Source organism: Pithys albifrons, chromosome 15 (genome assembly GCF_047495875.1).
Source record: "Pithys albifrons albifrons isolate INPA30051 chromosome 15, PitAlb_v1, whole genome shotgun sequence".
In the NCBI taxonomy this organism is placed as follows: domain Eukaryota; kingdom Metazoa; phylum Chordata; class Aves; order Passeriformes; family Thamnophilidae; genus Pithys; species Pithys albifrons.
In genome coordinates, this window is record NC_092472.1 from 10,550,721 (window position 1) to 10,622,809 (window position 72,089).

A 72,089-nucleotide genomic window follows, 5' to 3' on the forward strand; every position below is an offset into this window, starting at 1 on the left:
AGAGGTTTGGCCTTATGCAGAACTGTGACACACAAAATTCCAACTCAAGCATTAAAAACTGGCATAACTATCGGAAACAGGACCTTTAATGGACCATGTAAAGTGATGTTAGTAGCAAGTAGTTTTAGCTGCCTTTCAGTTTTTCCCTCTGTACTGTGAACAAGCTCTACCACTGCATTCAGCACTTTCCCTTGTTCTGCCAAAATATGGCTTTAAATAAGTTTTCACAAGTCAGTTTTAAAAGGCTTTATTATGGAAACAGTTCACGCCTTAAAGGAGTATATTTAGGTCTTGTGAAAGATGCCAACTTGTGAGCTCTGGAGGCAAATTCTATATTTATAAACAAATCAGGCTGAAGTCATCCCAAAGTATCCTCTGTCTCCAAGTGAAGTGTTCAGCCTCACACTGGTAGTTTGGGTGGTGCTGGTGGTGGGAGTCCAGTACAAAGCTGAGCAGGGCCAGGAACTTGGTCCTGTCCTGCCATTCCAGTATTTGAGTATCACAGAATCATTAAGTCTGGAAAAAAACTCCGAGATCATCAAGCCCAACCATTAACCCAGCACTGCCACTTCCACTGCTAAACCATGAGTGCCACATCTACAAGTTTTTTGAACACTTCCAGGGATGGCGCTTCTGCCACTGCCCTGGGCAGCCTGTTCCAATGCCTGGCCATGCTTTCAGTGAAGAAATTCTTCCTAATATCCAAACTGCAGCTCCCCTGGTGCAACCTGAGGGTTTCCTCTCATCCTATCATTTGTTGCCTGGGAGAAGAGACTGATGCACACCTGGCTCCACCCTCCTGTCAGGTGTTTGAGTGGGCACCAGGGAGGAAGACTGACCTTTGAGTGGGCACTTGGGAGCTGTGACTGAGGGCCATGAAGTTCATAAATGGATTGGGGAACCTTCCCTATGGAGAGAGAGGGCTGAGAGAATTGGGGCTGTTCAGCCTGGAGAAGAGAAGTTTGTATGGAGACCTCACAGCCCCTTCCAGGATCTAAAGGAGGTGATAGATGGAGAGGGATCCTGGATAAGGAACTGTAGTGACAGGACAAGGGGGAATGAGTTCAAAGTGAAAGAGGGTAAATTTAGGCTAGATATATGAAAGAATTTCTTTCCTGTGAGGGTGGCGAGGCCCTGGCACAGGTTGCCCAGAGAAGCTGTGGCTGCCCCATCCCTGGAAGTGTCCAAGGCCAGGCTGGATGGGGCTTTGAGCAACCTGGTCAAGTGGAAGGTGTCCCTGTCCATTGCAAGGCATTGGAGCTGGATGATCTTTAAGATCCTTTCCAACCCAAACCATTATGGGCTTCTATGACATTGAGTGATGCTCCAGTGAAGAACAGGGTGGACAACGTCAGCATGGGCCAAACGGTGGCAACGGCGGTCCTATCACCATGCAGCCACCCTGAGCCATCCCCACCCTGGGCCATCTCCACCTCCAGTGCTCTCTATGCTCCATGTGGAAGTGTCCCAGCTCGCTCTTGTCCATCTCCATCCTTTGTGCCACCGGGACGCGGCCCCTCCCTGTCCCCCGCGGCCTGCAGGGGGCGCCCGCGGGCCGTGTGCGGTGCGGCCGGCAGGGGGCGCCCGAGGCCGCGGCGGGCGGTGCTGGGGGGGGGTGTGAGCGGAGCCACCGCCCCGAACCCGCCCCAGTCTCCGCCGGAGCCGCACCGAGCGCGGGCGCTGCGCTGTCCCTTCAGCACCGCTCCCCCCGCGGCACCGCCGCCTGCACCCGGCACCGCCGCCGCCCCTCGCCGCCTGCTTCGCCGTAAGTACTGCCCGCCGACCGACCGCCCTACCCCCGCGCCGCGCCGGGGGTGCAGGGCAGGGGTTCTGTCCCCTCGGGGGGCTGCGGGAATAGGGGGTGTGAGCGAAACCCGCCCTGGTGTCGGCGCCGGATGCGCCCCGTCCCCGTGTCCCTCTGTCCCCCTGTCCCCCCGTTCCCCCGTCCCTGTGCACGGCTGTGGCAGTGGCGGTGCTGGTGGCTCTCCCGGCATTGCTGCTGATATTCCCGGTGGCGCTGGTGGTATTCCCGGTGGTTTGGGGTCGGCCGTGTTTGTACTGACAGCTCGGGGGGCTTAAGGCGTGTGTTTGGGATGTCCGTAAGGGGAATGTGGCGGAGAAGTCAAGTCCTGTTCCCTGGAACCCGGGGACGGACACATCACCCCCAGGCGAGCAGGGAAAGGCAGGAATCCTCCCCTTCCCGCTGCCCCCGTGACTTTCATCGTCTTCCTGGTTTTAGGTCTGGAAAGCAAGGTCCAAGGATGGTGAAGCTGGGGAGTAATTTGAACGACAAGAACAACAAACCACCATCCAACGAAGATGGTTTTCAGACGGTTCCTTTGATCACACCTCTGGAAGTAAATCACCTGCAGTTCCCGGCTCCGGAAAAGGTAAAGCAGAATCAGATGGTGCTTCTGCATGTTGTGCACACATACGTGCTCCTTGGTTTTCACTTGGCACTGGTGATAGGAACTGTGGAATATTTATTCAATAAATAAAAAAGGGTTTATCTTTCATAGTCTCTCTGGTTTTAACATGGCAAATAAGCACGCAACTATCCCCCAACTGCTTCCTCCCTCAAACCCTCCCTCTCCCCCCTAAATACTCATAAATACAACTGGAAAAAGCTTGGTTGTGTTTCTCTTGCAAGTGCTGGAGAAACTGAGGAGCAATTTACAATATGTTATTATCAGTGAGATTAATGGCCTGCATTGAGAGTAAGTAATGTGATAACTCTTCCAAAATAAGCAGCTGTTTTAATTATCTCAGTTAAGCTCTGTTTTCTTCTTCACGGCTTTGCAAAGCTTATTTGGGCACTGAGAATGCTGATTTCTCCGAGGAGAGTGGCTGAGTTCCTGGGGAGCAACCCAGGCATTTGTTTGTCCCTGAGACACAGTTCTCCCCTGCCCTCTCAACTCTCTCACACCTGAATGCAGCACTAAAATGTCCAGCAATGTTCATCGGTGATTGGCTGTGGGTTGTGGTGGGGAGGTTTTGGATGCAGGATGTACTAGGAAATCTTTTGTCTCGATGCAGAGATGATGCACATCAATATAACCTGGTGAGAACATGATGAGACTGTAAAAAGTCCGTATGCCCCAACAGTCCTTACCAAAACAAAGCCTGTCTGCAATGTAGTTCCCAGATACCACAGAGGTGGAGCCAACTCACCCCAAAGTACAGACAGAATGATTAGATCTCACAGGATAATGGAATAACAGCAAAATTAACACTGATGATTATTGAATATGTATCCTGGATTTACTATTGTACAAAATGAATTTTCTCTAAATAACATTAGGAGAACATGATGATGGATATGATAAACTTGTCTAGGTAGACAAACTGTGTTTATTTTATGATAGGGCTGAGTCAACTGCCTTGACATCCTGAGAACCAGAGCTGTGCTAGACAAAGGGGCTGATTTCATTCTCCCTGTGCCTCATGATGATCAGGTGCAACTTTGCTACATTCAGAGGAGTTAGATTTCCATAATTTTTGTGAATGAGAGTCTTAACCAACCCGTATCTACGACTCTGATAAGTAAGATTAAGCAAAATAATTCAGGCAAGGCAGTGTGATGTGTCATGATGTCTGAAAACCTCAAAGGAAACTATAGGTGTGTAAAAGTAGCTCCAGTACAAATGGCTCATTGAGATCACCCAGTGTAACACGATGTGAAATTTAAATGACTCGTGGATCAGGTGAGACATGGATTACCCAACAAGAATTCTTTCAGGATAATGAAGTGGTAATGAGAGTTCTCACGACCACCACATTCCAATTGCCTGTTGGTGAACAAACACTGGCGTGTATTGGTCTGCTGTGATTCCTTGCTGATTTTTCTGTTTAGACTTGCCTACATCAATAATTCACATGTTGTTAGGTTACATTACCTTCATTAGCATACATTACTGTCAATGCATCTACTGACATCCATATTTTTCTTTGCTGGAAGAGTGGGATGTATCTCCAGGCGTGCTGAGTGTGATTCAGAACTCATTAGAGTCAGAGGTATTGATTTCTGCAGCCTGTGGTTCAGCTCCTGCATGCAGCAGTCCTGGAGTTAACGGGCTGGAGATCCCTTCACTAGGAGGAGAGGTTATTTATGATAAAAGCAAAATAATTCACAATCTGTTTCCTTTGCTCTTTGTAGAACAGGTTCTGTTGGGGTGAGTTCACCCCAGGGCAGAGGGGCTGTTTGAAGACCCGCTAACAAGGAGCTGAGCCTCAGGTGAAAAGCTTGGGCAGAGGTTAAGTGAGAGGGGGAAACTACAGCTTTGTTCTTAGGAAAGCAAAGCTGCTGCTGAATTCAGTCAGGCTGTGAGTCTGAGAAAGAGTAGATGTGGATTTCAAATATATCAACGTGCATTCTTGCTCGGCAGTGAGGAGGCAAGGTTAAAAAAACTGCCTAAAATTGACTTTTTTTCTATTAATGAAACCTGTCAGCAGTTGATTTTTGGTTTGGGAGAGTGAGAGCACAAGGCAAGGTGTTTTCTGTGCCTCCTACATGGGATTCTGCAGGAGTGCCAGAGCCAAACCAGCCCTGGGGTCTGTGGGCGACAGCTCAGCGGGGATTTAAAGACTCACAGGATTTCTGCAATGCAAACCGAGTCCTGCTGTCAGCAACCACAGGGAGGCAATGCTGCCAGCCAGCTCCTGCCTCTGCACTCAACAAAGAACTGTGCATTGTCCTGGCATCCTCCTGTGACTGAAAGCTAAAAAAAACCCCAACCCTGCTAAATATTACCCTTTCTGAGCCTCTCTTCCCCCTTAGGGAGGATCTGCATTTATGAAACTGTGAACTCTGAACCCGAATCTAACCTTGGGGCCAGGGCAATTCAGGATGTATCAAAGTCAGGGCAAGGAGGTTTGGGGCTCTATCTTTGCTCTGGCTTCAGTCTGTCTGGTAATGGAGGAGTAGTAACAGCTTCAGATAGTGATTCAAGAGTGTATGAGGTCTGTGCTGAGCAACCCACCTGCTCTTGCTACTAGTGTGCAATAATGCCTTCACCTGGTGTATAATTGCAAGCTCTACTCATTTTTAGGCTTTTTTTTTTCAGTTGAGTCTTACACTTGCAAGTTGAAGAAAATCAAACCTGTTTGTCATATCCTTCAAAGCACCCCACAAAGCCTGTGGAATTGACAGACTGAAAATTGTGGTTTAAGGGCTTTAAATAACTAAGTTTTCTTCATTTTAAGGATATTTTTGTAACTGACTCACTCAAGAGTCACTGAAGTGACTCTCAGCATCAACCTCTGTAGGTGTTTCCCTAGAGATTCCATGATCTCTTTCAGAGTGTTTTCTGCGTTGGTTTCCCTTTCAGAGAAAGCATAAAGAATATAAAAATGAAGCTTTTGAGCATGTGATATAATCCCTGAAGCCCACCTCTTTTCCGATAGTTCCTTGATTCTAAGAAACCATATGGGGGGTGAGAGGGAAAAACACTTTCTTAAAGGTGTACTTAAATTTACTGTCTGTCCTTTTGGGGGTGCTTTCCTAACAGGCTTGTTTTTCAAAGCAATCTGAGCTTAGCAGCTCCCTCTGACTTCCACCTTGAAGCTGCTGGGAAAATGCAGGCAGGAATTTATGGGGATTCAATTTGGCAACTTTTTTTTTTTAATTTAATGGTGGGCCAGTGGACTATTTCATTTTCCACCAAATGAGGATGTTCCCTCCCAAGGCTCATGCTGTTCCTCCTGCAGCATCAGCACTCTTGTCCTTCTGTCAGCAGTTGTGTGGCTGCAAGGGGAGAAATGTACCCAGGATTGTAATTTCCCCCTTAGGGTGCTAAACCTGATGTGTATTTATATTTATTGACTATCTCCAATCATTTCCCTTGTCTCCTGTTCTCTCGCTGGGGCAGAAGGCAGAGACAGGTGCTTTTAAATCAGTTTTCCATGGCCTTTTTACTGAAATCCATCCATGTAACAGCAGTAACAGCCCCATCACTGGTGACAAGCCCTTGACCTGGCTTTTTATGTCTCTGAATTTCATTTCTTCTGATTCAAAAAGCAGAAAAAAGACCCCAACAAACCCATGCCTCCCCCCAAACCAACAGAAAAAAAACCCCAAAACTCCCCAGAAGTCTTTTATCTTTTGGAACCAAAAGGGGAAAAGATGAGCTGTTGCCTTGTTTTCTGAGGTGTAGACAAAGTGCTTCAACTGTAATTGTGTTTCTTCAATGATAATGCTAAAAGATGTGTAGCTTTTCTGTTAACTGGAATTTTAAATGAGACCAACAACTGGGAGCCCTTGGTCTCTGGGCTCACTTTGGTATAATCCAGCAGGAAATGCCTCTGTTCTGGCAGAAAAATCCCAATTTTACATAACACAAAAGTGCATGAAAGCTATTGTCAGGGCTGGAAAAAACACCCGGCATCTCTTTTGTGGTGAAGGCTGCAGAAGGTTTATCATGTGGTCCATTGTTCTTTATTTTGAATGCACCAGGAGGCTCGAGAATTAATTTCTCTAGTGGCAAATTCCTGCCATCCAACCCAAGAAAGAAAAAAAATAGATGTAACTGCTCTCTTCAAATGCTATTCCCACCCTATGCTCCTGCCCCTTGACTGAGACTACACGTTTACACAGAGCAATCAAGAGTTCCTGAAAATCCAGGGGGTCCCTTGTGTTCACAGCCTGTCCCTGTTGGTTCAACAGAAAATAATGTTTGGTCCTGACCAGCTGAGCAGGAATAATTAATAGTAGCTGGATGAGTGCTCTTGTACCTCGGGGACTGCTTGGAGCTCTGTCCTGAAACACTGATGCCAGCCTGCCCTCTGTGGAGCCCAGCCAGCCTGAAGACACCTGTGGTCAGGGCAGTGTGGAGCTCATTTGGGGGTGTGTGGTGCTGGTTTTGGGTTGTGTGGAGCTGGTTTTGTGGAGCTCCTGCACATGGTGGGGCCAGAGGCAGCTCAGCCTTCCCTGCTGATGTCTGGGGGACAGGTGGCTGTGCTCCTGCTCATCCACTGGTGAGGTTGGTGGGATAGGGCAAGTGGGAAAAGGAGGGATGGGGCAGGGCTACGAATGTGGCAGGTGGAGGAAGGAGGAGTGAAAGGGAGGAGGATGCAAAGGGAAAGAAAGCATGAATAAAAGAAAGGAAGGGAATAAAAAGACAGCATTACAAACATAAACGAACAGACGGGCTGTATTACCTTTCTTCATACTTTCCTTTCTGCACTTGGGATACTCTGCCTAATCCCCACAAATACCAAAGTCTGAGCCTTCCTCTCCTGTGACATTGTCTCCTTCCTACATGTGCAAATCCATTTGTCCTCTAAATGTGTATTTGAACATAAACACCACCTCTGCTCGTTAAGCTGTAGTATCTGCAGCATTGCACTCTCTGGCAGAGCAGCATTTCTGGGGGAACCTTTTTGATGATGTTTGTGTGTTTTGGACAGTCCTGCTTGTGATTCTTGGCAGTTCATGCTCCTCTTCTTTGGCTATCACTGCTGCTGTGCCAGCCTGCCCCTCACACACCAACCCCTCTGTCACAGGCCATCCAGGCACTTGCACTGGCACTGGGACAGCATCCAGCACCTCCCGTGCATCCAGACAATGTGCTGCTGCTGCACAGCTTCCCTCTGAGCATCCCAGGATTTGTGCAGCCTGTGCAGAAATCTCCCTCCTTAACTGCACTGCCATCAGTGTCTGAATGAGGGGCTTTGAAGCTGCCTGGTTTTGTGAGCTCCATTGCCTCTCTCAAACCCACTTATGTCTGCACTGCAATTCCTGGAGCTGCATTCTGCAGAAACAGCAGGAATGGACACAGGGAAAGTGTGTGAGGGTATGGAGGTTTGGCTGAACCTGTTGTAATCTATTCTTTTCTCTAACATGAAAGCCAATTGCTTAGGGTGCAAGTATTTAAGCAAGACTGTGAAGTGAACTCCACATACCAGTTACTTACTGGTCTGAAACGGAAAACTAGGCAGGATCCTTAACGGGTGTAAATCAGTGCAGTTCAGAGGAAATCCATGGAGCTCTGCTAATTTACCCTGGCCAATTTACCCTCCCTGCAGCTCAGTGGTTGATTCTTTTGTCTGCTCTGCTAAACCTTCTCCTGGATGAAGCTCCTGAAATCAATTTTTGTCATCCCTTCACAGCTTCCTGTGGGTTCCTGATGGTTACGGTCACCTAGGGCTTTGCAGGGAGACTTAGCTGGATAAATTCCAAGCTCCTTTTATGCTTGGAGCTGTGCCTTTCCCTTCTCAGCTGCTTTCAGCTCCCAGCGCAGCCTTTGCATTCTGTGCTGCCTTTCACTGGTGATGCCAGGGCTGATTACATTTGCTGTCTTTGTCCTTTTGTGATGTTCCTTATGCCTGGAATATCCTTCTGGCACTGATTCAGGACACTGCTTTTTGCTACCACCCTCCGTGAAACTCATTTCCAGCACAACACCCATTAGATGAGCAAATACAGGGTAAAAAAATCAGTACTGACCCTGGCTTTCTCCTTTGGCTATGGATTTGATCCAGGGGTTCTTTGTCTTAAAATTTCTTTTTTTTTTTCCCTGATATTTCAGGCATGTTATGTATTCAGATAGCGATGGGCACTACCATTACATACCTCCCAAATGCCAACTTTAACACTAACCCTTGGGAGGATTCTGTGTGTGAACAGGTGTTGAATTTTGGTCCTTCCTTGGTTTGGAGCACATGAGGAGAGAACCTGCCTCAGTCACAGCAGGTTTGGTGCCAGACTGGGGGTGACATTTGCAGTGCCTAGACCCCTGGGCAGGTCATGCAGGGGGGACTCGAGCTGGAGTCCTGCTCAGCTACTGATGCTCAACTGAGTAATGAAGGCAAAGGAAACCATGATGTTGGTGCCAGTGAGAAGTTCATGTTTTTACTTCTCTCCCTGCAAGGAATGGAGAAAAGTGTGGAAAGGAATGAAGCTGAATCTCATTTTCATTTAAAAGAGAGCCTGACTAATCCACATGGAAACTGATGGGAGTGTTACAACCATTTTGTGAGACTACAAAGTCCAGCTTTGAACTCGGAAGAAACCTTTCTCCTTGGTAGCAGAAACACATTTTGTTTATCTCTTCTGTCAATCTGACAGCTACTCCAAGTGAGAGACTCTTCATTATTAATAATCCCAGGAAGTAGTATTTTAAATTTTCATGGCTTGTGCTTTGCAGCACCTGAACCACAATATATTACATGCACCGTGGCAGTGAAGTGGGAATTACAGCAGGACAGCATGTCCTTTTCCAAATGAATAATTTAAAGTTTTCACAATGCCTGTTATGTTAAATATTATTACTCATTTCTTCAGGGAAAACCATAGAGCTCAAACGCAAATATAAAGTGGCAATAAGTGATGTTAACGTTTAGCCAGTTGGAGACAAGACCCAGAATTCATATCAGTTCATTTTCTGAAACACTTCATCCCTTTGCAGGAAAATCCTTTTTAAGGTTCCATGCTTAATGCGTTATTTTTCCATTTGTCACATTTCACGTCTACTCTGTTCTTTCCTCCTCAAAGCAAATGCTTTTAGTATAACCCACTTGGTTAGAAGCTTGCTTTCTTTTTCCTTTCAGCATCCCAAGGCTCTAAATTTCCCAGCACTCTCCTACTGTTTACCTTCTCAAGGTTGTCGATGATGGATTTCCTGCTGGTGTAGGCAGAGTCTCATCTGTTGTTTCTCACCTCAGCACACCTATAATTTTCCAAAGCTTCACTACAAAGATGCCTGGTCCTGCATTCATTAAAGCCGAGGAAAGGTTTCCTATTGATTTCAGTCATGGCACTAGCATTAAGCCTGGAATAATAAGTGCATTTAGGTTTAGGACTCAATAAATGTATTAGCAAACAGCATCATTAGAAATGTCTTGCTTGTGTGGAGCTGTGTGATGGATATGGCTTGTGGTCCTGTTGTGTTGGGGTAACTCTCACAGGCCATTCCCTACAGACTGCTCTGACCTCTTCCAGAAGAGTGAGGAACCAGAAGATGCAAGAAAAAGAAGAGAAAATCAAAACCTTTCCAGATGTGGAGAGTATTATTACATCTGCTGAGCTAGGGTGGCTGAGTAGGACAGTTTTACAGAGGGCTGCCATTATCCATAGAGCGTCATACCTCCTTCCCACCCCAGTCACACTTGGCCAGCCCCTGATCCCAAGAATACCAAATCTTTATGGAAAATCTGCTGGAGCTACTTTTATCACTAATTAATGAAAACCTGAGAAAACATGATGTACTGTAAGTAGAGAACTGTGGTCTGAACTTCTGACTCAGCAAATGCCAGTGTGACTCAGCACATTACTGAGGTTCTTTTTCTGTCTTTTTTCCCCCTACTCCTCCATCAGTAATATGGGATCATGGGGTTAGGGCACCCTGAGCTCTTGCTGAAGATTTCCCCAGGATCCCCAAGCATCAGTGTTGGAACTGGCTGTGGGCAGGTGCCTGAAGCCAGTTCAAGCTCTGATCTGCCAAGGCACTTAAATGCACACTTAACTTTAAATATCCAGCTAATCCTGCTGGTACTAATAGGACTACTTGCATGCTTAAGTGCTTTGCTGAATTAGTAATTAATTAGTTCACATAGCAGATAAATGTGGTTAAGAAGGAAGCTTCAAGGACTTCAGTGTGGATTCCTGTAGTTAGATGTGTCTTCTTGCAGCCCTTTTCTTTGCTCTTGTATTCATACAATCACTCTGCAAACCTCAGATAGGAAACAGCTTTCAAAGAGCAGTTTTATATCAGATGCAAAATGAGGAAAGTCCCAGATAATTTATTTGTGTCCCCTTTATTGTATTTGCCATAAACAACACAGTCTCTGCAACCTAAAGGTAGAGGATCTCTGGGAAATAGTGCAAAACCTTTTAAGAACAGGTCACAGCAGCAAGTTAGCAGGGAGATCCCCTGAGTTACACTCACCTGAGCTCCATCCCCACCACAGACTGTAAAGCACAACTGAAGGGCTGGACTAAGCTGGCAGGGAGGCTGCTGGTTTTGGTGGACAGTGACAACACACAGAGTGGGGCACAGGTAAGAGCAGGTGCTGAATCAGGGCACAGATAATGAAACACAGAGTCTGACATGTGTCCAAACAAGTTCTAAGTTTTTTTATCCAGCAGTCACAAGGGCTCAGGCAATCCAAAGAGCTGTTGGGAGTGCTTTTCCTTTTTAACATTCATTTGAAAGTGTGCAGGTTGCTTCAGAAAACATAATGCAATAACATAAAGAAATAATGAAAAATAATAATACAGTAATTCTCTGCTCCAATAAGCTCGTGGTTAGTGATGCCAGCCTGGACCAGCCAGACCCTTCTCACCAGGAGGAGAGTGAGTTAAGACAAGCCTTGGAGAGCAGCAGCAGGAGCTGAGAGTTCAAGGAGACAAGTACAGAGAATGGGCAGAGGTGTTTCTGCAGTGGGAGTGGAGAAGGGGCTGATTGTCTGTATTGTGAGTATTCTAGAGATTAGTTATCCATTGAAGCACCGATTTGATTGTTTGAGTTTATTGTTGGTACCCAGGAGACCGGAGCACAGCCAAGCTGCTGACAGTTCTGGAAGTTGTCCCCTTACAGCAGCTCATTTCCAACAGTGACAGCACCCCAGAGAAGGGAATGGGGAGATGAGCATTTCTTTCATTTCAGTTTGCTTTGAATTGCAGCTTACACAGGACCCCAATTTTATACTCACTTTCTCTGGTTTCAAACCAGAGTGACTCTTCCCAAGTCAGCAGCACTGCAGAAGCCTCAGGGAGAGGGAATGGAGATCTTTGTGTTTCCTGTGGTTTGTATTAAACGCTGGTAGCTCTCCCAGAAAACCTGTCGTGCTGTGAGATGAATGTACCTTGTTTGCATGGAAACAGTGGGATCCTGGGCTCGGATGGAACTGCTCTGGGGCAGCTGGTGATGAATGAACGCTGATCATTGCACCGACTGTGGAGTCCAGGAGGTTTTATTACTCTACATTCAACTGCAATTTGGATAGAATTTCTGGAACTTTATTGCCAGGATTTTTTTCTCACTGGCAAAATGGAAAGAAAAAGTGAAAAAGGAGTGATGGCAGGAAACTGAGAGGATGGAAAGCAAATCTTTCGAACACAACTCAAATCAGAAAACTGGAAAATGAAAACAGATCAACCAACAAAAGTAGCAAAAAATCCCAATAGTGCTAAAATTTCAGAAAAGTTTCTTTATAAGATTATTCTTCCATGTCTGAATTTGCACTTGTAACTTTTCAAGAGTGGCATCCATTCTCTTTTATTTAGGCTGTAGGAGACTGAGCAAGAGGTAGCTCTGTTCTTCTAAATGTACACCCCATGCCCTCAGCAAAATTGCATTTTTATCATTACTGCCACAATATTGAATACTTCCCCCCCTGCAGGTTTTCAGTTTTCTCTTTGACCTTTGTCATTTGATTTCTGTGCTCTCCTTTAAAGGGGAGACCTCACCAACTGCCCTGTCTTTCTTTTGCTGAGTAGTTCCACCGGGTGTCTGACAAAGATACTTCAGGAGAGCACATTTTTAGCTTTTGCAATGCCAAAAGGCATTTAGCAAAGATACTTCTTACCTCTTCTACTAAAGCTTTTTGATACCTCTGCAAATTTCTCTGCAGAACACTGACCTGCAGGATGACTCTGGCTCTGTGCTCACACATTTCACTGCTGGCACAGTCAGCAAATTGTGTTTCAAGTAGCTTCTCATCTGGCTGGGGACTGAGCTTGCTTATTTATTCACAGACATGATAGAATTGCTACTGGACCTGAATCCGATGCCTTGTGAGGGGCTGTGTGGGTGTATTTTCAGTCTCATGCTGTATCCCTGAAGACAGCATAATTCAAACTTTCCTGCTTATAGGATACTGATTGAATGTAACAACAGTTCAAAAATACCCATAGAAAACTGGTGTTGATGGCAGAGAATGGAAGAAAATTGAATTGTATATAGAAACAAGTAAAGTTTTAACTTGATTTTTCCTTATATTTTGGCTTCATGGTCCTTCATTAAGACCCAGTGTTAGAGTTTGTGAAAAAGCCCACAAATTTACAAATTTAAAAATTATGTCTGCAGCTAAGATTTATCCCAAGCAGGAAGCATGAATTTGGGGGAATTGGGTATTGTATGAAAACTGAATTAGCACAATTTTTAAGCACTGGTTGGCAGGTGTTGGTGGCTGGCACTGTAATTTTCTGTACTGTGTTTACAAAAGGCCAGCAAGAAGACCGGAAGGCTGGCCAGCTGCTGAGTCCTGAGTGCACTGGCCTCCTTTTGAAGGAGAAAATGAGGTTTATTGCTTGTTGGAAACTCGTAGCTGACACAGGCCAGTTGGTCTTGGTTGGAGAGGGAGCTTTGCTTTATTTTGCACACAGTGTGCTGGAGATAATGGGCAAAATGGGGTTTGATTCAATAGTAGGTTCAGAGTAGCATTAGAATTCATCTCAAACCTGCCAAATCAAACTTGTCCCCATGTGTCATTTCCCATCATCTGTGTTGTGCCATCAGAAATCCTGAGCTCTAAAATGCTGATAGAAATGTATTTGAGTGGCTTTTTGTCCTCTTTTCTTCCTAAGTCTTAATATTGCAAATACTACTGTAATAAATACTGTTGAGAGGGATTCAGTGAAGGATGTAAATATTCATCAGTCTTTAATGATTTGCATTTGAATCCAGAAAATTGGCTTATGACTCCTCACTGGTTTTCTGTCACTCTGATTTTCACATGCATTAAGCGCAGGAAGATTTAATACCTGGGTTTCTCTTTGGTCCAAACCAGACTTTGCTGTCTTCATTTGGAAATAAGTCCTTGATTAGCTGGGAACTCAACCTTGTGCATCACTTAATCTTTCTCAATCCTTCAGAATGTTTTTGTTTCTAAGTAAGAGCTTTAGGATCACCCCTGTCACTCTCATCTGGACCAGCCACGACTCCTGGAGTATTTGGTTTTCACCAGACTAACAGCTGCACAGTCCTGCAGCTCAGAATGGGGGCCAAAAAGTGGAAGTGTTGGCCCTGAGATTGAGAGCTATGATGTTCTTTCTATCCTATTTTAACCTCCCCAAACCTTGCAAACCACACCAAACCATTGGATACTCTGTGGACCTTGTCTCTGGGTTGGGAATCCTGTGCAGAAACTCAGCAGTAGTGTCTTCCCCAGGGATGAGCTCCAGGCTTTGGCAAGTGCTGAAGATGGGGCTGTTTTGTCTTCTCTTGCATTTCCCAGCTGGAGTGAGAGGATGTGAATCTGCTGGAATGCTCTCCAGATGCTCTTTAGCTGCACAGGCTCATGGATGGGTAGTCTTTCAGGATTCTCCTGCATAATGGGTTGGATGCACTCGCTCCTCTGAAGGGCTGTTTCCGAGCACAGCCCCAACACTCATCCCCTCTAGGAGCACTTGGAATTGGCTGTTACCTTCACTGTGTTTGCAGTGGGTGCAGTTCACCAAAAATATTTAGGGTCATTCTAGATCACAGTTCACTGTAGATTGACAATGCAACTTTGGTAATTTGACCAAACCCTTTTAAAAACCCCTTATGGCTTCTCCAATGGCAAAACTACCTCATTTTTATAAGATTTGTGGGACCTGGATTAATCAGCAACTGACACGGATCTTCAGGGGAAAACCCAAGGTGGTAATATCAGATTAATATTGATAATCTGGAGCCTGAATGAATGAGACATCAAATGGCCTAAATGTAAATTGGCTTCAGTGGAGCTTGATAGGTTGGAGCTTTTGATTAGTGAAGCTCTTCTTTAGGTTGCGCTGTTGCTGTGCCTGTTGAACACGATATAAAGATTAAATGGCTAGTCCCAAACAAAAGTGGGTGTCAAGCATTTTCCTGTCAGTTATTTTAAGACTCAGTATGATCAGCTCACTGTCCTAGTTCTGTGTATCTGCCTGCCTGTTTATCTGTCTCTTATTCCTCAGGCTGTGATGAGTTAGTGTTAATTCATGGTGCCTGTGTAAGTCCAGGGGATGGTTTATATAGAAAAGCTTAGATAACAAACCCAAAATGTGTACTGTGGGCAGAAACCTTAAAAGTGTTGATATTTTTCAGGTAATTGTGAAAACAAGAACAGAGTATCAGCCTGACCAGAAGAACAAAGGAAAACTCAGAGTGCCCAAAATTGCTGAATTCACAGTCAGTTTCACTGATGGTGTAACAGAGAGACTAAAGGTAAGAAATGGTTATTCTACTGCCTTCTGATGCAAATGCCATTCATTTTAAAACAACTGAATCAGAGTGACAGTAAAGACATAACAAATTTAACACTCTGCTCATCACCAGGGTCAGTGAGAGGTTTATCTGCATGAGTATAAAGCCTTTTTATTAGGACAGGCATGAAGATACCTTCTGAGCTACATCTAAAGTAGGAAATGCTTTTCTTTTCCAGGAAAAAATATGAAAATATTTTCCTACCCAAACTGAAAGTAAAACAAGTTTGAATCTTCTTTCTTCTCAGGCATTTGTGTTTAGAAAGAATAAAAAAACCCCACAGTGAATATTGATTGAAACAGTTTGTTTCACCTTTTAAATGTTTTTTGTCTTGTAGCCAAACAAACCTCTTCACATATAAATAGTTATTATATTATTATAGATTTAAAGTCACTTCAAACTGCATAGAAGAAGAGATACTAGAGAAGTATCCAAGCATACCCTGTCCTATAAGCAGTTTTGGTTCACAGGAATTGGTATTCTTGATGGAAAATGTTTCCTTGAGAAATTTTCAACAGGCTCTACTCAAACATGGAAAGAAACTCATGAATTATTGAGTGCCCTCAGTTCCTGTTGACTGCAGCATATTAGAATGGCTCAGTTCCTCCTAAAATTAGACTCCAAGCATGTAGCTGCCAGTATTATCTCTCCTTTCATTGGGAGACCTGGTGCTTTTCCTGAGCCACAGAGCATGGCAGTGGTAAAAATATGAGATCTGATTTTACATTTTCGAAGTCAGAGGAAATATCAGTGATTTGAGTAGAGAACACTGAAATCAGGCAGTGCCTGGTTATAGTCCTGCTCCTTGAAAAGCTTGGAGTAGAAATGTTTCTGAAAGAGCACCATCCTCAACAATTAGCAGGAATTGACTCAAGGAACTGAATAGTTTTTCATTTGGCGAAATTGTTCTCAGTTGCAAGAAATAAATAAGTTTATTATAATTATTTTCTAGTAATTTAGAAGAAAACAATCTCTTTTAAAATTGCAATGTGATAGAGGAAAAATTGTTTCCGTTCATCCTTGAAAAACTTCAAGATAAGGCTCGTTCAGCTTATTACAAGGAGAAATGTTTAGCTGCTGTCTTCAGAAGCACTACAGAACGTCACCATTTCTGTTTTTTTTTCCAGAAATTCACTTAAATATATTTCATAAGGATGGGTCTGTTGCCTTTATCCAGCATACTTTAAGCCATAATTTAATCTTTAAAAGTGTGTGAATAAATGCTTACAGGTTTTTTTTCAGTGGACATCAAGTGTTTTGATCTAAATTTACTTGCCAGGGCCTTTCATGCTGCTGATTTTGACTGAATTCTTCACTGATCTTATTGTGTGTGTACTGTCTATTTACCACCAGTGGTAACTCACTAGTAAAGGAAACAGTGAATTAACCACAGTTAAACCCAGCCTTGGAAACCACAGCAGACATTTTCTGGTGTGAGCAAGTTGCAAATCAAAACCAGACACGATGTGCCTGAGAAACAGCAGTAAATGTGGAGTCTCCTGGAAATGATGTATTGACTTGGGAGCTGCAATAAATGGCATTGTTGGTGTTGTAAGTAGTGGTGCCTCACTGGGTATTTAGAACTCAATCTGCAGCCCAGAGTGGTGTTAAGGTCAGTGTAACACCAAGTTTTAATCCCATCAAAAGATCTGGCCTTGTTATTTAGAAAAAAGCAATCAAGAACATCTCATCCTTACACACTGAGTTAATGTATAGCTCATCCACTGCTTTGGAGAAATCTCATTTCTTCTACTTCTATAGAGTATTTTATTTTTACTATTTTTGCACTACCCAACTTGCTACTGTATTCAAACCTCTGCTTTCATGTATTTTCTCCTCTCCCCTTCCTGTTTTGGGTGCAGTTCTCCCACCACTCTCACCCGGAGGCTCCAGCTGGGAGGACAGTCCTGGTAAAGGTGTGAGCTGCCTTCCCTTCCCTGCACACTGGGAGCTGCCAGTGGGAGCTGGGCCTTTTCCTATGCACCCTGGCAGCCTCACAGTTTCATTTTTAAGTTATTTCCTTTCCCTGAAGTCCATATGATTTTCATTCTCTGCTCTTCAGTGTCAACTTATTAATCAGTCAGCCTTCCGTCTAATACTGGATAAAACTATAAGCCTCTCCCTGCCTGCTTTTCATAAGGATTCCATGTATCCCATAAGATTTGTAGTATTGTTTCCTGACAAAAATAAGCTAATAGGTAATATTTCTTACCTTTTCATTTTTTGTACCAGTGCATGTTTTTAGGGAAGTTATGAAAAATACTGCCCTGTGGTTATAAGCTGTCCTATGATCTGATACTGATGAAATCATTTTACATTTGTTTTTTGTAAGAGAGATCATAGTAAATACTTTACTTTTATGATTTCAGTTTGGCTCCTCTTTTAAAAGCTTAAAAAAGATGATATAACTGTGATCATCATGCTTTCTTTTTTTGGCTGGTTTCTTTGTATAGGCATCTAGTGTGTGGTGTGTTAGAAATATCATCCACAACGTCTTGCTAACACAAGGAAAATTAAAGTGCTCATCTGTACTTGAGGTGGGCTGTTGGTAGCTGTACACTGGCAGAAGCAGGGAAATCATCCCTGTCATTTCTGCAAGAGAAACGATTTCACAGAATTTCCCAGAATCACTGAGGTTGGAAAAGACCTCCAGGATCGTCGAGTCCAGCCTGTGACTGATCACCACCTGGTCACCCAAACACTGAGTGCCACATCCAGTCATTCCTTGAACACCTTCAGGAATGGGGACCTCACCACCTCCCTGGGCAGCCCCTTTCAATGCCTGACAACCCTTTCCATGAAGAAATTCTTCCTGATGTCCCATCTGAACCTCCCCTGAACCAGTCTGAGGGCATTTCCTCTCGTCCTGTCCCTTGTTCCTGGGAGCAGAGCCTGACCCCACCTTGCTACAGCCTCCTTTCTGGTAGAAAATGCTGGAGGGAAAGGCCAACAGTCCATCCAAGTGTAGATGGTCCATTGGATTGCTGTATTCCAAATGTGTGAGAGCTGTATGGGAAATGATGTACAACTGGTGCTTAATTAAGGGTTTTCCTGGGCATCCATTTTGCTTCTACAGCTCTAATAATCTGTGTGTGAGAAGCAACATGTCTCAAAATGTGGTAGTTGTATGTTGGGGAGAGACAGGACAGTAAGAGGATGTGAAGACATATCCAAGAGATCCTCTCCTGTCTGCTACTGGAAAATACAAAGTGAGATGTCTTGTATTTTATTTTTCACCCAAATGGTAGAATTATGATCAATTCAAGCAGATACATGGCAGACTGAATTCCATTAATGAGTTTGTGTGGGAGTGTTGCTGGACTGTGTTTGACTGTGCTCCCCACACACTACTAATCTCTCTAGAGAGGTTTTTAACATTTCTGATTCAGTCTGTGAATTGCCTTTTTCTCCTCTCTACTTTCTGTCAACTGCTATGGGAATGTTCTCAGGGAATAAGGGAAGTCTCCCCAAGTCCTTGCTTTTTTCCCGAGTCATGTAGCTGGTGACCAGTGCCAGGATCCAGGGAATAGCTGTGTCACAGGAGGGTTAGATTGGATATTAGAAAAAAGATCTCCCAGAGAGTAGTCAGGCACTGAACAGACTCCCCAGGGCCGTGAGCACGGCCCCAAAGCTGCCAGAGCTCCAGGAGCATTTTGAAAACACTCTCAGGAACAGGGTGAGATTGTTGGGGTGTCCTGTGCAGGGCCAGGAGTTGGACTCGATGATCCTTGTGGGTCCCTTCCAGCTCAGGATATTCTGTGACTCTGTCATATAGAACAGCAGGATGTCTGGAGGAAATTTTGGGACCATGTGAACGTGGCAGCCAAATGCACAGATGCCCTTTATACTTCCTTTTGGGTATCTTTTATTGAAGAGACTAATGAATTATTAGACAAGTTTCTCACATGAACAAGCCAAAGCCAGAATTTAAGCTTATGCATGCATATTTTTCTACCATCTAGAATAGCACAGATCTGAGCTCTTTAATTATCATAAAGAAGAGACTGTCCTTAGCCACAGTTCTTATTTCACACTAGCTCTTCCAGGAATTTGAGATAGCTCCTGCAACTTGTCACATCCCCTAATAGATGAGATTATGATTCTCTATAGCTCAGCACACAGTGTCCTGAAAGTTTGACCAATTAGGCTGTTTCTTCAGTTGGATGAGTCACCCCATGCATGCTTTATCACAAGTGTTTAAATACTTGTGTGTAGATGGGTTACAAGAAAGTGATGTTAAAATAGCATTATGGTTGAGCCATACATACATAAAAGAAATTTATTTTATCATTTTACTTCTCCACAGAGAAGCAAAGACAACATTTTTCTAAGCTGACTGGCAGTGATTTGTAGACCTTTCCTTCTCCAGACTGTTTATACCTTTGGAGTGTGTTCTTCTAGGAAGTTTTTGAACTGCAGAGATTTTTGCAGTACACTATATACTGAGGTTTCCCAGTCTGAAGGTGAATGGTGCCTGGTGTTTGCCTTTCGTTTTTACCTCTTTGAGGGCAGCTCATGTTCCTATTCTTTGCCATCCAGTGACGACACCGAGGTGTTTTAGAGAAGGTCTGCAAATGTGATGACTCTCAGGATTCCTTTGTGGGATGACAGGTCTAACCCTTTGCATCTGAGGCAGGGCTCACTGCTTCTTTTCACCAATGATATTCTATTTTACAGCTTTTAAGAATAGTCTTTCATATGTGAGTATCATCATTCTTGTGAGTTTGTGCTCTTATTTCCTTCTTTCAGTACTGAAAAGGGATCAAATATTCTTTTGTGTTTCAAGCAGATTATCCATCAAATAGAGTCTTGTTACTTCTGGAGAACAGGATTTCCAGTGACTCCTTTTCTCTTCCAACCAGTCCAGATAGAACAGAAATCAGCCAGAGGCATATTTTTATACAAATAGCACCAGAAAGGTACTGGAGTGGTCTTTCAGCATTGGCTTAGGGTGCACTGGGCTGACACGTGTAACTGCTGGTCCATTACTGGTTTTACACAAATTGGTCTCTTATTACACAAGTAGGTTCACATGCAACCAGTCAGAGCCCTTTATCACTAAATGCCATGAACTATTCATTATTTTCAGGGAGACAATAATTTAATGATTGTCAGCTGGGTGATAGTTACCTACCATAGTTATCTGACTTCTCAAGCCTTCAACAGTTCTTTCCTTTTCGTGGATCATTTTTCTTTAGGAAGTTGAAGTTTTCAGTCATTCAGAGTTGGAATAATTAAACTCGGTACTTGTCTTTAACAGAACAAGTTGGGAGTGAGTGTATGGGGGAGAAGTTGAAATATGTAAGATGTTTTCCTACAAGCAATTTGTCTACCTGGAAAAATCATCTGCAAGTATTGATCATTTCTTCACTGGAGAAGGCTGGGAACTTCATTCTTGCTTCCAGTCGGCAGGATGCATTTTCAGAGTCACTGGCTGTATAATCTCTTCCTGTTGAGTGTGCAATGACCATCAATTTCTTATCATTAAATCAGCCCTCTCCTCCCTCCACCCTGAAACTGCTCTGCCACATGCAGATCCAGTAACCAGAGGATGTAATTATTCCCCACACTTTTCATCAGGTTCTTGAAATATGGTGGAACGCATTCAAATGTTGCTGTTATTGAAATGCTCATACTGAAACAATTATTTTCCTCTGACCTAATGTGAAAGATTTAGAACAAAATTGGTTTGTCTCCAGCCACACTCTACAAACCAGCCATTGATGCAACAGTTGTTGATTATCGAAACCAAGCCAATATCAGAAATGCTTGGCTCCTAACTAAGAAAGATTTTTCTGGGTTAGGGCCAGGGCTTGATTTCCTGTTGGTTGCAGCTTTGCCAAGTGAAAGATGCTTCCGCTGCTTCCCTCACTAGAAGGTGACCCAGCAAATCCCTAGGGAATTCTGATGGATCTTGTGGAAGGATTTTCATGTGACAGTTTAGAAGAAAGGAAGATCCTGAGTGTGTGTGTGTGTGTTTGTGGAGGAAGGTGTGGAGCAGGTCTGGATCACATTCTTTTAATCTGGGATTTAAGCACAAGGAGTCTTGTACAGTGTCAAATACAAGTCCCAGAGAAAAGGTGTCAGGCTTTTCACTGTGCCCATTCAACAAGCAAATAAATTTAAAGTCTCCTTTAATTGTTGAGTTACCACAGGGTTGGAGTAACTTGTGGAGAAAGGACTCCTCTGAGTGTAAGCAGGACAATTTTCTGTACTTCTTTTTAATGCTAACAATAACAGTGTTACCATGGCAACTGCTACATCACATCGGTTATCTGGGAGATGCAGAGTGGCTGCTGAAGGATCCCATTACACTGACTAATGTGAGTGGTGCTCCAGGGAGGGAACATGGGCTCATACACAGAGATTTTTCTCACTGTTGTGATAATTGTGGCTGTGGCTGAGACGTTGTTTTCAGGCTGCACAGCACTCAGATTGGATCCAGGAGAACAAGTGGCAAAGCAGAGGAAAACCAGAAAGGCGACAGGCACAGGAGACCAGTGGCAGTAGCATTCAGGCATCTTGTTGCACTGGCACCAGCACTGGGACTGCTGCGGTGCTTTCCTGTAGAAACTTGCATTCAGAGAAGGGCTTGGAGAGGTGCCAGTATGAAAGGGTTACATTCAGTCTCCATTTGGAGGTTTATTGCCTCCCTTTGTGTGTTCTCAACTGCCATCAGGCAGCCTCCTTTCCCAGTGGGCTCGGATGCAGTGGGCATGTTCTTGCAGGGGTATCAGGCAGCTCTCAAAGCACCAGAGTCTTTTTCAGACAGTGGTGAAGTCACTAGTGTCTGGAGCCCAGGCTTTGCCTTCTCTTTGCAAGTTGAGTATTTCCCAGTACAATGCAGAGGGTCACAGTTTCTCCTTCCTGCAATAAACACTGCTCAGCCCTGCCTGGGCTTGTGTCTACTTCTATCTCATGCAAACTGATACCCATATGGATTCAGACTCTCACTTGCAGTATGTATGCAAGGGAGAAATGTTCCTCATCATCTTTCTGCCTGAGCTCAGAAATCATTCTTCTCCTCTGGCTGTAATGGGAAGAGGAGAGAACAGGTCGTATCTGTCCCAGTTGGTCTCACAGGCTGCATGGAGGCAGATTGATAGACCCATTTGTGATCATCAGTGACACTTAGAAGCTGTGAGGGTGAGCAGAATGTGGATTTGTGGTTGAGCTGCCAGAGAACAGATATTTCTGATCACATCCCCAGGTATGACACTATAAACCCTTTAAGATTTCCCCTGTGGGTTTTGTAAGAGTTCCCAGCTAATACCTGGCTCTCTGGTACAGGCAAGGGCCCAGGAATGGGATGTCCATGTCTAAAATATACATGAGAGACGTATATTTTGATATAACTTCAGTGCTCTACATGACTGCCTTAGGGACCACCTTAAAAGGCAAACAAAAAACCCTAAACATGGCTTTTATATGAAATGGATCATTCCTTACAGTGCATTCTTGTTTTATGTTAGTTTTTACAGAAACACACATACCTACATTTTTGCAAAGTCAGGAAAAACCTCTAAAATGTATTTTATTTTTGCCATCAGCAAGCACTAATAGAGTAATAAGCTGAAGATATTTGTTTGAGGTGGCTTTTTTTTTTAATTGATTTTTTTGAGAGAAAAAGAAAGTTGATTGTTTGAGAGAAAAAGAAAGTTGATTGTTATGCAGAAAATGTCTAAAAATGGAAGTCACAGAGAATATTTACATGCCTATGGGTTTGTGGGGTAGACCTGTTGGAAACCCTGCTTGTTGGGTAGTTTTCTTGTCAGCATTTGAGATGAAATGAAAGATGCTTAATGTTGCTCTGGCTAAAGGGACCAGACAGGATACAGAAGGAGAAGGAAAGAGTTTTCAGCTGATGAAACCAAGGCAAAGTTTATTGACTGTTGTGAAATGTATTTTGAAGTACATTTGTAGCCAAACCACAGAATGCTAAAAAAAAAATAGGGAAGTGAAATGCTTCACTCATACATATTTTTCCATGTAATGCTTCACTCTCTATTTCTAAAGCAGCACAGGCTGTGATTGAATGTTAAACAGACCTGAGCTCCCTCTTGTTGGTACTTGCAGATGTATTAAGCCTGTTGGTTCAGATCCACAGCTAATGGAACTGGCCTCCTGCCTTTGAAGGCATCATAACCAGCTCAGTTATTCATTTTTGTTGTTTGCTTTTAAAAGAGTAGATCTTATAAGTCATTTGCAGCAATAAAGCTTCATATTTCTAATTCAAAATGGAACGGCTTTTAATTCTCAAGTTACCCAGGGGAGACTTTGCTCGCCAAGTCCTCACTTTGCCTTGTGTGAAGCACCCACATAATAAGTTTTTTAAGAGAAATGGGTGTACTGGACCATGAATGCAGACATACTATTAGCTCTATTTCCTACCCATGATGGTAGATACAGATGCTGAAATACAAGTAAATTTGTTGGCCTTCTTGAAGGAACAAACTTCCAAGTGATTTTTTTTAACCACTCAAGTGCACTGAACAAAGGTGTTTTAATTTGTGCAAGCCTGACCTTTGATTTCACTTTATTGATGCCCAGGAGACTGGGGAGTGGCAGGGGAAAAATATCATGGGCCCTGGCATATAAAGAACTTAAATTATTTTGGGCATTTTTAAATCCAGTCTTCAGTGCTTGATGGTTGATGAGGAAAATGTAAAATCAAACTATAAGAAAATGATAGGAGAGGGAAATAGAAAACAGGGCTGGAGGATAAGGACATTACATCAATACTCAAGTCTGAAAGGTTTGCTTTGAAATTTGCCCTGCCCTGTGGAAGAAGGTAATTTCACAAAGCAAACACACCTCAGCTTTTCCCCAGAGCCAACCTGATCCTTGGCCATGGGATGGTGTTGGTGTTTGGGTGGTTTTGTCCCAGAAAAAGCCAAGATTTGGGGAACATAGATGCTTGCAGCTTTGTGTGGCTGCTGCTGGAGTGTCTGTGAGTACCAGTGGGGTGTGAGCTGTGGAGCTGGACTTGGGGGTGTGTCAGGTGTCGAAAAAACCAGTAGCAGAGCGAGGAACACAACCTCAGGTGTGGTGCTGTGTGCTAATCCCTGCAGCCATTCTTGTTTAGGGCTTCTGATGCTTTCCCTGCACCAAATCCAACATGAAGGAAGAGAGAGAGGGCAAGATTTTGCATGCATGAGACTCTGCAGAGGTTGAATCTTGCAGGCAAAGGGTAGGCAAGGAGACATTTTATTGATGACTTGATTTATCTTGTATTCCTGCTAATGCATTCAGAAAAGGCCCTTGATGAGCTGAGGCATCCATGGTCATGTCCCACGTGGAGTGAATAGAGGAAATGTCACAGCCAAGGCTTTGCACAAAGCAGTGGGAAATGGCAGCATGTCCCTCTGGAGGGCTCCGAGATGCTGTTTCTGTTCACTGCAGTCCCACTAATTGCAAAACCATAGCAAATTAGTGATCTGGAAGGAAGCATCTTCTAGCATTGCTCATCTCCTGAAATGGTACATGAGGTGTTCTTAGGGCTGTGGGTTTGGGAAGAAAAGCACCTTTATAAGTACTGGTTTTGAGTCCCCCCCTTAAATTTGGGGTGTTTGCTTCTTTTCTTTTGAAGGTAGCGGAGACACAGAGATAAAATCATAGAATGGCCTGGGTTGGAAGGGACCTTAAAGATCATCTAGTTCCAGAGGGAAAGCTTATGACAGTTGAAAGAAAATAATCTTGTAGGAGGAGGGGGTAAAGACCTTAAAATGCCTCTATGGTCTGCAAAAAAAGATAATGTATTTATTTGGTGTTCCTAGAAACAAAAGTATTCCATCTCACAATACCAGCCTATTTGATGAAGGATTATTTTTATGGCATTAAATGGCAGAAAAGAAAAGCAAGCCAAACAGAGCTTTTTATTTACCTAAGTGGAAATTTACTAATATTCATTGGTGAAAGCATCCTTATTGAAAATGACATTTAGGACTTCCATAAGGAATGAGGGCTTGGAAACCAAGCCATGAATTTTCCATTCAGGGGGTTTGACTTGGCACAAAAAGACGTCATGCAGACCGCAGCTGGCACCAGACACAGTTAAAAAGATCTGAGGCTATTAGTGCCTAAACAGCCACTGAAATTATATTACATGATGGATACTGGCTAATATAATTGAGCCAGCTAGTTATTGTGTGCATAATTTAATTATTTGACAAATTGCTTAGAAACACGGTGTTCTCATTCCACACTCGTGCTGCACTCACAGTTTTACAAGGCACAGAGCAGAGGAATTGCTGGTGGGTACATGGTTATCTTGGGAAATAGATATTTCTTTTTAAGATTTACAAACTTGGAGAGGTTCACTGGTGGTATCATGGTGGGGTGGGGTGTATAGAAAAGAGTAGAGCCAACAGGGACATGGCTGGGAGAACAAACTGGCTCGGAGACAGCCAGTTCTGTTTCAAGTAGATACCGCTGAGTTGCTCAGAGCTCCATCCACCTGGCCTTGAGCATTCCAGGGATGGGGCAGCCACAGCTTCTCTGGGCAACCTGTACCAGGGCCTCACCACCATCGCAAGGAAGACTTGTTTTCCTAATATCCAATCTAAACCTACTCTCTGTCACTGTGAAGCCATTCCCCCTTGTCCTGTCCCTCCAGGTCCTTGTAAATAGTTTTTCTCCAGCTCTCTTGCAGGCTCATTTCTGGTACTGGAAGGCCACAATTAGGTCACCCCAAAGCTTCTCTTCTCCAGCCTGAACAATCCCAACTCTTTCAACCTTTCCTCACAGCAGAGCTGTTCCATCCCTCCATCTTGGTGTCTCCTCTGGACTCGCTCCAACAGCTCCATGTCCTTCCTGTGCTGCCCCCAGGACTGGGGCAGCTCTGCAGGTGGGGTCTCACCTGAGGGGGCAGAGGGGCAGAATCCCTCTCACCTGCTGCCCACACTGTGGGACCACATGTGAGATACATATCTGATCCCATCCTCATGGAAGGTGTTCATTCTTATGATGAGAATAGGAGCCAGATTGTTTTATGGTTATAAATTCTAAGATACAGGACCAAAAAACCCCACCCACCCTAAAACTTCATGTAGGAAGCTTCACAGCACTAAAATTCATCTTCCCAATGACCTGAACATCTAGATACATGACTAAGGGCATTTCTCTCTTACAAAGCATCTCCTAAAAATGCTTCTTGAGAATCTGGACACCATCTAGAATAAAGCCGTAATAATAAAGAACAAATCTTTCATCTTCTTGTACAGTACTAAGCAAATCTGGAGACCCAATTGTGTCACTTTTTCTCAGTTAGCCTTTCAAAATTTCAAAAGTGAAGCTGTTTCCAGACAATCAGCAAAATCAGCAACTTATTACAAAAACATTTTTAACAATGGGGAGTGAAACGCCATTTTTAAAGAAGTGCAGTCAAATCATTTTCACTGTCGGGATGGATCAGGCCTTGTAACAGGGTGGGCAAGGTACCACACCAGTACTGTGAGTCTGAACAGTGGGGCAGCTCTTCCTGGGGTGTATTTCAGACTCCTCATCCCCCTGCTTGATCCTTCTGAGCGTCCCATCAGCCTATGGCTCCCTTCTGCCTACATACCTAAGTTTTCTTAGAATAGCAACTTGGATTCAAATGGTGGGTTGTTCACAGTTGGATTTCATCCTGGAATACAGATGGGAGGCAGCCAGAATAGCTGGATCCAGGAGCTGGGATGTGCTCCTAGGTCTTTCACTTTAGCTGTAGCTTTCCTGATGAGATCTAATGGTGTCGATCTTACATCTGATTATCTGCTGGAAGAAGTTATGGGATAAAGGGGAGAAAATCACACTCCTGAGTCAAGGAAAAATCCTTAAAATGGACTCACACTTGTATGGATGTATATTGGGATGCCCTTGCATGATTCTGTGATTTTTTACCTTGAACACAAGTTAATTGGGTTGTCAATGGATTGAGAGGGTTCCAGGTGTGAAGGCATTGCCATAAGCTATAAAAAGAGCCTTTTTGCCAACTAGGGCTTTTGTGCTCTTCTCTGAAAGAAGCTTGACAGAATTTCTGCCACTTTTGTTCATAACAAATGTTGCCTTGTTCTTTGCCTTTCTTCTTCTACAAAGAGAAAATTAAAACCAAGAGAGTTTCTTCAACTGCATTGCCTATGAAAGGTCAGAAAATTTCCCTATATCCAGCAGCACTGAAGGTATCTTGTAGAACCAGACATGGCATCAGCAGTAGAATCCTTTCCTGACAAACTGTGATTTTGTGAAGAGGGTGAGGTTGCAGTGCAGGAATGGGCAGAGGCACCAGATGCTTCTGAGGTCCCTTATTTGTGTTACAGCTGCTGAGATTAGGAAAACTCTGCAGATCTTTTTGGGATTTTTCCATGATCTTTACCTGAGAATGAAACAGATCTCCTTCACAAAAGCACCCAACTCTACACCCTGAGAGCAACAGCTTTTCTCTGGATGCTGCTGGCCTGGCTGGTTTTCTTGTAGGCGGTCATACTTTTTCTGGTTGTGGCATCTTCCTTGCTCTGCTCGTGTTTTGAGTGTATATAACATACAGATTGGATGGTCTGAGCAACAGGAAAGGTGTCCAGAACCAAACCTTTATTTACCAGGCTTAGAAAAAAAAAAGTCATGCCACCCATTCTGATGAAAGCCCATGCTCCCTGGCCTGAGCATGGAATAGGTAATCTGTGCTGTTCCAGGCAGACTGATGGAGATTCCGTCCTCTGTATCCTGAGAATTGCTTCTCTCAGGTGGCAGGTGGAGGGTGGTTTCAAACTGCTGAGCACCTGGAGTTTGCCTGATCCACAAATGGCAGGTGGCACTTGTTGAGCTCCTCCAAAGCTGTACTGAATGCAACTCTCTTCCCCTCAAAGAAAGGGCAGCACGGTGATTTTCCAGAGGAATTTTACACACCAGAGGATAGGGCTGCTGCATGAGTATGAACAGTGATGGGTTTGAGCTTTAGCAGTGGAGCATGAGGATTGCAGTTGTACCAGACTAGCTGATCACCTCATTTAGAAACCATTTTTAGTGACTGAGAGGCAGAGTCAGAGCAATGAACACTGGAAATGTTCAAACAGTGCTTTGGGATATGGTTTAGTGGAGAACATGGTTGTGCTGGTTAATGGTTGGACTTGATGATCTCAGAGGTCTTTCCAACCTTAATAGAGAGAAACTATTTACAAGGACATGCAATGACAGGACAAGGGGGAATGGCTTCAAAACTGAGAGACTAAGAAGAAAGAGTAGTGTTAGATTAGATGTTAGGAAAAAAATCCTCCCTGCAAGAGTGGTGAGGCCCTGGCACAAGTTGCCCAGAGAAGCTGTGGCTGCCCCATCCCTGGAAGTGTTCAAGGCCAGATTGGACAGGGCTTGGAGCAACCTGGAACAGTGGAAGGTGTCCCTGCCCATGGCAGAGGGATGGAATGAGATCATCTTTGAGGTCCCTTCCAACCCAAACCATCCTATGATTCTATGAATAAGGAATAAAAATGTAAAAACCTTGCAATAGAAAAGGCTATTAAATAAATATCCTGCTGTTTGGATGTGGCTTTGTTATCTGCTTGGCTTTTAAATAAGGCTTTGCATTGTAGCAATAGAGGGAAAAAGAGAATTTTTTTGCTGAAAAAAAGTCCTGGGTAGCTGATGAAATCAAAGAGAGCAGGAAGGATGCTTCCATGGGCAGTATGAAAGCCAGGTTAGCTGGAACACCATTGCAATTAGACATATCTCCCTGGCTCAAACCTTGTGGCAACTGATGTCCTGTTGCCCAGTGAGGATGGATCTTACTATTCATCTGTACTTTTGTGATAATGCAACGTGTTCTTCATCTGTGGGGAAGGCAGGGAAGCAACCAAGCCCAGTGTGCTGCTGTTCATGGGAGGTTGATATCATCCTTCATGGATGCTAAGGGCCTCTTTCCACATTTTTGGGAGGATGGGGAGTTTTTTGGTGTGGTAATGATGTTCTCTGTTTCAGCAGACACTCCCCTCTTAAGGGAACCTTTGGGAATCATGTAAGATTTTGAGGAGAGGGCAGGCAAATCCCCCCCTTCTTTTTCCCACTCAAGCAGTCACACATGGCAGATTCATGCCTGCAGCACTTCTAGGTTTTATCTGCTCACTAAATTTTATTTCCCCTCTGTGAGTGTTTATATTGCTTAGAGACTGCCAAGGTTCATGTTAATCATAAAAAAAAGTGGAGGTTTATTAGATATTGCAGCTCTGTGATTCTTTGGTTTTTGAATGTTAATGAAGCTTTGTATGCTCTGGAATAGCCAAAGAGGTGGATCTTACCTCTGGCATGGCAAAATATCCGAGGGAGGATTTTTCTTCCCTTTCCTTTGGGTTTTAATATCTTACATGACATTTCATCCTGAGCAATTTTACACTATTTATCATCTTGTGTAATATTGTCATGCTGTAATTTTGCAAGTGTATGAAAGGCAGGAGGAGGGCGAGGATGGGCTCAATTACACCCTGGAGGGAGGGGAGGACTCCATGGAAGGACCTGTTCCTGGCACTTAATGAATCGGATGTCAGCACTTTGCCAGAGCAGAGCAACAGAACAGAGGGGAATTTATTACTTTTAGGGACTCAGTGGGCAGACAAGAGGAAAGGAACCCCTCAAATTGCAGTTCTAATGGTCATTTTCATAGGCTGTGCATGTACATGGGATTTAACAAAAGAAGGGATATTCATTCTCACTCCAGACAGCTCAGTTCTTTCTTCTGAAGGCTGAGTTTCAAGCAACATTTCTTTCTTCATTATTGCATGTTGTATTTGGGGCAGAGTAGCCAAACAGAAGACCTAAGGGTTTCTTATTTTCTGAATTTCTAGCCAGGGCTGCCCCTGAGCATTGGCTTTGGTAGAACAAGATCTATGTCTGGCTTTAGTGCCTTCAGAGTAACCTCAAAGGAGACTCATGGCTCAGTCATCATTGTGTGAGTACCCACACAGTAATGAGAGGAAGTACCAGGTCTAACACGCTCCCCTTCTAAAGAAGAATTGATGGATGTGTTTTCTATTCTCTTCCACACTGGGCTGCCAGAGCAGGGCTGTGATGACTCTTTACAGGGAGGGGCCTTTTTCCCCCACTTCTCCTGTTGGAGAGTGCTGACATTCTTAATCCACAAAATCTCTTATTTTGACTATACTTTTTCAAAGTGACTTTTAACAGGTTTTTCAGGTGTAATATGACTTCTTTCAAGGACAAGATGTCATGTGAAATTCCGTTTCCATCTCCCTTGAATCCAGCTGAGACTTATTCCTCTTCATCACCATGATAAGGGATATGACTTTCCCAGGTTGGAAACCCAAGGACTACCATAGAACCAGTCTGAAATACTTCTTTTCAACCCTTTGGGCATTGATGGACGGGAGGTGGATCCCAAATTTTCTTGGTCAGACTAGTGGAATTCCTGCAACTGTACTCCTTCTTCACCCTCTCCAGCACTCCAGGACTCTCTTACACATGTTCTCTTATGACGTGCAGCAGTAAATGCTTCTCCCTCTGCAGCTGCCTTTTGCTTAATTGACCCATTTTGCAGCAGATTAGGCCCCAAGGAGGAGGTTAATACAAGCAGTAATTCTAAAAGGCAGTTCAAGTCTTCAGTGAACTGTTCATCATTGAAAAAGCCTGTTAGACCCAATCTTCTTAGCTTTTTACGCTTTATTCTAAAATATTCTGACTTAGCAATGAACTTAGGAATCTCTCCTGCTAGACAGTCTCCACACCTTTCTCTTTCCTGAGTTTTGACCTGGACGTAGTGGGTAGGATTAAGCACCGTGCATACAGATTTACCTCCTCTCTTCCTTTTTGTCTTAAAACAAGAATTGTAACCCTGGATCTTCCAAAAACAGTCCCAATGTGCTGTGTACAGGGCAGGAGTACATCTCTCCAGGCACTTCATCTTTCTGTGGGATTGAAGAGAAGACTTTTCCTGTCCTGTAAGCAATTACAGTGGCCCCTTGAGTCCGTGCAGGATTGCATATCCCAGTGGTCCCAGAATTGCAGCTGCTGTAATAATCAAGGGGTAGAATTAGAGCAAATTTCAGTGTGAACCAATATTAAGTAATTAGTATATATTTATTAAAATATTACATCATATTATATTAATTAAAATAACATTATACTGATGATTTCTGAGATGTGGCCAGCTTACTGTTTATTAGCTACTGTTCCTGACAAGCCTGTCCACTACAATGTAGGAATTGTCACTGTTTTCTCACTTTCTACCATCACATCTACACATTAATTAAGGAACAACTTCGGCCTGTACCTTCTATTCAATTCCCTTGAACACTCATACAAGAAAATACAGAAGATTGTGACATAACTGTAACAATAACAGGGGGGGATGAAATCTGAATAACTGGATGGAGCTGAAAATGTGTGGCTTTTCCTTGCCAGGGCAGTAAATAATACTGATTGTCTTTAGTGAAGGTCGGTGCAGCCCTGATACTGGAATGGAGGCCTGATTTGAAGGATGAGCACATGCATGGAAGGGTGGCAGCATTCCTGCAGGCAGGGGCATCAGCCAGGGTCAGGTACACAGTCCCTGACACATCCTACCATTGCGGTTCTCTTGGGGGATGGATTTTGATGTGACCAGGGAAAATTTGCAGTGCTGGTCTCTGCTTGTGGTGAGAAAGTGGGATTCTGAAGCAAACAGATTGAGGCTGTGGGTAGGAAAAACATCCTGCAAAATCCATGCTGCTAGGCATCAACCTCTAATTTAGCCAGTGGAAGGGCAGAGTCATTTGTGCTGCATTTGCAGAATTACGAGATCAAGAAAGCTTTGGGGAACAGGAGAGCATGAGTACTTTATGGAGCCTTGCTCAGTCCCTAGGGAATACACAGCTCAGCAAAATCAAGAATCAAGGCCTCAGTCCAGACATTGAATAGGGCCAGAAAACTTGCTGTTGAATAAACTGTTTAGAAGGGACCTGCACGGACTGGAGAGGAGGGAGCTACAGCAAAGAATCAGAATGGTGCAGCAAGGTAACCTGCTGGGAATGAGCATAGGAGGAATATTTGAGCCCCAAAGAGGGTTTTGTGTCTGCTATCTCCAACACTACTGTCTTCTCTTAGACATGCTGTGGGATTTCCATGCTGGGTTTTGTCAGTGGTTGGGATATTGTCCTTTTACAGCTTTGAGAAATAGAGAAGGATTCTCTTTCTCCCGCCCTCCCTTCGGCAAGACACAATTTATCCATGTTGAATCACCCACAAGGCACAATGGGATGTGTGCTACAAAGGCCTCATTCTTCCTCCCTGCTCACCTACCTCTGCTCTCAGAAAAGCAGGATTTTCCATGGTTATAAGGCAGTTTATCCACACAGACCAGATCCCAGATACAGATTCTTGCTGCTAGAGGGTCCTGCTGGGCCAGTAGATGATGCCACTGGTGGAAGAGCTGAGAGCATGGGAGCACAAAGCCACTGAGGACACCAAATGCTTCATCAAAATCCATACATTTGTAAGGGGTTAAACGTAGGAATGTGCAATCCAGAAAGTCTGTAGGGGGATGGGAATGATGTGAGAATTCAGGGCTATTGGATCCAGTATTCATTCAATTACCATGCTTAGTTAAGTACTGCACAGTGCAGTGAAGGCTGCAGTCTGTTAGAATGTCTGTTCCTATAAGTCATTTAATTATGAGGTTGCTCATATGCCATTTTAACATATGTAGAGTAACATTATCCCTCTTTTGTAGGTCACTATTCTCATCAGCCTGGCTCTTGCATTCCTTGCCTGCATAGTGTTTCTTGTGGTGTACAAAGCCTTTACTTACGACCACAGTTGCCCAGATGGATTTGTTTATAAGGTAAGAAACTTCAGATGGATGAATTGCCTAAGCTAATGACAGACTCTAATTGACTACATGGTTACAGTCCAGTCTGCTTTTTTGACCAGGACAAACAGAACATTTGGCAAGAATGTGTTGAAATGGAAAAAGCGTTATGGGAAATGTGGACATGCATCTGCCTCCATCAGCTACTGTTACACTGTAATTGTTGGGATTAGCATTTGGTGAACAATACAGACAGATGTTCAGGAGCAATCCCTCATATTTGTGAATGGATTTGTTGCAGCTGGAATCCTGTGTTTGCTTCCCACACTTTCAAGTAACTGAGGTTTACTGTGTACATTTTAATGCAAAGCAAGTCCTGGAGTGCTGATATATGTGTCCTTTGTGAAAGAAATCCAGATTTGCCCATATAGTTCACTTTTAAGTGCTTTCAAGCCTCTATCAAGAACAAAGCCACGTAACAATTGCTAAAACCCCACTGCCCAGTGATTCTATATTGAATATGCTCAGAGAACTATTTGCTTGGTGTGTTGAGATTAAAAAAGAAAAATTTGCAAAATAATTCACTAACCCCTCACTGTGAATAAACTCATAAACTCACAGGAGTCTTGACCACACTGAGGATGATCTGTAGGCTGGAAAATAGAGTAAGGTGTTTGTATATTAGTCATTGTGAATTTTCACTTAGGTGTATATAAAAAGGGAGAATTGGAATTGTTTAGCCTGGAAAAGAAAAGGCTTTGGGGTGTCTTTATTGCACCTTTCCAGTACCTGAAGGAAGCCTGCAAGAAAGATGGAGAGAGACTTTATACAGCAACAAGGGGGCATGGCTGCAAACTGACAGAGACCAGGGTTAGATTGGATATTTGAAAAATATTCATTCCCTATGAGGGTGGTGAAGCCCTGGCACAAGTTGCCCAGGGAAACTGGCTGCCCCATCCCTGAAAGTGTTTCAGGCCAGGTTGAACAGGGCTTGGAGCAACCTGGGACAGTGGAAGGCCTCCCTGTCCATGGCAGAGAGCTGGAGCTGGATGATCTTTAAGATCGCTTCCAACCCAAACCATTCTGTGATTCTATCATAAAGATGAAGTTTGGACAGTCATGAATTTCAGAATCAGATTCAAACCTGCATTTCCAAACAAAGCTGGCCTGTTGGCCTGTGCCTCCTTCCATCCCTGACCAAGATGCTCGTCCCACAGGTCAGGATAAATCCCTGCAAGAGAGCAGCTCATAAGCCTCTACCTGTCCTCTGCTTCTCTGAGCGTTAATTCTGGGCTTGAATCTACAGTATATTTGATGCAGCACATGAGCAGAGCAGCTCAGCCAGCCCTGCCTGGCCCCCAGCAAGGGGCCTTAGTCTCTGTGTGTGTCAATAATGTAACAAACCAGTCATACCTTCATTTCACAGCCCGTTTCCCATCCAGGGCTGAAACCAGTCTGCCACCAGGGTTGCCAATAGCAACAGGTATTCAAGGCTCTGCCCGACTTGGTGCATTCCCAGGGCACTGAAAGGCAGCTGTAGCGAGTCTGAGTCAAACATCATCTGTGCAAACAGCTAGCCATGGGATTTTGGAAAGAGGCTGGTGGGGTCACTCTACTTCTGCTTTCTTCCCCTTCCCAGCACAAGCGGTGCATCCCGGCCTCGCTGGACGCGTACTACTCTGCACAGGATTCCAACTCCCGGGGCAGGTTCTACACTGTCATCAGCCACTACAGCATGGCCAAGCAGACCAGCTCCCGGGCCGTATCGCCCTGGATGTCCTCGGGATCTGCAAACCATGAAGCCAAGGCTGCCAAGACAGAAGGTCATTAAAGGGAAGGAGTGATGGTGGGCCAAGAGGGAGGGTGGGGGGACAACACCGTGTCTATACTGCTCTAGTTGAGCGTGCCATGCCATCAGCATGGCAGGAATAAATAAAACCCAAGTGCAGGAGTCATCTTAATGGATATTTCTTTTCGTGCATTGTTCTCGTTGATTTGTAACCGAGTCGAGCTCTTGTACAAAGGCATGTTTGATGTTGACTGTACCTTAATGATGTAAAAATATTTTTAAATCATTGCTTAACTATTTGTTAGAAAAATAAATTAAAAAACAAAAAAAGCAAATTAGGTAAACGGCCAGAGAGGATAAAAGCAGCAAAGAGAATCATGCAAAGTTTTATCATCGCTGGAAAGCTGTGACAGAGGCTCAACAGGCAGTGAAGGAAGAGCTGAAATCCTTTTGAGAGGGGGTGGAAAGAACCTGATACAAAGACATTGTGATGTGGTTTAGTTGCCAAAGGGGGAAAATTTTGCTGTCAAATTGAATTTAGTGTCAATGTTCATTTGCTGATAGAGAAATACAAACATCCCTGCCTCCCCCAGACATACACACGTGCAAACACACATGTGCCCACACCCTGTGCAGTGCCCCAAGGAAATGCAGAAGGATCTCAGCATTCCTAATGAGCCACCACAGTGCTGGTCATCCTGGCTGGGCCCTGAGGCTGAAATCCAAGTTGCTGTTTGGAGATGGAGCAGAATGGAAGCAGAGAGAGGCTGCTGTAGTGAAATCATGACCATACTTTTGAGCACAGGACTCAGTAGATGAGGACTCTACTTCTGCTCCTGGCATGGATTTCCTTCATGATCTTTGACAGTTCCATGAGGTTTCATCCTTTGGGACCTCTCTCCTGAGAGTCAGGAAGAGACAAAAAACCCTAGGATGATTTGTGGAGCTTTTCAAAAGTGGTGATAGTATAGAACAGTATTAAGCCTCTAACTTTCAGTCCCTAATTTTCCATCACCCATGAAATGGGATGTTCCAGCTTCCCTCCTTCAGCTTCAGATACTTCAGCATTTGATGTCATTTCAGGTCACTGGAGAGGAGTGGCTGTAGTTCAGAGAGTACTGGAGTCCATCAAATCTCTGCTTCCAAACACAGACCAGACCCCAAGCTTCATCCAGTCATGACCAGTATAAAAAAACATCCTCTCCCACAAATTTAGTGTAGACTGGCAGATTTTTAAAAACCTGAAGGATTCTCTTTTTTTCAGAGCTGCAAGCCTTTGCTGCAGAGCAGCTCTGCTCCTCAGGGCTACAGGCAGGGAGAGCCGAGCTGCAGGAGCAGAGTGCACAGGGTTCACATCTGACTAAGGCTGCTTTTTCAGATTTGTGGCTAGACAGGGATGGAAATTAGGAAGTGACCCCTTTTCCCCCCACATTGGGCAGTTTTGTCCTCATTGTCACATACATAGACACTAGGCAGTGTTTGAGGGCAGAACTCCTCAGTCCTAACAGGCATCATGATAAATAACTGTATAGTGTAGCTAAAAATGTAGTGCCAAATGCCATCGTCTGATTTCCTCTCCTCCCTTCCCTTTCCACCTGTAAATTCATTTCTCACTGAAAATGTACAAACCACCCCCTCCACCAACAACTCAAACTCCAGCAAAACCACTGAACAGTTTATAATTTTGTGGTGTATTTTTTGTCAGTAGGTAGCAGAGACTGAAGTATTTTTTGGTGTAATTCTTGAACTTTTCTGACGGGATTAAAATAAAGCTAGATGTGACTGAGCGTCTCTGTGGCTCCAGCAGGTTTTTTTGTCTCCTTGTGCCCTGGGCTGGGAGGTGGTGGGTGGTGGGAGGTCTGTGAAGTGCTGAGCAGAGGCTGCACCCTTGCACCAGACCCAAGGTGAATCTGGGTTTCAGGAGGCATTTTCAGAGCTTCCTATTTTCCCCTTTTTTTAACTTGATTTTTTCCCCCTATGATCCAGCCCATTTTTCAATTACAAATAGAAAAACAGTAGTTAATCTCATCTTCTACTGGTGATCTTTGGCTTTGCAGTGGACCTTCCCTTCTTTCCCATTTTAAAAGCAATGGATGATAGAAACTTTGCCTGTCTCCTTTGCCATCTGCTGCCTGTGTTGCTCCATGGGAAGGGCTGTTAGACAAAGGTGCACTGCAGGGAAGTCCAGCTGAAAAAAGCCGTAGCTGAACTTTGGAAAAGTTGGGCTCTGTATTCAAACTCTGCAGCTTGGTTTGTAACAAAACCACAACTGTATTCATTTTACGTGGTTCAGAAAGCAGATTGTATTTCCTCAAATCCTTCAACTCTTCGAAATGGAATGATACCCTGGCATTAAATTGACCCATTCCCAAAGGCTAAAGAACATTTTATAAAACCTTTGGATGGCTTTCCTTCAAAAAAAAAAATGTATTCAGAGTTGTGAAATTGAGCTACCATAGGAGAGAAATCACTGTGGTGTTACAGGTCACCACTGAGTACTTGTAAAATGTATTAAAAAGGATCCAGCACTTTGCAGGATTGAGTCATAGGATAATTTGACCATGGAGTTCTATTGCCAGTTTCCCAGTAATACTCTTAACTGTATGTTTGCTTTAATCGAAAAAACCCTAGAATCAAATAATTTGAATTAAAAGGTTCTAGCTATTATTAGATAAGTGAGTCAGTGGGGATAACCATTCCTATTTAATAAGGGAAAGATCAAAATCTGTATGGAGTAGAAGAAAAAAAATAAAGAAGACCCAAGAAAGACTCATGGGAGAGCAAAAGAAACCAAACAACTCAACTCCAGCTGCAAATTCCATTACTGTGAATGTTGTTATTACAGTTTCCGTACAAAATGCAGTAGAGCTTCCAAGATCAACCACCTATTTTAATCACAGTAATGGAGAGAGAGAGAAAAAAAAATTGAGATTGTACTATCTTACAGAACCTTATTATTTCAGTCTTTAAAACCTCCTTTGAGGTTGATCATATGTTTCAGTGTTGATTAAAGTAGCGTGTTGGTGATAGCAGAGACTCATCCTGGCTGTCATCTCTCTGTGAAGTCTAAAGCTCTTGATGAGCTCTAGAGATCTGTGTTTTTGTGAGCTGGTGTTTGGGTCAGGCACAGCTCCGAGTGGTACTGATGAACAAAGTCTTCCCTGTGCTTTTCCCAACTTTTATGTGGTGCCCAAGTTAACCGGCTCCAACCTCTCCATCTATGCCTGACCCTGCTGAAGCAGGAGTCCCTTTGGGCAATCTTCCCTATTATATTAGAATGCTTCAGTGGGCTCAGAGTATGAATTCCTCACCAAAATATGTTTGTGGACCACTGGGATGGAAGAGTTGACAGTCATGCAGGGAATGGGTACCTGGACTGTTTGTTTATCCTACTGGAGTGCTAGGAAGGGTGGAACAAGGAGTGTCAGCCCATGAAAGAGCTAATCTTGTGAAAAGTGCATCCTGAACAGGCAGCAGTCCTGTGGAATGACTGGCAGAACATATGGGGGAAAAAACCGACTTTGCTAAAGGTGTGCTGATGCCATAGTGGGAACTTGGCCGCCCCCAGTCTCCTCTCAGGAAGGGAAGGAAGAAACTGTGGCTGTTGGAACCTAGGAAAGTTTGAAAGCAAGAGAAAACAAGATTGCCACCAGCCAAGGTATGGAAGCAAGAGTTGCTTTCCTGCTGTAACCCATGACCCTAAACTGCTGGACCCTACTTGATTGATACAGATTGTCTTGCTTTGAAAAAGCCTCCCATTGTTGCTCCAAACCTCTGCTGACTGCGGGGCCCTGAGGGGAATCACTCTGACACTGACTCCAACCCTCCTGGGCTGCCTGCAAAAACAGGGTGAGGAAAGGAGGTGCCCATGGCAGGACCCTGGGGCTGGTGGGGCTCACTGGCGAAAACAGTTGGGTCTGACCAGGGTCTTGGAGGTGACTTTGTGCTTTGGATCCAGAGACAGCTCAAGGCGCTGCCAGAACCTCTGGTTTGAGATCAGAAAAGTAACAGTCCCTGTCCTTTTGCATGTGATTTTTTTATTCCCTTTATCCCCCTCCATGCTTGCCAGCTGTTTCTGGTTCATAATAATACCTCCAGTGATAAGTGTAAGGGTCGTGCACTGAACTGTCTACAATCACATTTTATACGATTAGTCATGGGTTTTTTTAAAGCACCTTAATTATTACAGTCAAACTGGATTAAGCTATTCCTCTAATAGATTTTCAGTTCCTGTAAAATAGGCCAGGGAAAATGGCTTACAGGAGGGGATGGGGGAAGGAAAGGCTCTTTCCTTCCATCTCTTTGGCCTTTGCTTTTTTAAAATGCCAGCAGTGGCAGGGGCATTACAGGGATTGTAGTGGGAACACTGGATGAGTACCCAGGAAAGTTGGGGGTCTCTGGCACTGAGCTCCCCTTCTCACCCAGACTGCTGCCCTTTGAGGGGCAAAAGAGGTAAAATCCTTTTGATTGAGAATGTTAATTTACTCAGGAGAGTGGATGACAAGTCATTTGAAAGGTCGTGGGTTGCTCCCTCATGGAAAATAATCCACGGTAAGCGCAGGAAGGTGGGAAGTGCAGTGGTGTTATGTCTGAACTGTTCGTCGCCAGGAAAGGCTGGGCAGGATTAGTGCTGAAGAGGCTTTTGTCCTGCAGCAGCCAGAGGATGATTGGGAAAACAGAGCAAGAAGACATGGAAAAGCCTCTTAACAGCAGGTTACACAGTTTATCCTGCCTTGGCCAGTGCCCTGCCCTGCCCTGACACAGCAGGATTGCCTGAGTCTGATCCTGCTGCTGCAGCAGGATCCTTCTGCTGGGAATCTGGGATGGCCATCACGTCACTCCACTGAGGGCTCTGGAGATGGGGCAGAAACAACCTGCCCAGTGGCTTTTCTTGCTGATAACACAGAGCATGAGCATCACTGGGGTGAGCAGGAAGAAAAATGCTGCAAACTGAGCCACCAGTAATGAAATATTTGCACCAGATGGACTGTCGGTTTTAGATGAATGTGCTTTGGACAAAGATGTGGAGGCTTCCCCATGGCAGCCAGGGGTGGATGGTGACATTTTTCTCATTGTTCCCCAGCCCTCCTCCATTGGCAGGTCTTGGGGAAGGCCAGTGTTTGCCAGCTGCAAATGGCCAAGAAGAGTCAGCCCTTTGCAGTCCCAGCGGCTTCAAAGAGCCACACTGATGCTATGAGGGGCTGTGAGGGCACAGTGAGCCCACAGGTCCAGGCCAGTGAGTTGCTTTAAGTGGCAGCACAGTGAAAATCTGACAGAGGATTTGCTGGAGCAAGAGCAGCAATCCCAGCAGCAATTCCAGCTTTGCCAGCAGCTTCCCAGCCACTGCTGAACATGGTGGTGGCACCTGGTGCCTGCAGGGACTGGTGCTGGGGCTCCACCAGTGCCATGGCCCTGCTGGGTCAGTGTGCAGCTCCCCATGGCCTTTGGACAGCCCCAAAATCCAAGCTCCCAAGTCTTGCAGTCACTAAATATGTTCTCCATAGCTTACCTGGTATAGAGCCAGCACAGGTTACCTGTCCCTGTCAGGTGGAAGCAGCTGCAGCAGCCCAGGATCCTGCAAAACACTCACTCCCAACTCCTCCAGTTGTGGCCACAGTTCACTGGTGGGTAAATTGATTTCTGTGTATATTTTGTATGCCAGGTTATTACAATTACTTCTCAGGATCCTTTGGGATGAAAGGCTATTACAGAGATGAAACCTCATTAACAATAAATATAAAGGGTCAAAACTCCCCATAAAAATGTATTTGAAACAGATTCTAGTTTGGAAATGTAAATATAGCATTTGGCAGCAGTCTGGACTGGCTAGTCTGGTGTGCAAGACAGCTTAATCCACTGGGAAGATGTGGCTATTTATATAGCAGCCATTTGAATTACTGTGTGAATTATGGAGTTTTGGCTCACTGGAAAAACAACTTCTGCCTGCCATTAATTAAAAAAAAAAAGGGAATTATTGCTGGGGTGGGGTGGTGGTGGAGGAATAAGATGATTTCTTCTGCTAAAACTGGAATTTTTGTAGTAGAGCTGGAGAATCTTTGGGTATGTACAAGTATAAATGCTAAAGAAAGAAGAATAAAGTTGAAGAGAATTTTGAAGTGATAGTGGTAGGAATGAAAGTACTTAAAAAGTGAAAAAGTCCCTACCATCTCTTTCAGATATGTTTTCATAAATTTATGAATGAAAGGGAAGCTCAACCTGCCTTTTCCCAAAAATATTTGGTGCATCAGCATTTCCAACATTGTCCATAGAAGTGCCTTGAGCAAACTTCAGCTGCCTCACATGCACAGGGGTGTAAATGAGCCCCCATCATCCCAGTTGATGATGTGGTCATTGCACACCCAACACATGGGTGGTTGGAGGCACCACGGTGGTTTCTGTGCTCCCACACAGGAGAGGATCCATGGGGACTCTGTGAGGCAAACACACCTGGCAGTGATTTGGGGATAAGGACTGCTCCACACATTTCAGCAGCACCAGCATTCAAACACCGCTGTGACAGCTCTCTGGTGACAATGGCTACGAGCAGGTTGCAGGGCACACAAGCTCATTTCAGTGGAGTTTTAGTTGGAAACCTCAAGTTTTTCAGAGGAACCATCTGATCCCCAGGCTGAAGGTCTAGAAGAGAACAAAAGAGGGAGAGAAGTGGGTTTATGATTTTTGCTGAGGAAGAGGCATTGTCAGCAGAAGTGGCTCCCGCGGGGCTCCAGCATTGCTGTTCAGCGTGAGCTGACTCAGACTCCCGTTCATGGAGGTGTTGCAGTCACTTAATGTTTAAAGACATACCATTCCCTCCTTGCTCCATGTTATCCCTTGAAAAGCCATTTTTCAGATGGTTTTGATCAATTGGCATAATCACTGAGACCCTAAGATGAGTAATTAAGATGTTAAAGTCTTTGATTCATACAAATTACATTAATCTGTGCATGTTCCACGTCCACTCTCTCACCCCTTCTTGCAGCCTGCTCACTTCTGTCTTGACCTTGCTTAAAAAAATACCAAGGAGGTTTTTTCTTAAAAAAACAGCTAAGGCATGCCCCTTTAACCTCCTCAAACTAAATAAACAAAGAAGGGAAGAAAAATCTATTCCATGCCTTATTCAGCTCCAGGTTTATTGCTTTTCCCTGCTGCATTCAATCTGCACAGTGGTGACTGCCTATTAAAAAGGGATGCTTGGCTGTCTCTACAGCTCTTTTATTTCCAGTAATATTTTGGCATGTACATGATGGAGAAGCTGTTTATTTTTGCACAGGTACATATTAATAACAGAATCATAGAATCACAGAATGGTTTGGGATAGAAGGGACCCCAAAGCCCATCTTGTTCCAACCCCTGCCATGGGCAGGGAAATCTTCCACCACACAGGTTGCTGCACACCCCGTCCAACTTGGCCTTAAACACTTCCAGGGATGGGACAGGAAGTGTGAAGGGAAAAATAATGTATTTCATATATATATATATATACATATATATATATATATATATATATATGTATATCTTATTATCACTTCAAGGCACATACAGCCATAATCCACCTGCCAGAATTAATTCTGAATAAATGGCGATTTACTGCTATTAAATAAATGGGCCTTGTATGGGGCCTGTGTATGTTTTATTGCTGCATAGAGGAAAACATGACAGTCCTAAATGAACTCAGGGTTTCCCTGTGTGACCTCTGTGAACACGCTGCCAAAAAGGCAGTGCCTCAGAACAGGGGGCTGAGGAGGTGGGTGGGTACATGCACAGCAGTGAAATAACTCATCCAAGGGTTGAGTGATTCCTGAATACAGTGGGACTGGGAGAAAACAAACCCACAGCCTGAACCAGCCACTGGGCAGTGAAAAGTTCTGTTGGAGGTGAGCTCGTTTCAAAGCCCAGATTGGCAGCTGTACAAAGGACTCCCTGCTCAATGCTCCAGTGCAGTTGTGCAGTGAAAGGCACCATTTGCCCACTTTTCTGGTTTTCCAGGGAGTGTCAGTAAGGGTTTATTTATCTCAGTCCCTTTCTCCAGCAAATGGCAGTCACTGTAGTGGTCAAATACTGGAAGAAGAGAACAAACTCTGCAGAACAATAAGCCCCACATACCTGAGGTCAGGATGTGTCTCTGGGCAAGCAGTGAATTAAAATGTCAGTTCAGGAAGCAAAGGGTATTCAGGACTATTTTCCTTGGTCATTACCCTGCCAGCATGGCTAATATTGCACCTGATTAAAATGCACAGAACACAATTATTTGAGGGGAACAGCAGCATTTCACCCTCTGACTCAGCAAATCCTCTGCACTTCCAGTATCTTTTGCCTTCCCGTTTGTTCCTCAGGTTATTTCATCCTTTCTGCCCAAGACAAGAGAAAAAGTCTGTGTGAACCAATGGGTTGCCACCAGCTACAGCACAGTGCACACAGCACTGGGAAAGCCTCACTGCCTGTACAGGGGGTCTGGAAATGATGCACTTCCCAAGGCATCCCAAGACCTCTGTGGAAATGTGTGGGGCTGGACAGTCATTCCTACATCACCAGCCAGGGCTGAACTGCAGCGCTGTATTGAACAGCCAAGCATGATCTGCCTGATTTATTAGTTTTCCCTCTCCCTTCAAAGTGTGCACACCTATGAAAAAAGGCTCTATAAAATGCTCAGACAGCAGAGTCTTGTGTTATCTAATTCCATCTCAAATTCCACTGCAACCAGGTCCTCAGGGAGAGCTCTGTAAACAAACTCTACGGCAACATGGGGGCAGAAAGGCTGTTCTGAGAATCCAAGAGACAGCTTCGACTGAGCGTATTTAAATCTGCCTCCATTCTGCCACAGGTAATAAAGCTGTACCCAGGGGACCCTTTAAAATTGATGTAAGACAGCAAGATGCAGGAGAGTGGTGGTGAGGGGAAAGTTTATGGGATAGAAAGAGATGTGACTGGAGAATACCAGGATGGTATTTAGAGCTTTAATCTCACGCTCTATATGTTGGTCAATACAGTCTGAGCAGTGATTACAGAGCAGGGCAGGCACAGCCCTGCACTGAGGGGAAGTCTGGGAGCAGCTGCTGTCAGCCCAGAGCTCCCCAGGAAGAGGGTGGATCAGGCAATCCCTAGTCAGGAAGAAATCTAATAGTTATAAACCAGATAAGAAATTGTGTCCCACCCCAGCACTTGCCTTTATTTTGGTGCTATTTGGGTTCTACTTTCTGTGTCCTCAAGGCTCAACTGTGAAGTCTGAGAACTTAAACTGGGCAACCTGGTTGCATGATGGGAACCTCAGGTGTGATGTGTTTGGATATTTAATCTCAGTTTGGAACTCAGACCATTCTCTCCTTTGCCTCGGCAGTGCCTTTAGAAAAGGCACTCTCAGACCACTCTCTCCTTAACCGGACACAAGTTCTTAAGTTCTGAGATGGGGTCAAAAAATGTTGATTTGTGCCATTTTTAAGTGAGGAATGCTTGTGATCCAAGAGCACTTGGCTGGGTGGCTCTGAGCCAGAATTGCTGGCTCCCATGGGATTGCAGATATTTAAGTGGTGGTGTACTAATTTTTGGTGGGTTTTGATTTGTTTTGTTTTGTTTTTACAAAATGGCAGTTGTCCTCTTCTGCTTATTGGGAGCTGCTGATGCAGGGAGGTGTCCTGCAGTGTGGACAGTGCAGTGCTTTGAAGTGACATGAGCTGAAGATTTGGAGTGTATTTAAAATCAAGCAGTACAAATAGACCCCTGAAACGCATCAAGACTGTAGTGAGGCTGCTTTTATCTGGATCTGCTGTGGGTAATTTCACCACTCACAGAAGTTTGAATCTCTCTGTAATCACTTGTGCAGGGACTAAACAAGACAACCTAATTACTTTCAGAGAGAGCATTTTTCAGCATGTAATTGGGCAAGAAAGATGAGAGAAAGTTAGTTTGTGTGGTGAGGCTGCTGTCCTGGGATCCCTGATTACCTACGATGCAGCTTTTGTCAGGGAGCTGCCTGCTGAGAGAAATAAACCTCATCACAGCCATTTAGGAAAACAGCCTGATGCCACAGTCACTCTTGATTGATGAAGAAACACATCTTGAGGTTAAAAGGAAAGGTAGAGGCTTGTGATGCCAGAGGGATTCTTGTTTCTTCCTCCCAGGGGCTGTAAAACCCTTCGGAAAGGCGGGGTGGGTGCAGAAGCAGAAGCTGGAGGCCAGCAGAGTCCCTGGCAGAGCCCCCTCCAACCACAGCAATGGGATCCTCAGGGTGCCAATGGGGGATAGAAAATTTCATTTTCAATTCTGTTTCTGCAGGCTGATTGAAGACCACTCAATTCAGCTTCCACTGCAAAGAAGAACACTGTAATTGAGATTAAATGCTCCTTCTGTTTTCTTTTCTTTCTTTATTCCTTCCTTTTTTTTTCCAATTTACTTTCCTCCCTAGCTACAGCATGGTTTCATTTGCTTTGACAGAAATCACTTCTGTGCTGCCCTTTCCCCATTTCCCCTGTTCTCTTCCTTTCCCTGTACCAGGACTTTATAACAGCCCAAAGAACACAAGACAAAGGGCACCTGTCAGTCCCATCCAGGTGGCCTTCTGGCCACCAATTCCTTCAAACACATGGAATGAGAAAACACAAATGCAAAGTCTATGTGTCATCCAAATCCCACCGGGTTAACTGCTCTGGAGTGGGCTGGGTGCCCTGATCAGGGCTTTTCCTAAAGCCAGGCACAGGGATGCCATCTTTTCCCTGGAGCAGATCAGGAGTAACCTGCTGAATGGTCTCACCTGAGACTGGATTTTCGTAAATTTGACTTAATTTTCTAATATTTGTGAGTCATGAAATAAATCCACAAGTCTGCACCTTGAGGCCATTTCTATTTCCACTCAAACCCATGTGTCTCCTGTCCAGGCTGCCAGAAACATCACTTTAGCTCTGAGAGCTGGCAAGGGCTGCTCACAGAAAGAAGCTTAAGGAGAGGGATCTGTCACTTTCAGCTTGGGATCCCATTCACTTGGACTGGGAATGCCACCACCAGCCACAAGAATAAGGCTTGGCTCTAGAACTGAAAAAAAAAAATCACATTTAAACCTCTCTTACCTGTGTATAATTTCACATTGACTGTGAAGTCTGGCTGAAGGAGGTGAGGGAAGCATAGGGAAGCTTTTGTTGTTGCTGTAAGACAAAGAGGTGTGTTAATGGCTCCCTGCTCAGGCTGTGTGCTCCTCAGAGATAACAGCAGACATACAGGCATTATCAGATTAATTATCAATGTAATGAGTGTGTACTATAAAAAGGACCAGATACTCTATAACCCAGAACAACTGTGAGCACCTGCTGACAAATGGCTTTGTGGAGAAATAAGAGGATGTGACTGTCTGATCCTCCTGGATACACAGTGTGTCAAGGTTATAAACATATCCCAAACTAATCCCACCTCCAAACTGCTCTGATGGCAAAAGGGTGGGTGGTGACTGCTGAGGCATAAGAGGAGTGTTGGTGCCCAGGGATTTTCAGTGATGGTCCTTACACACTCCAGCAGCTGGCTCAGTGCTGCTTCCTAATTTGGATTCAGCCTGGCAGCTCCTGGGGAGTTTCCTTTCCTTGTTTGAAGGCAAAGCTCACTGGGAGCTTTATGGGAAACAGGGACCAATCCCACTCCTCTAGGTCCCTGTGGCTTGGGGTCAGGAGTGCCTTCCCACTTCTGCAAGTGCTACCATTTCATAGAGTTGTAGAATCATGGTATGGTTTGTACTGGAAGAGACGTTAAAGATCATCTTGTTCCAACTCCCTCCCATGGACAGGAACACCTTCCACTAGACCAGGCTGCTCCAAGCCCTGTCCAACCTGGTCTTGGACACTCCCAGGGATGGGGCAGCCACAGCTCCTCTGGGCAACCTGTGCCAGGGCCTCCCCTCTCTCACAGGGAAGAATTTCTTCCTAATATTCAAATCTACTCTCAGTTTGAAGCCATTCCCCCTTGTCCTGTCACTTCAGGCCCTTGTAAATAGTCTCTCTCCATCTTTCCTGTAGGCTCCCTTCAGGTACTGGAAGGACACAATTAGGTCACTTTATTCTTCAAGCTGAACAAATGTTTGGGATAGTTTTGCTGGAATGATGACTCAAGTGGAGAGGACTCAGGCCTTCACCAGGGAAATGGGGAATTTTCTCCAGGAGACCCCACTATAGTTCCAGGCACTTATCCCACAGCTGTCCTCAGTTCTGAAGGGGGTAGCCAGAATTTCAGGAGACCTGAACAGCTACAATTAGGCCTGATGTCATAGAGGAACTGAACCCTTTGGAATGAGCTTCCCTGCATCTCCATACCTGTGGGAAGTGGAGAGCCTGAGGTTCCTGAGGAGCTACTGCTCACTTACCACTGTGCCGGGTTCCCACAGTGGGAAAGCCACCTTAGGGCAGTTCTGGGATGTGTTGAGATCAGCAGAAAGTCTCCCGTTGAATTAACACCCCAGATTTCTTCTTAGGTAATCTTCAGATATAGAATGACTATTTTTAAGTAATTTCAGGGGTTTCAAATGCTCTTTGATTTCTGTCTGACATTGAGAAACTTTCCTTTGTGGTTTACAGGTAAATAGCACAAAGGATTTATTTTTAGTTTTCTAAAACATTTTTCAAATGTTTTTGGTAAAGCATTTACCACACACATTATATATGACAGAGCAGACTGGCTGAAGAAAATTTTCAGCTTGTTGTAAAAGTCAGGATAATTTACTCCCAGCTTCCCCAATAACGAATACTATGCTCATCCCAAATTATAATGAGACAGTTTTTTGGTCTCATTCTTGTCTTGCTCTTAGAAATAGTCTTGCTGCAATAGTCCCTCATAGTTCTCTATATGTCCTAGCAATGATAAGGACCAAACAAATTCATACTAATGGAAGATCTGGCCCTCTGGTTTTTAATAATTCACACCATTGATTTTTTCCCCTCTCTGTATTCCTGAAATCACCTGCAGGTGTTGAAAATTGCAATATAAACTGAAACTGGGCTGCACTAAGATCTGTTTTTCTAATACAGTCCCATCATTTTTCCCCTTGAAGGTCTGTTTATACCAGTTATAACTCTCTTTAATAGTCTTGTCCATTTTCAGCAGTTCTCCTACTCAGGAACAAAGCAGACTGAAAGGAAATGATTTAACTTAGGGAGTTTAGAACAAAGAGAGATTATTCCTCCTATTCACTAAAGTATTTTATCCTCTACTCTCAGCACCTACATTTTTTTAAAATACCAACACATGGTACCAGAATGAACACTTCTATCCCATAGTAATTACATTAAATTTTAAGGTTAAATCTCTGCGATTCCAGAGGGAAAGTGCTCTTAAAGGATCACTGACACAGGAGGCCTGACACATTTCCTCTGACCTTGGGCTCTTTGCCACAGCCATGGGAGTGAGCTTCACCAGTTTATGTTCCCCAGAGAATTCCTAAACTGCAGAGCCCCCTCTTCCCAAATCCTGCTACCATAGCAAACCAGAATGTGCAGTCCCAGCCTCTGTACATGGTACCATAATTTTGTGGGAAAACCTCCCACTACTCCTTTTTGAAGCACAACTCATTTTCTAAGTCTGAAAGTTCTCAAAGATTGTGCTCAAGAGCACGTGTGTGGGGAGGAGGCGGTGGAGAGAAGTACAAAGTTGGAGGAGGAGCTGGAGATGGAGGATATTTCTTTGACACTCTCTTTTTCATATCACCATTTCCCTTTTTCCAAGTATCAGAAAGTTTAGCACTTCCACCCACTCCCAGAGGGGGGTTAGGAATAAGAGAAAGATTTTTTTTTCTTGTTGCCTTTGTTCCAGCTCATTCTGCCATGGAGAGACTGTATCAGCCCTAATGTCCCCCAGTTGTTACTCATAATGAGATACAGGATATTAAAAGGCATTTGTGCTCCTCTGAACCAGGGGAGGCTCCAAATACCCCCCGTGTAAGTGTTTTGGGCTCAGTGGCATCCCCAGTGCAGCCCATTGACGGAGTGGGGTGGACAGGATGTGGCTTGGGCTCTGACTGGGGTGTCAGGAAGAATCAAAAGAGCAGAAGCTTCCTGCCCTGCTTTGCCTATCCCTTTGAGGCTGGATGTGACCTTGCCTGTGGAGGTTGTATTGCAGCACTCGGATAGGTGGTAGAGTAGCCCCCCTAAAAAGTCCCACCTCCAGGGATGGGGACTCTACCACCTCCCTGGGCAGCCCCTGCCAATGCCTGGCAACCATTTCCATGAAGAAATTCTTCCTGATGTCCAACCTGAACCTCCACTGGCAGACCTTAAGACTATGAAATGAATAGAAGAGGGAAGAATGAATTACAATCTTATCCCTTAATCACAACCCCAGGACCACAATTGCAAATGTTGGGCACCCAAAGCTGAACAGAAAGTCCACAGGGAAACACCATCCCCAGAAGAATAAAGCCCAAGATCACCACTATGGTCCTGGCTTTGGCTTTCAGTTATTCTACACGACAAGGTGACACTCTTTAAAGTGAGTGAGGCAGCTGTAGCACATACCTATTTATTACCCCAGCTTGCAGGAAAAGCTGCCAGTTTTATACAAGCACATCTATAATTTAATAGAGTCCCTTTCAGAAAGGGATGCAGTGGGAAGCCTTGACTCTCAAAGCACTCAGCTGATATTTATAATCCAAACAAATGCTACACAGTCACGGTGCTTTTGTTTACAAATCAGACATTTGTGCACCTTGCATAGGCTCCTAAATGTGGCTTTGAGGATAAGGCTGTAGTAAATTGTACCAGCCAGTAAAATATGGAGTGCTGAGCATGGCATTTCCAAATGCTGAAGCAGAGTCTCATTGCCAGGTTGGGAGCAGAGGGAATGGTGATAAATATGCAGTGTGGGAGGGCAAGGTCCTCCAGTGATGCTGTTCCTGGCTTTCCCTGTTTCCAGTCTGTGTCACTACCATGACATAATCATAAGGAGACAGTCATCATCATCAGTCCCTTACTGATATTGGTACAAAAGCACAGGGCAAAGTGAGCCAAGGAATTCTGTCAAAAGGCTTTCCTCCAAATTTTGGACACATCACTACAGCTCTCAAAATGGCTTGGGAGATCCAGTTTCTATATTTTGTGGTGTGATACCTCTTTTGTGAGAGACAAGATGTGTGAAAATAAGTGGAAAAGAACTGGAAGTGTTCAAGGTCAGGTTAGACAGGGCTTGGAACAATCTGGTCCTGTGGAATGTGTCCCTGGTTGGGAGATTGGAACTGAATGATCCTTAAGGTTACTCCCAACCCAAACCATTCTATGATTCTAAATGGTACAATTTTTACACTTCTCATATTTTTTATGAGCTTTTAGGAAGTATTTTAAGAGCAGCAATGAATAAGAAATTCCATTATTCTTATCTTCTTATTTCCCTATCATTTTGTCAGGCTCACAGTGTAATGTGCAGCTCACACAGGCAGTGTGTCCAATGCTCAGTCCTGCCTCATTTGTCACATTGTGCTTCATACCTACCTCTGGCTAACTTTGCTCATCCTCCTGTAATAGCACTAATACACCCTGGAGCACATCTACAGAGTTGGGATTACATCTTTCTACCTATTATCTTTTCTTTTGCATATTGCTACAGGCATGATCATACTTGTAGTTTCTTCTTTCAATCCAGCTTTGACAAGACTCTCATTGCCACATTTTTAACAGATTTTTTTCAAAGGAAACACCACCTTGTTTTGGGTCCCCCCCCCTTTTGTGCATTTCTTGCCATTATCTGTGTCTCATTTACAACACAGTTCTCATTTTGTGTTGGTACTAAAGAACCAACTAGTCTGTTCTCCATCTATGATATAGTTTACTATTGTTATACACTCCAGTTCTGCAGCAGTCACACATCTTTTCCTCTGACCTTTCTGTCACCATAAAACATGTCTTCATATAATTTCTCAACTGTGATGTTGTACACTGTGAATTATTCCTAATCCCTTTCTTTGCCCTGCCCAGTTTATTCTTGCTTCTGAATATCATACATATTCCTCTTCCGTGGCCTATACTGGGCTTGTTAAACTTATGAGTTTAGCTAATTAAGACTTAATTTTATTTTACTTAACAGGTTTTTTTCTTCTGAGGAGCTTATAAATGATTATAGAAGTCAACTCTCTCAGTGTCTCCTAATATCCTGCTAAATGGTCCTCCACCACATTTGTGAAGGGCATATTAGTACCCACATTTGTTTGATCACAATATTCTTCCCATATATTTCAGAAGTCAAAAAAAGAAACCACCTGCAGTTTTAGCCATAAAACTCATATCAACTCTAATTCCAGATTTGCTACTAAAAGAATTGATATTGGCCTCTTTTCCAGGAATTGAATAGTCCTTCTTTGTATGTATGAGCACTGAATCCAGTATTTAAATTTGTACAATTATTGTTATTATGAATGCCACTGCAGTTGTTGCTTCCCTCAAGGAAAGTAATAAAAAATCCTACCCATTTCTATTCCTGGTATAATTTACCTCCCATCTGGTGAAAGCCCATTTCTATGGTGATGGCACCAGGAGGGATGTGCTGTGGGAAGGAGCTGATGCAGAGAAGAAAAGATGTGGTCATGGCACCAGTGGAGAGACTCCAATGAGAAGCAGGGTGTCAGGAGGTTGGGGTCCTGGTCCTGTTTTGCCATTTTAGAAGGTCATGGGCAATAGTTTGGGGTGAAGAATGTTCCCTGCTATTCAGCCCTCCAATGCCAAGCACCAGAACTGTCCTTACAAAGACAGGGAATGCCAAAATTAAGTCTGATGTTTGGAATGCAAAATGAAAAATGTAAACCATTCTGCTGCAACTTTCTGGGTGGTTAACAATGAGAGCATCTAATGGGCCACTTTGATCATTTACTTCACACACTGTCTTATCCTGCAAAGGGCTTAATGCATCCTGCCATGGCCAGAGGATCTTACACTCCCTGCATGGAGCTGAGGACACTCGACGTCACACAGAAAGGGGTCTCCAGATCTAATTTGATCCTGACAAAAAATTCTTGTGGAGAAACAGCCCTATAGAGCTTTGCACACAATGAGGTAATTAACAGATCATAGGACCACTTGGGACATTAAAGACTCAGCAAACCCAGTAGACCAAAAGGGTTGTAAATTTTGCTATGGCTAATTCAACTGTGATGCATTGAAATACAAAGAGAGAGAACAGAAATGAAAAGGTTCAGAGCCTCTCACACAGCAGCTCTGAGCTATTGCTTTTTTCTACCATCTGAAATCTTATTAACCTGCAAGTAGGTTGGTTAGTTATTTTTTTAAATTATTATTATTATTATTTCACTCCCCTTTTCTTGATTGCTTAGTTTGTCCTACATCCAAATGACTCTATGTGTATGAATTCCAAGAAAGCTTTTGAAGTAGTTCATAAATGTGGTAGAAAATAGTTGTAAGCAGTAATTGAAAAAGGTAAGAAGAAAGCACCATCTGCCTTTTTAAAATGCATTGTTCACTAGGAAGATCAAATGTATGTTTAGCTCATTTTACATGAAAGAATTAAAAAGAGGAAAACAAAAGTCCTCTTGATCTTTGTACTGCTGGTCCAGGTGAGAAGCCCCACAATTCAGACTCTGGTCCTCATGACAGGTATGGAGAGGGCTGAGCTCTCAGTAGTCTCTCTGGTTTAATCAGCTTAATTACAATTAAATAAGTGGAAAAGTAACTGGCCAAGATCTTAGCCTGCAGAAGAACTGCAGAATGGAAAGCAGGGGTCTGCCCAAGGCACTGGGGGGTTGTTGATTAGGCACTGGCTAAAGCAGAGCAAGAGCTGCCAGTGTCAGTGGGGGCTCTCCTCTCTCCCTGGCAAGGTTTCTGCCAGCAAACATGAGAGGACACAGGTAAAACTCCTTTTACCACTCAGTTCCCATTAAGTCTGGAATTCAACTCTCTTCACAGAAATGGTACCCCTTGGGCCCCATCCATCTTCTCCAGCCCGTCCATTGCTTCCCACCCAGCACCGCCAGCTCCTCCTGCTCTTGCTATTTGCCCCTCCCCTCTTCCCAACAGCAGGGCTGTAGGAAATGCAAAATAATCCTGAGCATTTGCTGTTTGCAGGTCACTGTTGCACAAAAGCAGCATTTAGGTCACCAAGACACCATGAGCTGCCAGCAGCTGTTAAGAAGATATTTTGCAGCGATGTATTATAGAAATGGCAGCTAACAGGAGCTTTAAAATGAATGTTCCAAAAGGGGTTAAAGGACATTTTCAAAGGAGATCTCCAGCAGCTATAAAGCCAAACCATGAAGTGGCAATCCTGCTCTAGACCTAGATTTCAATTTGCCTTAGTTCTCATTTAATTTTTTAAGGACTAATAGCTCTGCTTATTTTCCAGGAAAACCAGAAACGCAGAAAGTTATATAAAAAAACCCTAGGAGGAAATATGTGGAGCTGTCTTCTTGTTATCTTAGAGCAGCACTGAAAAGATCCCAATTGGTTGTTGCTAGGAACTTCTTGCATAATATGATAAAATAGAGCAGGAACAGAGAAGAGTCATTTTGGTTATTCCCCATCAATAAAGCTGGGAACTTGTGCCTAGAGAGTTGCATCAGCTTCACAGGGCAGGGCAGGACAGAGACCTCGTGAAGAGAAAAGGAAGCATTGAAGGCAGGCCTCCTGGGTTCCTGCTCAGGAATTTCAGTCTGTCCCCCTGAACATAGACTTGAGATGGGTGAGGAAGTCACAGAGAAGTTCCTGTCTCATGGGATCTCTCCTGTGTTTCCAAGGAAATAAAGGGGAAATGCTCTCAGATTTGTAGCTCTCTGCTGTTAAAGAGAGAAGTCATCCCTTCCAACCCAAATCATTCTCTGATTCTCTATTAACCATGAAGTATCCTGCAAGCACCTTCGAGTCTCTGAAAGCCAAATTTGGCAAAGTTTCCCTGGACTGCTGTCACTAGCATTTCCACTTGAAAGAGGAAAACGAATCTTTATCTCTTATCATTCACTCACATTGACGTATTGCTATTTTTGCCAAAAAAATATTTTCCAGCTCTTCCTCACACACTTCCTCCTCACAACCACCGCCGGAACGCCAGTCAGATGATCGCTCTCGAGTCTGGAGGCATGAGGAATAGCTACGAGGGCAAATGGATCATGAAGAAAATTGTTTTCCTTCCCTGACATCTCTATTTTCTCATAAGAGGTGCAGACAACTCATGGCACTGGCTGAGGACATCTGTTAGTATGAAATACAACAGCACACACCTGTCCCCTGGCACGTGTGGGCGCACGGTGCCACGTGGGGTTAGATTTGCTCAGCCACCAGAGATGCAGTTTGTCATCCCCCTGGGGACAAGCCATAACTTCCTTCATGTTGGAACATACTGGAGACTTGAGGTTATATTTTATAGGTTTTTTTTTTTTTCTGATGTGGATCAAGACTATTTTTACTATTGTCAGTGGGGTAGTTGTCTTTGGCAATGTCAGCATTTGGTACTACACAGATTCCAAAAATGGGACATGGAAGAAAGTCCAATTGGCAGGAGAACAGCTGTGTTACCTCAAAAATAAAAGCTAGAGTAGAAATGTTGGCTCCTTCCTTGTTACTGACTTTCCAGTAACGAGATTGTGCATCAGACTTGCACGGTACAAAGGGAACAGGAAGTGCATTTCAATCTGATAAAGAATCTGCTGTTCAAAATTCCTTCTACAGAGTGAAAATGAGTAAGAATTTCAGTGACATTTCTAAATTAACATATTTAGCTTTTCTGTACCATATGGATGCCAAAATAAATAATAATCCTTTCTCCATAGCATCTTCATAAGACTTCAAACATTTACAGAAATAAAGAAAATAAACTTAGTTATTGTCTGAATAATCACTTGTTTATTGATGGAGACAAGTATGCTCATTTTTCTTGTTCTCTGGTGATTAGATTATGATAAAATGTGACATTCAGTGATAAATTTGATATGGTTGGTTACATACAGCTTAAAAAAGTGGCTATCCAATTATATATTTCCTGTGATGGTGGAATGCAATAGCCACCTGTGAAGGATATTGTATTGGTTGTGAAGCAAACAGGACCCTCTTCCCTAAGTATCTTTGACAAACACAAGGGTCACATATGTTCCCTGGCCCATGGATATAATTTTTATCTCCCTTCACTAAACCAGGATAGTAATGAAGTCTGTGCATTCAATGGAGGATGAATGTAGAGACAGCTAGGATTGAACTAGGAGGGCAAGAGAAAAACAGTTTCACCCTAATTAGTACACTAGGCTGACAACTAAGCATCCACTCAAAACATCACTTGGAAAGATCTCACTAATGGTTCCCAAAGAAAAATTCTCCAAGTACTTACTTTCTTTAATCAGAGCTGAAGTTTCTACTTTTTAACCCAAAACAAGGACAAATTTGCAGTCATGCAGAGTTTGCAATGAGAATTGCTGAACATAAAGTGTGCACTGATCAAAATCAAAGCAATGCCTCTGTGATAAATAAGTGTCTCCGAGCCACACTGGGTCACCTACATTCAAACAAGCAGCAGCAAAGAAGGTGGAATCCAAAGTCCTTCCTTTGGGGATAGCCTCATATTCTGCCTGTGAGGTACCACCAAAGACCTCCCAGATCTGTTCTCATCAGAGATTATCTGTGCATCTTTACCCATATCCCTGATGTTACAGGCCCACCCCCTTGTGCTGGGACTGGCAGATTGTCACTGTGGCAGATGCTCACAAGATGGTATTTCTTAACAGCTGTGGAAGGATGACTACAAATCCACAGGAATGGAAGGGATACGTCCCTGGACATGACTTTCTGTTTTACCTAGAGAATTTCAACATGCAAGTATAGGTCCTCTGAGAAAACAGACATCCAGGGACAAGCCATTCTCCAGCTCTGTGATCCATCTGACACCTCTCTTTTCTGTTGTTGGTTCTCCTTATTTCCCAATTGCTCTTGTTCATTGAGCAAAATCATCTGTATCATCAGGAGTCTTTTTCATGAAACACAAATTTTAGAATGAAACAGCATCTTGGCAGAAGCATTAAGGCATCTGGGCCAGGCAAGGAGTTAAAGCATCCAAACAAAGTGATTGGGATTAGTTTCAATGAGAAAAGAAATCAGCAAACCCCTGAGGGTGCAATGTATGGGGCAGACTCAAAAGATGGCATGTAATTAAATTCTTGGCCTTGCATTTGCAAGATTTAGAGGAACATTCTTTGTCCTTCTCAGCTCATTCCCTGGGGCAAAGAGCCTGTGAGAGTTTCTCTGCCTTGACTGGTGCTCTGAGACAGGAGAGTGGGGGCTGCTCCAGGCAGATCCAAGGCTTCTGGGGGTCAGCTCCTTATTTAGTGTGTTTGTTGTTTTCCTAGTTGTGTTTCAGTGTTTAGGCACTGCAGGGCACCAGAAGGTTAAAGGTTCATGCTGAAATGAAGGTCACTGCTCTGCATTGCACTGTCCCTGCCTGGACTCCTCTCTGTGCCCCTGCTCCCCCTTCCCTCCCTTCCGGAGGCATCTTTCTGCCTGTGGCACTGCAGCCTGCAGAGCTGCAGGAGTCCTTGAATAATAACTGAATGGACTCGGCTTCCTTGCTGTTCCACCACCTGGATTCCCCAGCTCCAGCCTGGCAACGAGGAGGATCATATATAACCCTCTGAATACAGGGAACTGCCTCCACTCCCGCCCGTGTGCTGCTGATTGAGGCTTGCTCAGTTTCTAAGCTCCCAAAACAAGCTCTGCTTTCCACTACCTGGGTCTGCACATCCCCTCACTGTGTTCAGCATGTGCTCAGCAGGTCACACCTTTTCTTTTTCCTTCTCCTCTGGAGTGACGGGACATCTGTTGATCAGACAGATCTGAATGTCTTGCAACCACAGCTGCTGCCTTTTGAGTTTTCATGTTGGTGCAAGGAGATAAACCCCACTGCAGAGCCAGCCTAGGAGGCCTGGATATACTGAGGGACAGGGAATTGCAAAAGGCCTGAAAATCTACTTTCCTCCTAACTGCGGTAACTCTTCCTGGCATCACAGATTCCAGGAGCAGGTGTGCTTGCTGTGGATGAGGATTTGAGTCCTACAGCTCATCAGTTCCCTGCAGTGAAGGATTGGTGTGTGATAGAGCAGAATACACTTAAGATCATAATAAGGCACTTTCTTGTCCTGGGATGAATGTCTCCTTCCCCTCCTGTCCCCAAGCCCTGCAATCAACAGGGCCAAATGCATCTCTTCTCTCCACACTGCTGAGTGTGTCACTTGCACTGTGTCCTGCAGAGGTAAGACACTGCTGAGGCAACTTGGAGTCCCAATAGGAGCAAGGATCTACTGCCCCCAACACAGGAAGGACATTGACCTGTTGGAGTGAGTCCAAAGGAGGCCACTAAGATGATTAGAGGGATGGAGCACCTGTCCTGTGAGGGAAGGCTGAGAGAATTGGGATTGTTCAGCCTGGAGAAGAGAAGGTGACCTAAATGGCTTTCCAGTACCTGAAGGGAGCCAAGAAGAAACAAAGAGAGGGACTTTATTAAGTGCCTGGAGTGACAAGACAAGGGGAAATGGCTTCAAACTAAAAGAGAGCAGGTTTTGATTAGATGTTAGGAAGAAATCTTTCCTGTGAGGGTGATGAAGCACTGGCACATGTTGCCCAGAGAAGTCATGTCTACCCCATCCCTGGAAGTGTTCAAGGCCAGGTTGAGGAACCTGGTCTAGTGGAAGGTGTCCCTCCTTGTGGCAGGGGGTTGGGATGAGTTGATCTTTAATGTCCCTTCCAATCCAAACCATTCTGTGATTCTCTAATGTGGTTTCTTCACAGGTGATGGGTGTCTTCTCCTCCCTTGCTACAGGTCTGAATATCCCATCCGTGCAATTTCCACTACCCCACAGCACGTGCTACCCTGGAAATGTGTTTGAACATAAGGCATCCAAACTCTGTTACTATATTTACAGCTCATGCACTTTGGGTTTGCACATATGATGTGTGCTGCTGCTCTGCAGCACAGCATAAGCTCAATCACAGAACAGAGCAGCATATTGCAGCACATCCTCCTCTCAGACAGGATTTTAGCATCCATCTTGAGTAAGCTGACAAGAGTGACATAGGCAGGAGCAGCAGTGGCTGCTCAGCTCCCGCTGACAGCAGCATTGGAGAGGCAGCAGAGCTCTGGTACCTCACCTGCCACACTCGCACATCGCTGGTTGACTGGATGTCTCGCGGTGCTGTGGGTGGGACTGCTGGGGCCCTGGTTTCATTCACATTCATCTTGCAGAGTCAGAGCATGAAGGAGAATGGGAAAGAACAGACGTGGTGTGTCAGTACTCCCCCAGAAGCCAACTACTCCTCATAACAATGGCAATAATAAACATTCCAGTCATGTACGAGGAAAACATGAAATGGGCTGTAGAGTACAAATAATTTATTCTCACTCACTAGAATATTAACTCAAGTTTAAGACAGGGATATATTGTCTTTGATTTTTATTTCCAATTTTGAGTGGTGTTTTTTTTTGGCCTGTGCTGCTCTTATTTTCCTTTAATTATCTCTGAATTCTCCCTCTTCGCCTCCCAATTTCATACCTAGCACATTTTATTTCTCCTTGCAGCTCTGTATCTCTTTAGTGTGTCATGCTTTCCTTTTTTTTGCTTTCTCTTTTATTATTTTGAACTCCTCAATGCTTTTTTCTTTCCTCCCACCTTCTTTTTCCCCTCAGTCAGAAAATCCAGTAAAGAATTTAAGCTCGTGATTAAGTGCCTCCCTTAAGAATAACAGATTCAAATACTCATTTCCTGAAGGACATCCTAGCTATTCCCTTGGGAATACTGCTTGTCTCCCTCATTTTCTCAACTGCTTTACTTTTCAGGCAGCTGGGGTATAAATAACATCGCCATAGGTGGGGATGAGCAGTGGAGCCATAAGAGCTCCTGCCAGGCCCACAGCCTAGTGAGACACAGTGTAGGTGATTCAGAGTTTATAGTACCCCAAGAAGTGGGTAACAACTTCACTGAACACCAACAGCAACACTTTCCAGGGATCTTTGTTTGTCTGTCAGAGTTGGGGAAACCACTGATAAACAGTATTGTACTGTGTTTCCAGGTCATTGTCCCAAGAACTATACACTAAGCTGCTGGAAACATGATTTATTCCACTGAGTTGGTTAATTAGAAGGTGAATGGGCAACAAGAAACTTATTAGCAAGAAAAAAAGAAACGTACAGTGACATATGCTCCTGAAATTTATTCTAAATATCCTTAAGCCCTTTGGAGCAGCACATCTTTAACTTTTTGGATGTTTACAGCTGTTTCTCCAGTGTAAGACCCAGTTAAGCACATGCCAAATATCAGACTCAAGGGCAGTTTCATTGATGTCCTCTGAGTTTCTTGTAGATCTGCACCAAAGTACAGAGCCTTTGACCTGTCAACTGCTATAATGTGGCCATTCCTTGGCAACTCAGCATCTCTTACAGCCAGATTATAGGTAATGTTCTCTGCTTTGTGAGCATGTGCACAGCTGGGGAGTCTCCCCTTGGCTACACAGATGGAAGACCTGGAGACTTGCAGTTCCATGAGCTCCCATCTTCTTTTCAATCAAGGCTTTTGCATTAAAAATATCTACTGGCAATGAATGTTTTATTTTGATGATGGACCCCAGCATGGCCTCTGGCAATACAGAAAACTGGTAGTGGAAGAGCAAGACACAATTTTTGGGGATGTATTTACATTGGAGATTTAAGAAACAGTTAAGATGTCAAAGAGAAAATACCAACAACTGCAATGGATTGGCTAGTCCAAGTAAAGCTCTGCAGAACTAAGAACTCAAAAGCCAGCAACACCTGGAAGGTTAGGCGAATGTGCTCATGGTAGTAATCACTGGGAACACACAGAAGGTTAATAATAGAGACAGTGACAGTAAAGTTTTCAATCTGTTCAAAGTTCACAGAGACGTTTTTTCCAGTCCTACCCAGGAGGATCTAAGTGCAGGGATTCATAGGGAAGCAGATTCCCAGTGAACATTTTCAAATCAGACATACACATGTAAGAGCGGGTGTGACTTCACACATACACTGATGTTGTCACTTTTGACACCTTGATAAAATGACTGACAAAAGCAGCAGAAGAAAGAGCAAAGCAAAGCTGATATCCAAGATTTAGCTCACCATTTCTTTTAAGTTTATTTGTTTGGTATTACTAGCGTTTCACAGTATTGCTGTGAAATTTAAAATTGAAAATTTGGGAATAAATTGAAAATTTAAAGTTTGAGTGAAACCAAAAAGTCTTCTAAGATGATGGGAGGATGCCTGCGCCATCTGTGTTCATGCATGGTGAGCTCACAGACCTCCAGCTGGCTGGGGACTTTCTTGTAGTGTTGATTCTTTCTCAGGAAAAAAATTTTTCATGGAAAGGGTTGTCAGGCTTTGGAAGGGGCTGCCCAGGGAGGTGGTGGAGTTCACATCCCTGGAGGTATTCAAGGAATGACTGGACATGGCACTCAGTGCCATGGTCTAATTGTCAAGGTAGTGATCAGTCACAGGCTGCACTTGATGATCTTGGAGGTCTTTTCAAACCCCAGTGATTCTGTGTTTTAAGCAGTGGGATGTGGGATTGATTGTAAGTAGAAGAGGTCAGCAGGCTGTTCCCCTTTCTAAGTTGTCAATAAAATACCTGACAAAACTGTATCTGGAAGCTGTGTTATGCTGAGCTTTGTTGTCTGTCTTGGGAATAGAAGCCCTCTTGATGTTTACATACCCTTCGATCCCATCGTTCATTTAACCTGGGATTACAGAGGCAGGAACACTGAGCGTTTGATGCCTCAGTGTCACTTGCAGTGCAAACAGAAAGAGAGAGGTTTTTGTGAAGATCTCACAGGCAAAAAGAAGAAAAAGCACCTCCTAGTCCTTGAGGAAATGGAACATAAAATACCAGGCATTAGCTCCTGCCACATCACAAAATTCAGGATTATATGGTAATTCCAGCTCTGTTCTTGGCCCCTGCATTTTCTGGAGACTCATGACCACTCTGTGTCACACAGCCAGGGAATCTCAAACGGGTAGGGAGGTTCTGAGGGCAATGGAAGGAGCGCTTGGGGGCTGGGTGGCAAGAGAATGTCTGCAGTGAATCCCTTACTGGGATTTGGAGCGGCTCCCAACCTCAGGAAAGATGCACTTACCTCTCCAGTGGCCCACGAGCAGCATTGGCTGTTGGCAAGGAGAGGGACCACCTGGCAGGAGCTCACCTGCTGCCAGCGAAGGAAAATAGCAATCTCTTAGAACAGCCTTAAAGAGGGAAATAGCAATTACAATTTGTGAAAGTGATAATAGATAACCAGTTAGCATTTAAGAGCTCTTCCAAGACATCTTCGAGGATATCTCCTATTCACATATGTCAGAATTTATTCCATTTCTTTCATTATTCAGATTAATTTTGAATTCAGTGCCAAGAGCACCTTGGCACCATGGAGGACTTCTCATGTTTTGATTTGTCATATCATCAACCTGCCTTAGAAATGAGCTTCAAGCAAGGAGGCAGAAGACAGATTCCTTGCCACATACTTTGTTTTTATTTAGTAGAAACCCAAAATAAAAAGAAGAGGGAGGAATTAGGACACTTTCCCGTGGCTGTAAGATTCTTTGGAAAATCAGTTATCAAGAGGAGGCCTTTTTTTGGGAGATTGAAATGATATTACAATGTTCGGCTAAGCTTATTGAAAGAAGATTAAGAGACAATTTAATCACAGTTTCTGAGTACCTACATAGGGAGAACATTTGATACAAGAGGATTCTTTAGCTGGCAAAGGCATTAAATTGCCAGTTGAATTTAGCAAGAATTAAATTAGAAATAAAATTAGTAATTTTTTTTTAACAGCTAGGGCACTTTATATCATTGAAATAGGTGATCAAAATTGTTAGTAAATCCTGGTTGTAAATGAAGATGAGATGAACTGATGTGCTGAATTCCCATAGTTTCTTAGGTTTAGGGTCAGGAAGTGTTGACTTGGGTGCTGTGTGTGACTAGGTCATAGAATCCCAGAATGGTTTGGGTTGGAAGGGACCCCAGAGCTCATCCCATTCCAGACTCCCTGCCATGGGTGGGGACATTTTTCACTAGACCAGGTTGCTCCAAACCCCATCCAACCTGGCCTTGGACACTTCCAGGGATGGAGCAGCCACAGCTTCTCTGGGCAACCTGTGCCAGGGCCTCACCACCCTCACAGGGAAGAATTTCTTCTCCATATCTAATCAAAACCTACTCAGTGTCAGCTCAGTGCTGACTCTTCTTTGCCATGCTGAGCCCCCTGCAACAGTATCCCTGGGAAAGAGGGGAGACTCAGTTGAGGCTTGGATTGCTGGGAAGTGCCTGGGGGGAACTTCACGCACAGATGGGCCACGTCCTGCCCATGGAACAGCTGAGCTTGCTGGCAGTGGTTGGCAGACAGGTTTGATGTTTATCACCCAGAAATTTAATTAGTCTGAAAGAACAATGTCACCTTCTAGCACTGTAAATTCAAGGACTATTCTGACCAGAAACCTTGAGTGTAAGGAAGCTCTTTCAGTCAAGGTCTAAAATCTTGAGCTGTAAAAACATAGGATTCCTTTCCCAAGCAGTACAAGCCCCCTCACACCATGAAACCACTGGGAGCCATTAATCTCACAAAAGAAAACTTATTTTGCTCCTGATTTTCATGTTATCTGCAGTACACTGTCTTCCCATTACCAGTTTTGGCACCTGGGTGTAGCAGTGATGTAAACATCAATATTTTAACATCAAAGACGAATACAAAATGAAATTGAATTCCAGCAAGTATAAAGGAAATACAGCAATGGCTTCCTATTGAATCCTCTGCAGATTCCAGATAATGGATTATTCATAGACCTTCAGTTCATAATAAGGTGCCCTTTATTCCTGGAATTTGATGCAGTTCTCTCTTAAACGGTGATTATTTTCTGATTCTGTTACCAAGCTGAGTATTGACACAGTGGTACAATTTCCTTATCTTTCTCTTGAAAGTTGCTGCATTAGGGCTGTGTAAATGGAAACAGCAGCATTTTCCACGTATTTTTTTTCCATATGTGTGATGTTTATTAAAAAAAATAAATCTGAGGAATACTTCACAGCACAGTGGAAGGATGTGCAGTGGGAAATGCAGCTGCTTGGCCACACACAGCTATAGATTGGAACATGCAGCAGAAGCATCTGTAACTTCACCTATCTGGCTGGATAAAAGCAGAGATGAAGAATATCTGTAATAGGTGAAAACCAGTTATGATCCCAATTCTGCTTAGAAACACCACCACTTGCCTGGCTCCAGTACCTACCTGACCACTCATTCACCCAAAAGCAAGTGTACACACAAATTCCTCACTGATTTGGGCTTATTGGGAATGAAAACCATCAGCTCAGTGGGTTTTGCTCTTTGGTTTGTTTGTTTGTTCAACACAAGGATCTGTCTCAACTTGTCTCTTCTTGGGAATCTCAGCTGTGAAACCATGGTGCAGTTCAGAAATTCCCTGCTAACTCTTGAAATCTGTGTTGCCAAATAGAAGATAGAATTTGTCTTTCACAGATATAGAAGTTCCCTAATTACTCTACTCAACAGTTCCTCACGTTTATATAGAGGTTTTATTTCTATAGCATTTTTTAAGATATAAGGTTGATTTCCCAGTTAACACCATAGAAAAATCATCCAAAACCTTTTAATTCATTTTTAATGAGTTTTAAAAAACTCTGCTGCATACAGTTCAGCCCATTATTCTTTAAGAATAATCCTGCATTAAAAGAGGAGTGACTCAATGTTCTCACAGGCTTTTCCCCTCCCTAGCTTATGTGATCCTTGGCCACTGATGTTCAGACTGGCTTTAACCAGATTGAACTTTGAGGGCTCCATTTTCATTTGTGAAATGCACACTAATTCGCCAGGGTATTAGTTGAGTTAATTAATATTGCAAAACTTTGATAGGTTTAAATGTTAGACCCTCCAAAAGAACTGCCTGTAAAGCAGATAAAACCACTGTCCACCATCAGCTATTCCTTCCTAATGAATTTCCAGTCCTGATCACAGGCCTGCAGTGAGATTGAGCTGCCTTGTTGTCTTCAAGACTGCAATCCTCTGGGATCTCAATGACCTGTGAGTGTTACTCTGAGGAAAAAGCACAATTAATGCAACTTCAGCATTGATAACCGCCTGTTTAATGATACAGTTTACCAGAAGCAGCTCACTTTGCAGGAGAACTGCAGCATAAGATAATTGACCTTAATACAGTTATGTGCCTTTGCCTTTGATTTGGGCCACACAACTAAATTTGTGGTCAATTACAGAGCCTGTGAGTGGGAGCATGAAGGTATAATTAAAGGTTAGTAAGAGGTGGACACAAAAGGAATAGCTCTGGAATTAAAGTTCACTGATTCACTCTGGTTGTGGGGACACAAACAAGCTATCCATTATGCAGAGTTCAAAAGGCCACCTGAGCAGGTAACCCCAGATTTCCACTGCCAGGGCAGCAGAGACACAACATGCCCATCTTATTAAGTGGATGACAGGGGCATTTTTGATACAACTAAGTTTTCTTTACATTAGAAATTATGCTTTCAAATAAAGAAAACTGATTTCTGTGCTTCTAGTCATTAAGTAGTCAAGACACAGAACTCCAGACAAACTCAATGTGACTCATAGAATTTTTGATCCTCATAAAAAAGCCCCAGTGGTAGTACATCCCTGTACAACCCTCTGGATAAGAAAGGTGCATCATTCAAAGCTCAAATTAAAGAAGTGAGATTTAGGAGGTCAGATCTATATTTGATTTTGTATTATCATGTCCTCTTCGACATAGTTCCAGCATGACCTTCCCCCTCCACCTCCCCCCTCTTTATGTAAATTCCCTACCCATAAAGTTGTAATAATAATATTTATACCCCTCCAAGGAGGGTCAAAAACCTCATTTAGTAATGTACTTTGAAGATCTTCATGTGGAATTTATTACAGTAATTGCAAAGTGTTGTAAGAAATCTTTAAAAAAAAAAGTTTGGTTTCAAGATTTTGTGATCCAGTACAACCTATTAAAACCCACTTTTGAAAGAACACAGGGTAAGCTCTGGGTGCAACGGGATGTCTCTGAAATGGATGCAGGATAACTCAAGGCACATCAAGAATTCATGAGCCCACACCTGCCTGGAATGTGCAGAAGTACCGAATTCAGGGATATGTACCTGTTCTGGGTTGATTGCTTGTGATGAGAATGCAGAGGAACCAATATACAACCCAAATGATTAAAGGCAAGAAGTGAAAGTCCACTGTTAAAGCAGCAGCCCAGAATGTGTGTCAAAAGTGAATTATTAAAATAGCCCTGTACATCCACGGCAGTTTCCCAGAGCCATTCGGATAACAATGAACATGACAGCATGCAATAGGAATAACAATGCCCAGAATTATTTCAACCAATATATTTTTTAAAGACAGTCATTTTAGTTCTCTCTTTGCATCTGTAAATGGTATTTGAATTAATGATAAATATGACTCAGACAACAAAAGATTCTGCATTACATTCTGTCATCTGCCCTTTCTTCCTGACTGGAAGTGTAATGGAGATATTCCTTACAACTGAACTGCAGATGATCTTGTACCTAGTGAACCATAGTTTGTACAGAGAAACTAAGAGGCTGGGGAAGAACAAAAAGCCTCTCAGGTCACTTGGTGATTGCCTGCAAGGTTGTAGGGATCCGTGTAGTTTAATATTTCACTGTAATGCAATTTCCCTGCTGGGATCTCCAAGCACTTCACAAACATTAATGCTAAGATTCACACACGGTTATTGCCATGCATGGGGATATTTCCACAGCTCAGTTCTGCTGCTGTTCTGGAGGCAGAGCAGGGCTGAGAAGGGTATGAGAAGGTTGCACTTCGTATCAGCGAGGGTGGACATGATCAGGGTGCAGTGAGACAGCCTGTGTGCAGCTGTACCACAGGAGAGACTGACACTGAGAAACTTCAAGGAAAAGGAAAAAAACGCTGCTGTGTTTGGGCTGTGTCACCCTCATCAGATCAACTATTATGAAGCAGAGTGTGAACATGGAAGGGCAGGAGACTCAGCATGAAAGGAGATATTTTAGGCATGGGGGATTATTATTTTTAGGATTATCAACCGGAAGGAGGATGAAGAGCAGTAGGGACTGCCCAGGCTTCCCTGACCCATACCTGGGAGGTGTGAATGGAGGAGCAGCAGCCCTTCCATCACCCCATCCACTTATTAAGCCTGCCCTCTGTAGAAACACAATGCTCTGTGTAGGGGGCAGCCAGGCATTCAGAGCCTCTGGTTTTTCTCAGGCAGTCCCATATTCCTCCTTTTCATACTGACTTCATTGCAGAAATCCATGCATGTCAAGTGATATTACCTTGTGCTTTCCCACTGGACTGTTTCCTAAAGGCATTTAGAACTTGAGACACCAAAAATGCCTGTGCTCATCTTGTCTTTGGCCACTCCCAATCATTTCTTCCTCTTCTGAGGTTCTTATAACCACGAATGTGTTTTAAAATTCAAATCCTAACCAGGCAACAAACCAAGCCAAAACTCAGCTCATGTTTAGGCAGGCAACCTCACTATAAGCATCACACCAAATTCCAACTGTTATTTGCTCTTCCATAGCTTTGCACCTTTACCTCTACGTTTTGATTGGATTAAGATCCCTAACTGCAGAGCAGAGTGATTTGTTGCTATTCTTTCAGCAATTCAATTTTGCCCAATGTTATGGGGAACAGCCTGCCTTGAGAAGTGAGTCAGGACATTACTTTACTTTTTACCATTCTGCTTTAAACAAATATTAGAGAGCAGTGCTCCCTTGGGTACCGTTACAGCAAACAGCAATTTTCAAGCAAGCTCCAGAGTAGATTGCAGCTGAGATGCTTCTGTACTTGTAGGATGTCTATTACACACTTATGGCACTTGTAAGGGGGGTGATGGTGGGGAAAATTTTACTGGCCTTATACAAGAATAACAGTGTACCAGACTGATAAACTCTACAGCTTCCTCAGTGTGTGCAGGGATTGTGTGTTTTTGACACAACCTTATTTTTCATATTCTTTCAGGGTGCAGACATGCAGACCTGGGGCTCACGATACAGACCCCTCTACACAAAGGAGCAGGAACAGTGGCAGCACACAAGATGCTTGTGGCATATTTTCCCCCTGAGCCCTCTGTCCCCATGGGAGACAGCCAGCCTGAGGAGCAGCAGCATCAATCTGCTCCAAGCAGCATTTCTCAGCCCTTCACAGGAGAAAGTGTGTGCAGTCAGAAAAGTTTGCATGTGATGGGATAAGCCAAAGGAAGAAGGGGCTTGGCTGAACTCTTACAGCCTGCACTTAGTAGTGCTTTGCACCATTTCCTTCTTTCCACAAATTGTCTTGTCTCCAACTCATTTCCCACCTGCCTTTTTTAGCTTGTCTGCCCTGCTCCTCTTGCCATGGACATTGTGATGATTTCCATTCAAGTCATGTTCTTGCATACCCATCTCCCTCTTCACATCCCCAGGCCATTTGCTTCTGTTGGGTCCTCCTTGGTGGCCTGGTTTGTCCTCCCTGTTCAGTGGGGTCCTGCTGGAACTGACTCCCTGGAGCAGCTCTAAGAGAGGCACTTCTCACTGTAAACTCAACACAGAAAAGGAAATACAGAGATTGCAGAACTGTTCCTCACATCACTTAGCCATGGGTAGGTATTTATTAGACTTCAAAACCTGTAGCTCACCTTTCCTACATCAAGGGCCTTTCCAGCAGAACTCAAAGGCAAACGGATTAACAAATTACTCTGTAGGGAGACCCTCACACAAGTTAAACATGCTCCTTTTTAGTCAGCTGCTAAACTGTGTGAAAAACTGGAATGTGCCTGTCTTCATGGCTTTCTGGTCAAGACAGGGAGAGGATTCTGAACATTTCTGATGTCTCTTTACAGAATGAGTACCCACAGCGAGTGAGCAGATGTTCCCCAATTCATTAGGTAAGGAGGTTTGGTAATGCTGGACTGGAGGCTGGAGCTGGGTGCTCTGCATGCAGAACTATCCCCACACTCCATGGTCCAGCTCTTCCCCAGGCCACTGGGACTCACTGACAGGCAGTAACAATTTTGCTTGGAATCTCGGTCTGTAGGAGTACTGGCATGCCAGGAGGGATGAGTTCATTCCTGTGGGTATGGTGAGCAAAACATATATTTGGAAGGGTCTGCATATTGCCCAATGCTGGATCAGGGCAGCAGTGAAAACAGAGTCGCTGTCTTATGTACTTCATTGGTATTCTGGAGGCAGCAGGACTAGAGACTGCACAAAATTATTTTCAAGAGGGAATTACAATTGGAAAGGCAAAAAGAGAGAGATGGAAAGAATTTGGGGGGCATTTGTCAGCTGACAGCCTCAAGGTTGTATGCAGGCTGCCTTGCTGATGACAGAATAAACACAAGAAAACCTAAAACAAATGGTGCTTTGTGGATCAAAACAACTAGATTCTGCCACAGATACTTAGTGGTAAAAGGCTTTCCACTGTGGAAAGAAGGAGTGAACCCAATCTGAGTCTACAATAAATGGAAAAACAAGACTCTCTCCTGCTAAACACAGGTTGGCAAGGGAGTGCTGGTTGGGGTAAACCCTGCACATCCTTCAACAGCCAGATTTATGCAACAAAGCAGCAATGCCTTATGTGTTGAAACCCCATTCCCTTCATGTCTGCTATTGGGCTGATAGACACGATGCTTAATTCTGCCAAATTTGTCAGTCTTGACCTGCAAGCCTGATCTTTGGGAAATTCTATTCATTGCTGGATAAATAATGCATGGGCGGTCATGCATTTTTCATGCTAAGACTTTTAAAGGCCACTGTAGTGATGCATGTAAATTCAATTTCTCCTTCCTCCCTCTTTCTCTGCACACTCAACTGCTAAATAATTATTAACATCTGACTCGCAGCATAGTGAGGGCTGCACCAGCCAGAGAATCCACTGTTGCTCTGACACTGCTGCCTCTGCTCCACCCTCCGTGAAGTCAAGGAGAGATAATTCCAGGCAATAGCAAAGCAATCTGTCTCATTTCCTCCTCCATTTTTTTTAATTTCTTTTTTTTTTTTTTATAAGGCTCTACAAAAACACATGTGCATGAAGTGGAGCAGAACAAAGGGACCGCCTTGTGGATTTGACATTCGTCTGGAAGCACATTAATCCCTTCCAGAAAAGCAAAGCTGGTGCTTTTGTAGCTGGTATTTGTAGCTGTTGGCTAATCTGTGTGTGAGGGAACTGAGTGGGCAATGGGGCTCGGGGCTCGGGGCAGCTTTATCAGGCGAGTGAGCGACTGAAGGGCTGTGATGGAAGGAGGGGGAAGCAACACTGCTAAACAAGGGCTTAGGAAACAAAGACAGAAAGCAAATCTGGCACGATGGAGGTCAGGAGTGGGAATGTTAAAACCCTCTGGGTTAACTCCCTGTGCATTGGTGCTCGTTGTGGGTGAGATGAGGACAAGAGCTCCGTGGGACTCAGGGTTGCTGTAGGTGAGGCTGCATTGAAACACAGTCCAGCTCTACAGTGAGTCTTCACAGTTAAAGGACTGTGATGAAGAAACCAGTGGGGTTTCTTGCAGCTCTAGGTGACACTGTTGATGCAGACAGGGCCAGGAAAATCCCCCCTGTGCCATCCAGTCTGCTGGCTGAGATTCATCCCTTTTGTGGGAGGGGATGGAGGCAGAGAGCCTCCAAATCTTCATTAACTTAACCAAACCGCCACACCAGCCCTGCAGAGATGAGCCAGACATTGTTGAAGCAATATGGAAAAGACAAATTACTGAAATGCATTCCAGTCCTATCCCCTGGGAATGAAGTTGCAGTTTTACTTAAGGATTCAGTATCTGCTGCAGCAAAATCGAGTAGCCTGCAAGTACAAAGGGATGTGTAGAGGACATCACTTTGGCCATGACTGCGTCGATGTTACTGTAAAGAGCAAAAGATAAAACACCTGGATTTTGAGCACTTTCAGACCCATTGTTGGGAACAATGTGCTAATACAGTTTCTGCAATCATGTCTGTACTTGAATAATTTCCCTTATAAAGGCTTAAAGATGATGATTTATGTATGCATTTTCCTCCTTTGTTTACACACTAGCATCTTGGACTACTAATTCCCCAGTCTGGCAGTGAAAAATATCATGTTTACCACCAAAACTTTATTTCTGCACAGTCAGTGAGATTATTCAGATGCTTAAATTAAAGTGTATGCTTAAATGCTTTGCTGCCTTAGGACCTAGTTTTATCATTATATGCTTAACTTGATGACATTTCAGACCTAAAATCTGATGTTCAATCAGGGTGAAACAAACTGCAGAGTTGTTTGCTTCAGTGCTTTTGGGCTCTTTTTATGAAATATGTGAAGCCATTCCACAGGTCAGAAGGTGAGTTTGCTTGTTCAAAGTCAGGGCTGCTCACAAGAGAAGGGCAGAGGACTGGCTATTTGCTTGGAGAACTGCATCAGTTTATTCAGCAATAGCAGAGATAACAAGTTGAGGTCTATCCCCTGCTCTTGTCTTAGGGGATGTCATCTGTCCATAAGAGCCTGGTCTTCTGTAGTAATTTTAATGTGAAGAAAAGAAATTTATGTGGATGCAATTTAATGCTCACCTCTAAAACAGCAGCCTGCATTGAAAAATTTTGGCTAAAGCCAAGCACATGTACACACATATAAACCTATTTCAAATTCTTCTCTCTGAAACACAGATGAGAGCTGACTGCAAGCACACCTAGAGAACTTGGAGAGAAACCTGAGACAAATTACGGAAATGAAATGCCCATCTTTACAAATCAATGCCAGGGAGTCCCTGCTGAGAAGTATATAGATCATTTAAAAGGCCTCTTATCCTGTTCAGTAGGATTCAGATCCAAAGTACACTGGCTGATATGGGGTGTTATTAATAGCATTGGCATTAGGGAATCAGTCATCTGTACATTGTCAATGGACTTCTCTTGTCCTTTTTATTTCAGATTTTCATTTACAGGCTGCTAATAGATTTGCATTTAGATGAGAGGAAAACTGGTCACAGTAAGGTGGGAAAGGGAAGAAGGCTCCTTATTGATCCTGATAGTGAAGTCTTCCCCTCAGTAGGCTATTTTAATTGACAGCAAAAATAACAAATTTCCCAGTCTGCTCTAAAAAGGGACCCTCTCCTTGGTTTGAAATCCTGCACCATGCCATGGTTTGTCCTGCTGTCATGGTGCTGCTCTGTCCCCATCCCTCCCTTCCCCGCTCCTGCAGCAAATCTGGGTTGTGGTTTGAGCAGTCGCAAGAGATGGGCTCTGCCAGCACCTCTGTTAATGCCAACCCCTGATCAGTTGTGTGCAGATCTACACCCAGGACAAAGGTGCCTCCTTTGAACTGAGCCATCCCTTTGCTAATGTGCCAAACTTCCTTTCCAGCTGAGTCCTCCTTTCCAGCTGCTGTGGAGCCAGGCTGTGCACTCCCTGCGAGGGGGAGCTCAGGCTCATTTCAGGAAACCCACATGTCTGCATTCAGCACAGTTGTCAATCTCGGTAATGAAGAGGCTGAGGACTGGGGTGGAAAAGCTGTTAAATAAATCATAGTCATGCTTTGCATTTTGATAGGTGTTTTTCATGTCTAGCTCACAGAGTGTGTCTCATGAACAGAGGGAAATATCATTGTTCCTCCTTCACAAATGGCAAGAGAGGGACCTGCTGAGATCAAACAGCTGACTCAAGGTCAGCCTCCAGCCAGTGACAGAGGAAAGGCTCCAGCCTTCATCCCTTGCTCACAGAGGTGGTTGGCAGGTTTGAAGAACTGTTCATTTAGAAGAAGGGCCAGGTATGATTTCAGGAGCAGTGAGTAGTAGCTGTGCAGTCAGGCTGAAAGGGCAGCCCTGTCAGGATGCAATGCAAGGGCTAGATGAAGCACCACTGAAGCTTCCAGCAAAAGCCCCATGGATTTTTTTCCATCCTGCAAAGATGCAGCCTGAGACTATAAATTTCAGAAGCTTCTCTCTAGTCATCATGTGAATCTTTGCTCTGTGTGTGTGAGGGATGTGATTAGAGACAAACTGTCCTGGTAACACAGAGCATACAGGGACCATGATAAAATGCTCTGACAACACAGGCAATTTTCTGTAGGTGTAATTCTCTTCTCCCCAGTCCTTACACCTTTCAGGTCTTGCTTTCCACTCCACTCATACACTGGTATATCAGCACCCCAATATTCATTGGCTGGATAAGCTGAAAGTCCCTCTGTTCTATGGAAAGCTGGCAGCAGGATAGAGATATAAATGCAATGGCTACCCTGGGTAGAGCCCATTTTTGGGCATGCATGGAAAACTCTCCCCATCCTGCTACTACAGCCCCCACTTCCAGGAAAATCAATCCTTCTCTTCTTTTTGTCTGGACCAGCCTCAAATAGCTGCACCCTGTTGCTAGGCTACCTGGCTGCCTTCCACACATCCCAGAGCTGCTGGA

General features: G+C 44.0%; 1 protein-coding gene across 1 annotated transcript; it reads left to right on the plus strand.

Annotated features, from left to right (window-relative positions):
* Window positions 1-1,636: 1,636 nt before the first annotated feature.
* Window positions 1,637-36,510, plus strand: NSG2 (neuronal vesicle trafficking associated 2). The gene is made up of 5 exons (XM_071570521.1): window positions 1,637-1,765; window positions 2,240-2,390; window positions 15,012-15,131; window positions 32,857-32,967; window positions 34,574-36,510. Exons 2-5 carry the CDS (start codon window positions 2,262-2,264, stop codon window positions 34,763-34,765), a joined length of 552 nt encoding a protein of 183 aa, XP_071426622.1. The 5' UTR covers window positions 1,637-1,765; window positions 2,240-2,261; the 3' UTR covers window positions 34,766-36,510.
* Window positions 36,511-72,089: the final 35,579 nt, after the last annotated feature.

Excerpts from the sequence above, each read along its gene's own strand:
- NSG2 (XM_071570521.1), top strand. The coding sequence starts at position 2,262 with ATGGTGAAGCTGGGGAGTAATTTGAACGACAAGAACAACAAACCACCA. Across the intron at positions 15,132-32,856 it reads GTGTAACAGAGAGACTAAAG|GTCACTATTCTCATCAGCCT; the intron begins GTAAGAAATGGT and ends CCTCTTTTGTAG. Across the intron at positions 32,968-34,573 it reads CAGATGGATTTGTTTATAAG|CACAAGCGGTGCATCCCGGC; the intron begins GTAAGAAACTTC and ends TCCCCTTCCCAG.